This window comes from Bufo bufo, chromosome 5 (genome assembly GCF_905171765.1).
Source record: "Bufo bufo chromosome 5, aBufBuf1.1, whole genome shotgun sequence".
Taxonomy (NCBI): domain Eukaryota; kingdom Metazoa; phylum Chordata; class Amphibia; order Anura; family Bufonidae; genus Bufo; species Bufo bufo.
The window spans coordinates 428,248,492-428,320,580 of NC_053393.1; the positions used below are offsets into that span (position 1 = coordinate 428,248,492).

Genomic DNA, 72,089 nt, shown 5'->3' on the forward strand with positions numbered 1-72,089 from the left:
ATTATGGGCGAGGGCCTGCTGCCGCTTTGGTGACTCTAGATAACCTGGGGCCGATCGCACGTCCCTGTGATGGCGACGATCCATTCGGATGTGTGCCCTATCAACTTTCGATGTTATTTTGAGCGCAAACCATGGTGTCCACGGGTAGCGAGGGAATCATGGTTCGATTCCGGAGAGGGAGCCTGAGACACAGCTATGGCTACCACATCCAAGCAAGGCCGCATGCGCGCAAATTACCTATTAGGTATAATTAGGTGAGGGCCTGCAGGTGAGCTGACCCTGTAAAAGATTTTAGGTGCGGGCCTGCAGGTGAGGTGACCCTGTAAAAGATTTTAGGTGAAGGCCTGCTGGTGAGCTGACCCTGTAAAAGATTTTAGGTGCAGGCCTGCTGGTGAGCTGACCCTCTAAAAGGTTGTAGGTGAGGGCCTGCAGGTGAGCTGACCCTCTAAAATATTATATGCGAGGGCCTTCAGGTGAGCTGACCCTGTAAAAGATTTGAGGTGCAGTCCTGCTGGTGAGCTGACCCTCTTAAAGGTTGTAGGTGAGAGCGTGCAGGTGAGCTGACCCTCTAAAACATTATATTCGAGGGCCTGCTGGTGAGCTGACCCTGTAAAAGATTTTAGGTGCGGGCCTGCTAGTGAGATGACCCTGTAAAAGATTTTAGGTGCGGGCCTGCTGGTGAGCTGACCCTTCAAAAGGTTTAGGTGAGGGCCTGCAGGTGAGCTGACCCTCTAAAACATTATATGCGAGGGTCTTCAGGTGAGCTGACCCTGTAAAAGATTTGAGGTGCGGGCCTGCTGGTGAGCTGACCCTGTAAAAGATTTTAGGTGCAGGCCTGCTGGTGAGCTGACCCTCTAAAAGGTTGTAGGTGAGGGCCTGCAGGTGAGCTGACCCTCTAAAACATTATATGCAAGGGCCTTCAGGTGAGCTGACCCTGTAAAAGATTTGAGGTGTAGTCCTGCTGGTGAGCTGACCTTCTAAAAGGTTTAGGTTAGGGCCTGCAGGTGAGCTGACCCTCTAAAACATTATATGCGAGGGTCTACAGGTGAGCTGACCTTGTAAAAGATTTGAGGTGCGGGCCTGCTGGTGAGCTGACCCTGTAAAAGAATTTAGGTGCGGTCCTGCTGGTGAGCTGACCCTCTAAAAGGTTGTAGGTGAGGGCCTGCAGGTGAGCTGACCCTCTAAAACATTATATGTGAGGGTCTTCAGGTGAACTGACCCTGTAAAAGATTGTAGGTAAAGGCCTGCTGGTGAGCTGACCATGTAACACATTATATGCAAGGGCCTGCTGGTGAGCTGACTCTCTAAAAAATTATATGTGAGGGTCTGCTGTTGAGCTGACCCTGTAAAACATTATATGCAAGGGCCTGCTGGTAAGCTGACCCTGTAAAATATTATATGCGAGGGCCTGCTGGTGAGCTGACCCTGTCAAACATTGTATGTGAGGTCCTGCTGGTGAGCTGACCCTGTAAAACTTCATATGAGAAGGGCATATATGCGACGAATAAGCATGTGTTGATATGATGGAAGAGGAGAAGAAGGATGAGAAAAGGAAGATTCAACCATATACCCTTGTTTGTGGTGGAAGGGGTGCATGGGAATACAGTGTATTTAATACATTATAAACAACACATTTAAAGTGCCTTTATGTTCATCTGCTTTCCTCTGGTGGAGTCGAGAAGTCATGGTCAATCCAGGCCTTGTTCATTTTTATAAGAGTCAACCTGTCAGCATTTTCAGTTGACAGGCGGATACACTTATCTGTTATAATGCCACCAGCAGCGCTAAATACCCACTCAGACAAAACGCTGACAGCAGGGCAGGCCAGCACCTCCAAGGCGTAGAGCGCCAGTGCGTGCCACGTGTCCAGCTTGGACACCCAGTAGTTGTAAGACACTGAGGGATCATTGAGGACGCTGACACGGTCTGCTATGTACTCCTTCACTATCTTCCAAAATGTTTCCCTCCTTGAGACACTTACCCGCGCATCAGGGTGAGGGTGCTGGCGGGGTGTCATGAAACTGTCCCAGGCTTTGGCGAGTGTTGCCCTGCCTCTGTTGGAACTGCTGTGTGTTCCCCTTGTCTCCCCTCCTCGATTGGCCAAGGAACTACAGACCCTGCCGGCAGCATTGTCAGATGGAATTTTTTTTAGCAATTTTTCAACAAGGATCTTCTGGTATTGCACCGTTTTGCTCGTCCTCTCCACCGGAGGAATGAGAGATGAGTAGTTCTCTTGGTAGCGGGGGTGAACAACCAGTAATCCGTGTTGTCTAAAATGCGTAGAACGCGTGGGTCGCGGGAAAGGCAGCCTAACATGAAGTTCGCCATGTGTGCCAGAGTACCAACAGGCAAGACTTCGCTGTCGTCATCAGGAGGATCACTCTCAATCTCCTCATCCTCCTCCTCCTCTTCATCGTCCAATTCGCGCTGAGAAGACGAACTGAGGGTGATCTGGCTATCACCCTGTGTAATGTCTTCCCCCATTTCCACCTCTTCCACATGCAAAGCGTCGTCCTTAATTGTGAGCAGCGAGCGTTTGAGTAGACACAGAAATGGGATGATTATGCTGATAATAGCATTATTGCCGCTCACCATCGGTGTTGATTCCTCAAAGTTTCTTAAAACCTCACAGAAGTCAGACATCCATGTCCACTCCTCGCTTGTGAATAGCGGAATCTGACTGGAAAGGCGACGACCATGTTGCAGCTGGTATTTCACTACTGCCCTCTGCTGCTCACAAAGCCTGGCCAACATGTGGAACGTCGAGTTCCAGCGCGTGCTCACGTCGCACAACAGCCGGTGAGCTGGCAATTTAAAGCGCTGCTGCAGCGTTGACAGACCGGCTGAAATTGTCGATGACTTGCGGAAATGTGCACACACGCGGCACACCTTCACCAGTAGCTCAGGCAAATTGGGGTAGGTTTTGAGAAACCGTTGAACCACAAGGTTGAACACGTGGGCTAGGCATGGGATGTGTCTGAGCTTGCCAAGCTCCAAAGCCGCCACCAAGTTACGGCCATTATCAGACACAACCATGCCTGGTTGTAGGTTGAATGGGTGAGAGCCACAGCTCAGTCTGGTCTCTTATCACCTGCCACAGCTCTGCGGCGGTGTGCTGTTTGTCCCCTAAGCACCTGTGCCATCCCAGGGTACGACTCGCTCCTGGCCTCCACAACATTCACCCAGTGTGCCGTCAGGGAAATGTAGCGTCCCTGGCCTAATGCACTTATCCATGTATCCGTGGTTAAGTGGACCTTCCGAGTAACTGCGTTGGTCAGGGCACGTGTGATGTTACGGGACACATGTTGGTGTAAGGAGGGAAACGGTAAACATAGAAAAATAGTGACGGCTGGGGACTGCGTAAAGTGGGATGGCCACCGACATCAGGCTGCGGAAGGCCTCAGTGTCCACAAGCCTAAATGGTAACATTTCCAGGGCCAGTAATTTGGAAAGCTGCGCATTTAGTGCTATGGCCTGTGGGTGGGTGGCTGGGTATTTTTTTTGCTGGCGTTCAAAGGCCTGGGGTTTGGACATTTGGACGCTGTGCTGGGACACGGAAGTGGATGTGATTGCTGATGGTGCCTGTGAAGGTCTAAGTGCAGGGCGGGAAGCATCCGGGCCTGCGCCTTTGACAGGGGAACAGCCAGCACGTAACATAGGGGAAAAGGAGGCAGTAGTGTGACCCACAGACGCAGATTGTGGACCCAGGCGTTCGTCCCACTTATTACTGTGCTTGGATGCCATGTGGTGGATCATGCTGGTGGTGGTGAGGTTGTTAGTGCTCACGCCCCGGCTCACTTTCGTATGGCACAGGTTGCAAACTTCTTTTGTCGTCCACTATTTCCTCAAAAAAGCGCCATACTGCGAAACATCTACCCCTTGGCAAGGGATATTTCCACAAGAGGGGGCTCCGTGGAACAGTTGCGGGCCTGTTTGGTGCCCCACTGCCTCTTCCAGCCTGTTGAGGTGCTGTAGATTCCTTCCCCTCTATACTGCTGTCCTAGCTCGTCTTTCCACTTCCCAGGTTAGGTCAGTGACCTCATCGTCCACCACCTCCTGTTCCACTTCCTCACTCTGATCATCCTCCTGATTTGTTGACCTAACCACAACCTCAGTGATTGACAACTGTGTCTCATTTTCTTCATCAACCTCTTGAGACAGTAATTGCGGTTGACTCATTGGCAACTGTGTCTCATCATCATCCACCTCATTAAACACTAATTGCCGTTCCCCACCGTCATGTTCTTGTTACTGTGGATGCTCAAGATGTTGAAATCAGGGCACAAGATCTCATGTCCCTCTTCAAGCGTGCTTGGCGAGAGGGCCAAATCAAGTAATGGTGAGGAAAAGAGGTCCTCGGAATATCCGAGTGTGGGATCACTTGTTTGGCCAGACTGTACATGGTTGGAGGAAGGAGGATCAGGGTGAGGATTGTGTTGACCAGATTCCTGGCTACTGAGACTGGACTTGGTGGAAGACAGGGTGGTGCTTAACCGACGAAGCATTATCTGCTGCAATCCAACCGACCACCTGCTCTCACTGGGCTGACTTTGCGAGCATTGTCCTGCGCCGCCCTGCAAACTGGGACATGAAGCTAGGTATCGTGGATGATTGTTTTTCTTGTGCTCTGGCAGCAGGCACAGTTTCTCTGCGCCCAGGGCCATGGCCTCTGCGTGCACCATCAGCATCACGGCCACTTCCCCATTCCTCACTGCTCGCCTTCTTCATTTTAAATGTGATATATGCTTGAAAGTATGTCACACGTACAGTAGCGTAGGATTTGGAAGTGTATGCGCCAAAAAAATTGACAAAGGTATTTGTGATGAGGAATCATTACAGAGGACAGGTACCACAAGTAATGTCACTGTTCACAGTGTCTACGGAAAAAGTACACTGATATTTTAGGGATGCGCACACTTTAAACAGGAGATGTGGCACGGATAATTTAACTGTCTGCAGCGGACACCGTCTAAGGAAAACGTACACTGGATGTCACTGATATTTTAAGGATGCGCACACTTTAAACAGGAGATGTGGCGCACATAATTTGACTGTCCGCAGCAGACACCATCTACGGAAAAAGCACACTGGATGTCACTGATATTTTAGGGATGCGCACACTTTAAACAGGAGATGTGGCACGGATAATTTAACTGTCCGCAGCGGACACCGTCTAAGGAAAAAGTACACTGGATGTCACTGATATTTTTGGGATGCGCACACTTTACACAGGAGATGTGGCGCACATAATTTAACTGTCCGCAGCAGCCTATTACACGGTATTTAGCGCAGGATGCACTAAAAATATATATTGCTGCTATCACACACAATAGTCCTTAAAAGGACTTTTGGGTCTCTGAAAAGTTTTTTGTATAAAAATCTTCCTATTACACTCCCTACACTGTCTGTCCCTTCCTATGCACAGCTCTCCCTGACACTGAGCAATTTAGCGCAGGTTGCGCTACAAAAATATATATTGCTGCTGTCACACACAATAGTCCTTACAAGGACTTTTGGGTCTCTGAAACATTTTTGTACACTTATAATATTCGATTACACTCCCTACACTCTCTGTCCCTTCATATTCTCAGCTCTCCCTGACGTAGAATGAGCCGAACACGCGTCATCGGGTGCTATATAGCTGGCTACTGGCATTACAGTGAGGGCAGCACTTACCTGTATGTTTGTTGGCTGCGTAGCAGCCAAGAAACGTGCGGGGAGGAGACTCGAGCATGGCACTCGAGCACATGCGGTACTCGGCCGAGTACCGCCATGTTCCGAGTATCGAGATACTCGAGCCGAACAGGTAAAGTGTCCCTTATTTGCAGGGCCCCCATCGCAATTGCCCAGGGCCCCCATTGTCTAAGGGGCCTCCTGCTTTAGTGCTGCTGTTCAGCTGAACGTCCCTGGAAGGGAGTGGATGGCAGGGCCGGACTGGCCTGCCTGGATACCGGGAAATTTCCCGCTAGGCCGGCAGGCCTGAGTGCCGCAAGGCCGCGGCCCTGGTGACAAGTGGGGGCGGCAGGGCACAGCAGCAGGAGATGAGCGCTTCCATTGTGGAAGCGCTCAACTCCATAGTCATCTGTATCGCCGTCCTCAGGACGGCGATACAGATGTCTATGCTGCGGCAGGGGAGGGAGAGGTGTGTCCCCTCCTGTTCCTCTGATAGGCTGCCAGCACTAGGCCGGCAGCCTATCAGAGGCCGGTGCAGGTGGCGCGATGACGTCATCGCGCCGCCTGAGCCGTATAGCGAGGGACACATTCCGGAAGAGGCTGTATCGCATCGCTGGAGGTAAGTATAAGTGTTTTTCTTTTTTAATATAGGTACAATACTGGCACATGATAAGGGGGGACTACTGGGCTGGACATGATAAGAGGGGACTACTGGGCTGGCACATGATAAGGGGGGACTACTGGGCTGGCACATGATAAGGGGGACTACTGGGCTGGCACATGATAAGGGGGCTACTGGCACATAAGGGGGGCTACTGGAACATAAGGGGGACTACTGGCACATTATGGGGGGCTACTAGCACATGATAAGGGGGGCTACTGGCACATAAGGGGGCTATTGGCACATAAGGTGGGCTACTGGCACATAAGGGGGACTACTGGCACATGATAAGGGGGACTACTGGCACATGATAAGGGGGACTACTGGCACATGATAAGGGGGACTACTGGCACATGATAAGGGGGACTACTGGCACATGATAAGGGGGACTACTGGCACGTGATAAGGGGGGCTGCTGGCACATGATAAGGGGGGACTACTGGGCTGGCACATGATAAGGGGGGACTACTGGGTTGGCACATGATAAGGGGGGACTACTGGGCTGGACATGATAAGAGGGGACTACTGGGCTGGCACATGATAAGGGGGACTACTGGGCTGGCACATGATAAGGGGGACTACTGGGCTGGCACATGATAAGGGGGCTACTGGGCTGGCACATGATAAGGGGGCTGCTGGCACATAAGGGGGGCTACTGGCACATAAGGGGGACTACTGGCACATGATGATGGGGGGGCTCTTATTACTGGCACATGATTGGGGGCATCTATGGGGGCACATCTTACTGGCACATGATTGGGGGCATCTATTGGGGCACTTATTACTGGCAAATTATTGGGTGGCACTATAGGGGCATCTACTGAGGCTAAAAAGAAGGGGTATTTTATATGGGGGCTCTGTATAGGGGCATTTTATACTGGGACACATTATGGGGGTACTATGGGGAAGGGGGGAGAGGAGCACTATGGGGTCATCTATGGGGGCACTGAGAAGGGGTATTTTATATTGGCACATTATGGGAACATTAGCTCAACTGGGGGCATTACAAAGGGGTATGTTTTGCACATTATAAGGAGAATTATTACTACTGGGGGGCATTATGGTGGGCTTTATTACTCCCCCATGGTATGACCCCCTAGTAGCAGCACCAGCCTCTCCCTTCTCTGCTATCCCTCTGCCCCTTCTCAAAATCCTTATTATGAAATCTTTCTCATTAGGATAAAGCACAACATCAGCTCCGCCGAGCCCCCGGCCAAGTGTTGAAGTGGTGTCCGAGATCCCCAAGGGCCAAGCCAAGTAACTGTAAGTTTTTATGTAAAATATGTTTATGTTTGTAGTTGATCTTTATTATCGATTTTACATTGCAGATTTTTTTTTTTTTTTGCAGCATATGGGTGAGATTTTATAAATATTTTTATTATTTGGTCGAAAGGCTCATTGGGGGGGATTGTAACAGGACTGCTGTAGAATATCTAAAATAGCTGGTCAAGTAAAATGTTGCATGCATCAATCATTAAATAGGTGGCCAACAAAAAAGGGGTGGGTCAAAGGGCGTGGTAAAACACTGTCTGAGCATGCTGAGAGTTGTAGTTTTGCAACAGTTGGAGGCATCCTGGTTGGGAAAACACTGTGATGATATGAACAATGGGGGTTCTACAAAAGAGCTATCGTGGGGCAAAGTTCATATTCGTGTTTACACACGTGTTTTAAAATGAATGCTTTCTCCTATTATAAACAAGTAAATAATGACGCAATGCTGTGGGGCTGGTATGCAACTTTTTCCAGGCCTGGTTTTTTCCCCCAGTCCGGCCCTGGTGAACGGACAGCTGAACAGCTGCACTTTACTATGCAGTGTAAGGTCCCCTCCCTCACATATAAGAGAAATCATTACTACAGTGCTGCTCTGGGAGCTGACCCTCTGGACACCAGCAGCACTCTTCTAGTGGAGCTGTAGGACCTGTGATGACGTCACATGCAGGAGGTGGAGCTCAGCAGAGAAGAGGGGATGAAGGACCTACGATGACCTCACCATCGTATGACCAGAACAGGAGGCGGAGCTCATCAGTGCAGTAAAGTAATGAAGAAGAAGACCAGTGATGCATTGGAAGAAGTGAAGGATTAAATGTAAGAGCCAGGGAAATGCTGGGAGTTGTAGTCCTCTCCTCTTATACCTCATGTTATGTAATATCAGAGTACATTACAAGAGGAGGTATGAGGAGCGGAGTACAACTCCCAGCATGTCCAGCTTGTTATGTAATATCAGAGTACATTACAAGAGGAGGTATAAGAGGTGAGGACTACAACTCTCAGCATGTCCAGGTGATTATTATGTAATATCAGGGTACATTACAACACCCTAGATATGCTGGGAGTTGTAGTCCTCTCCTGTTTTAATGTACTCTAATATCACATAATAACTGCTTGATAATCTGGGAGTTGTAGTCTTCTCTTATACCTCCTCAAGCCTCAATGCCTATGAGGCATTAGAACAGCGCAAGAAGCAATGACAATAATCATTGGGGCCACATGCATCGGGACACAGCAACACAAGTCAGATAAAACTGTGGTCTGCATCGCAGACAGCTGCGAGGCCGAATTTTTTTTTATTATACTAAATGTCCACACTACTGAGGGCACCAGGAAAGGGGGGAAGGAGTTCATTATACACTGAGCAAACATATAAACACAACACTTTTGGTTTTGCTCCCATTTTGCATGAGCTGAACTCAAAGATCTGAAACATTTTCTACATACACAAAAGACCCATTACTCTCAAATATTGTTCACAAATCTGTCTAAATCTGTGTTAGTGAGCACTTCTTCTTTGCCGAGATAATCCATCCCACCTCACAGGTGTGGCATATCAAGGTGCTGATTAGACAGCATGAATATTGCACAGGTGTGCTTTAGACTGCCCACAATGAAAGCCCACTCTGAAATGTGCACAGTTTTGCCTTACTGGTGGGGGGGGGGGGGGGGGGGGGGTTTAGAAAACCAGTCTGTATCTGGTATGGCCACCATTTGCCTCACACAGTGCAACACATCTCCGCCGCATAGAGTTGATCAGGTTGTTGATTGTGGCCTGTGGAATGTTGGTCCACTCCTCTTCAATAGCTGTGCGAAGTTGCAGAATATTGGCAGGGACTGGAACACACTGTCGGATACGCCGATCAAGAGCATTCCAAACATGATCAATGGGTGACATGTCCGGTGAGTATGATGGCGATGCAAGAACGGGGATGTTTTCAGCTTCCAGGAATAGTGTACAGATCCTTGCAATATGGGGCTGTGCATTATCATGCTGCAACATGAGGTGATGGTCGTGGATGAATGGCACAACAATGGTCCTCAGGATCTCATCACGGTATCTCTGTGCATTAAAAATGCCATCAATAAAATGCACCCGTGTTCGTTGTCCATAACATACGCCTGCCCATACCATAACCCCACCGCCACCATGGGGCACTCGATCCACAACGTTGACGTCAGCAAACCGCTCACCCACACAATGCCACACACGCTGTCTGCCATCTGCCCTGAACAGTGAAAACCGGGACTCATCCGTGAACAGAAAGCCTCTCCAACGTGCCAGACGCCATCGAATGTGAGCATTTGCCCACTCAAGTTGGTTACGATGACGAACTGCAGTCAGGTCCAGACCCCGATGAGGACGACGAGCATGCAGATGAGCTTCCCTGAGACGGTTTCTGACAGTTTGTGCAAAAATTCTTTGGTTATGCAAACCGATTATTGCTGCAGCTGTCCGGGCGGCTGCTCTCAGACGATCAAGGAGGTGAACATGCTGGATGTGGAGGTCCTGGGCTAGTGTGGTTACACGTGGTCTGCGGTTGTAAGGCTGCCAAATTCTCTGAAACGCCTTTGGAGACGGCTTATGGTAGAGAAATGAACATTCATTGCACCGGCAACAGCTCTGGTAGACATTCCTGCAGTCAGCATGCTAATTGCACACTCCCTCAAATGTTGCGACATCTGTGGAATTGTGCTGTGTGATCAAACTGCACGTTTCAGAATGGGCTTTTATTGTGGGAAGTCTAAGGCACACCTGTGCAATATTCATGCTGTCTAATCAGCACCTTTATATGCCACACCTGTGAGGTGGGATGGATTATCTCGGCAAAGGAGAAGTGCTCACTAACACAGATTTAGACAAATTTGAGTAATGGGTCTTTTGTGTATGTAGAAATGTTTCAGATCTTTGAGTTCAGCTCATGCAAAATGGGAGCAAAACCGAAAGTGTTGCGTTTATATTTTTGTTCAGTGTATATACTTGGCACTACTGGGGAATGGAGGATCATTATATACTGGTACTACGGGGTACATTATACACTCACCTAAAGAATTATTAGGAACACCATACTAATACGGTGTTGGACCCCCTTTTGCCTTCAGAACTGCCTTAATTCTACATGGCATTGATTCAACAAGGTGCTGATAGCATTCTTTAGAAATGTTGGCCCATATTGATAGGATAGCATCTTGCAGTTGATGGAGATTTGAGGGATGCACATCCAGGGCACGAAGCTCCCGTTCCACCACATCCCAAAGATGCTCTATTGGGTTGAGATCTGGTGACTGTGGGGGCCATTTTAGTACAGTGAACTCATTGTCATGTTCAAGAAACCAATTTGAAATGATTTGAGCATTATCCTGCTGGAAGTAGCCATCAGAGGATGGATACATGTTCTCATTCTGTTTACGCCAAATTCGGACTCTACCATTTGAATGTCTCAACAGAAATCGAGACTCATCAGACCAGGCAACATTTTTCCAGTCTTCAACAGTCCAATTTTGGTGAGCTCGTGCAAATTGTAGCCTCTTTTTCCTATTTGTAGTGGAGATGAGTGGTACCCGTGGGGTCTTCTGCTGTTGTAGCCCATCCGCCTCAAGGTTGTGCGTGTTGTGGCTTCACAAATGCTTTGCTGCATACCTCAGTTGTAACAAGTGGTTATTTCAGTCAACGTTGCTCTTCTATCAGCTTGAATCAGTCGGCCCATTCTCCTCTGACCTCTAGCATCCACAAGGCATTTTTGCCCACAGGACTGCCGCATACTAGATGTTTTTCCCTTTTCACACCATTCTTTGTAAACCCTAGAAATGGTTGTGCGTGAAAATCCCAGTAACTGAGCAGATTGTGAAATACTCAGACCAGCCCGTCTGGCACCAACAACCATGCCACGCTCAAAATTGCTTAAATCACCTTTCTTTCCCATTCTGACATTCAGTTTGGAGTTCAGGAGATTGTCTTGACCAGGACCACACCCCTAAATGCATTGAAGCAACTGCCATGTGATTGGTTGACTAGATAATTGCATTAATGAGAAATAGAACAGGTGTTCCTAATAATTCTTTAGGTGAGTGTATATATACTGGGACTATGGGGGGAGCATTATATAGTGGAACTAAAGGGGGGCACTACAGGGGGACATTAGAGCCACTGGGAGCATTACGGTTATATTACTACTACTAGGGTACTGTAGGGGCGTTATTATTTGACATAATATGGAGGGCATTGCAACTAATGGGGGCTCTCTTGGGGAGTATTATCACTATTGGGGGCACTATTACTAATGAGGGCAGTCTGGGTTTATAGTATAGTGTTTGTAGACATGGGGGAGCACAGTAGGCACATTACTATGAGTTCCTTCAAGAGGTTCTCCAGGTTTTTTTTTAAATATTAATGACTTATCCTCAGAATAGGTCATCAATATCAGATCGGCAGGGGTCCGACACCCGGCACCTCCGTCGATCCGCTGTACGGGGAGACAGAACGCCCAGTACGCACGTGCTGTCTCCCTTCTGTCTTCTTGCTGTATGTCTATGGGACAGCTGATTGGTGGGTGTGCCGGGTGTCAAATGTCGGACTGTGTTTTTAGTACATTATTACAAGATTTGGAGCCACAATTTTGATTTTGCCAAGGGACACATTTTGTCTAAAACCAGCCCTGCTTATTGGGGGCAGATAGTGTTCAAACAGACATGGTGTTATGGGGGAAAAAATTGTGGGTTTTTGGGACCAAGCACACAATAATGATGCCTTAATGAGGGCAGATCCCTGCCTGTTTATACACACACACGTTAATGTCAGAAGAAACAATGTATTGTTCTGCACAAGTGTCCAAAAATTATGTGTTAACGGGGCAGAATACCTGTGTTTGCACAGACAATTTAATTGTCATAAGAAAAAGTGGCTTGTTCTGAAGTTGAACAGGATTGAGAAAATTGTCCCTTTTATTTGGGAGCAGCAGCACTACAGTGTTTAGGTAGAAAGGTTAAGGTGTGTATGGGTACTATGGCAGCAATAATAGCACCAGCACTAGCAGCAGACAAGGCATTACATATGTGTATGGCTGTGTTGGGGTAGTAGTAGTGGTGGCAGCTGTGTGGCAGTACAGGGAGTGCAGAATTATTAGGCAAGTTGTATTTTTGAGGATTAATTTTATCATTGAACAACAACCATGTTCTCAATGAACCCAAAAAACTCATTAATATCAAAGCTGAATATTTTTGGAAGTAGTTTTTAGTTTGTTTTTAGTTTTAGCTATTTTAGGAGGATATCTGTAACGGTCGCGTACACACACACACAGGGGGAAGGGAAGTGACCACTGCGCTCCACCCTTACCCCTGGCCCTGCCTACTTGCCTCGCGAGTCCTAATGACAGGGGACAACTGGACGGCAATCCCTAACTTGGAGTAAGTGCAGGGATGACAAACAGACAAACAGGACATGAACGGACCGAGTCAATACCAGGAAAGCTGCAAAGTACAAATGGAGCAAGCAGAGAATTGTCAGGAGAAGCCGGGGTCATAAATACCAGGAGAGCAGAGAAGTACAAGAGGAGTCCTAAGAGAGTAGTCAGGTGGGAGCCGAGGTCACAATACCAGGACGGATGCGCAGTACAGGAGGATCAGGCAAAAGGATGGTCAAGGAACAGGATCAGGTAAGTATTCAGCAGTCCAACAAATACCAGGAACCTAGAAATTAACAGGCAACCTGTAGCCAGCAGGCTGCCTGTATTTATAGTGGGGAGTGAGGGTCATGTGACGTGGCCAGCGTCACATGACCGACAGACCAACCAGTCGAGCACCGAGTGATCAGCTCGGCGCTCAAGGCAGACTTAGGAGCAAGGAGCCACCCAGCTAGTAAAGCCGCCCTGGGAATGAGGTCAAACACAGAACCTCATTCCAAAAGCTAAGCAACAGTTCTGCGGGCAATGGGGGACCGAGTGCACCTTCGGAACCCCGTGACAGTACCCCCCCTTTTACGAGGGGCCACCGGACCCAAGACTTCAGGCGATGGCTTTTCAGGGTGTTCTAAATGAAATTTACGAACAAGTCTAGGAGCATGAACCTCCCTGGCAGGTACCCAAGATCTCTCTTCAGGTCCATACCCCTTCCAGTGAATCAGGTACTGCAAGGAATTACGCACCTTCCTGACATCCACTATTTTAGACACCACATACTCGACAGCATCATTAACAAGAACTGGCGGAGGCGAGGCTTTTGATGGTACTACCGGTTCAAAATATATTTTTTAAGCAGAGATTTATGGAACACATTATGAATGTGGAATGACTCAGGCAGCTCCAACCTAAAAGATACCGGGTTAATCACTTCCGTGATCTTATATGGTCCAATAAAACGAGGAGCAAATTTTTTAGAAGTTACCTTGAGAGATAGATTCTTGGAGGACAACCATACTTTATCCCCAACCTGAAAGTTTACCCCCCTTGAACGTCTCCTATCGGCCTTGAGTTTTTGAGAACATTGAGCCTTTTCTAGGTTCGATTGAACCCGGGCCCAAACTGTGCACAGTTCGGAGGAGAGTTTATCAGCTTCAGGGTTAGAGGAGGAGACGGACGACCCAGAATGAAAACGGGGATGAAAACCATGGTTACAAAAGAAAGGGGAGACCCCAGCAGAAGAATTGACACGGTTATTCAGAGCAAATTCAGCCAACGGAAGGAATTTGACCCATAATTGCTGGTCATCAGCAACATACAACCTCAGGAATTGTTCCACAGACTGATTAAGGCGTTCAGTCTGCCCATTACTCTCAGGATGGTAGGCGGAAGAAAAAGACAACGAAATTTTACATCTTTGACAGAAGGCTCTCCAGAATTTGGACACAAACTGCACACCCCTGTCCGAAACAATATTTTCCGGGATACCATGCAATCGAACAATTTCTTTCACAAAAATAGACGCCAGGGTTTTGGCATTCGGGAGTTTAGACAGGGGAATGAAATGGACCATCTTGCTAAACCTATCCACCACTACCCACACTACAGACTTACCTCCGCCAGCGGTAGGTCAGTTATAAAGTCCATAGAGATATGGAACCAGGGTCCACTGGGAATGGGTAGGGGTCGTAGGTTACCAGCAGGGCGAGTCCTAGGTGTCTTGGACCTGGCACAAACCTCACAGGCTGACACATAGGACTTGACATCCCTAGTTAGAGTGGGCCACCAATAAGATCTAGAAACCAGATCCTTAGTGCCCTCAACACCCAGATGTCCACAAAAGGCAGAATCGTGACACTCACCCAACAGCTGGAGACGAAATTGTACGGGAACAAACAACTTATCTGTTGGGGTGGATACCGGTGCCAGATGTTGTTCCGACCTAATGCGAGCCGAGATATCCTGGGTAAGAGCTGCTAAGAAGATTTTTGCTGGTAGGATGGATTCAGATGGTACCTCAGTAGGTTGAAAAGCCTGGAAGCTCCGAGATAATGCGTCCGCCTTCACATTTTTACTTCCCGGCCTGAACGTGATGGAAAAATCAAAACGAGTAAAAAACAGAGCCCATCTGGCTTGACGGGGATTCAACCTCTTAGCAGACTCGAGAAACATAAGGTTTTTATGGTCAGTGACAACAGTTACACAATGCCTTGCCCCCTCCAGAAAATGCCTCCACTACTCAAATTCCCATTTAATGGCCAGCAGCTCCCTATTCCCTATGTCGTAGTTTCTCTCCGTGGGAGAGAATTTCCTGGAGAAGAAGGCACATGGTCTCAGATTAGTGAGGCTGGCAGGACCTTGTGAAAGGACTGCTCCTGCGCCGTCCTCGGACGCATCCACCTCCACAATAAAAGGTTTCTCCTGATCAGGCTGGATCAGAATGGGAGCGCTACTGAATGCCTTTTTTAATTTTTCAAATGAAGAAATGGCCTCAGTAGACCAATTCTCCAAATCCGCCCCTTTCTTAGTAAGGTCGGTCAACGGTTTAGCAATTACGGAAAAATTCATAATAAATTTACGATAGTAATTGGCGAAACCTAAGAACCGTTGTAAGGCCTTTAAGGATGAAGGTCTTACCCATTCCTTAATTGCTAGTACCTTACCAGGATCCATCTTGAAGGCGTGAGGAGTCAGAACATGCCCTAGAAACAGAATCTCCTGCACACCAAAGACACATTTCTCTTGTTTAGCGGATAGCTGATTCTCCCTCAACACCTCTAATACTTGTCTAACATGAGACACATGGGATTCGAAGTCAGGAGAGAATATCAAAATGTCGTCAAGATAGACAATAACAAATTTACCTAAGAATTCCCTAAGAATGTCATTCATGAAGTTTTGGAACACAGCTGGGGCATTGCTGAGTCCAAAAGGCATCACCTGATATTCAAAGTGTCCTACCGGAGTATTGAACGCCGTCTTCCATTCGTCTCCCTCCTTGATTCGGATTAGATTGTATGCCCCTTTCAGGTCAATTTTGGAAAACCAGGTTGCCCCCAGGACCTGGTTAAATAAATCCGGAATCAATGGGAGGGAGTATCTATTCTGGACAGTGATTTTATTTAATCTCCGGTAATCGATACATGGCCTAAGACCACCATCTTTTTTCTTAACGAAGAAAAACCCCGCCCCCATAGGAGAGACAGAAGGTCTAATATGCCCTTTACCAAGGCTCTCCTTAATATAATCTTCCATGGCCTTGCGTTCGGGCATAGAAAGGTTAAAGAATTCGTCCTTTAGGAAACTTGGCCCCCTCTACTAGCTCTATGGTACAATCATAAGGTCTATGGGGGGGTAGAACCTCTGGGGTTGGTGATGAGAATACATCAGAATATTCTCTAACAACAGAGGGTAAAGTATCAGACTTTACTGAGACCCCAGCCTGTACCACGGACAGGCACGAGTCACACTTAGGCCCCCAACTCCCCATTGGACCAATCTATAGTGGGGTTATGTAGTCGGAGCCAAGGCAACCCTAGTACCACCTCAGCAGGTAGGTTCTCCAGGACTAGAAGCGAACATCTCTCTGAGTGGCACACACCCACGGTTAGAGAAATCTCCGAGGTACATAAGCTCACCGTACCACCAATAAGAGGAGTAGCATCAATAGCCATGACATGGATAGGAGTTGGTAAGGCAAACATAGGAATACCCAATCTAACAGCATACTCAGAGTCAATAAAGCTAGCCGCTGAGCCAGAATCAATAAAGGCCTTACCCGCCCATTTAACTACTCCCAGAGAAATCGTAATGGGTACCGAAAGCTTACATTTAGAAAATTCAGGGTGTACCTGGTCTTTAGGTTGCCTTGCCTTAGGAGACTTGACAGAGAGGACCTTCTTAGGACACTGGTTGATCCAATGGTCAGAATCTCCACAGTAAAAGCATTCTCCACGTCTGCGGCGAAGATTCCCTCGGGTCATGCCAACCTGCATGGGTTCCTCGGTGGAGACCTCAGCATTGTCTCTGGGATAGGCCTCTGGCTGGACCACCATCTGGGAAGAGAACTGTTGTTCCTGTCGTCTCTCTCTAACCCGTCGGTCAAGTCGGACAACAAGGGTCATCATCTCCTCTAAGGTCTCTGGAAGTTGAGAACTGACCAGAAGATCCTTTAATTTATCAGACAGACCTGACCTGAACTGACTCTTCAGGGCTGGTTCGTTCCATCCTGAGGGGACACACCACCTTCTGAATTGGGTGCAATAATCCTCCGCTGGTAAATTGCCCTGAACCAGTGCCTTTAGAGCCGTCTCGGCTACTAGAGCCCTGTCTGGTTCATCATAGAGGGTACCTAGGGCCTGAAAGAACCCCTCCACAGAATATAAACAACTGGCGCCAGCAGGTAAAGAGAACGCCCAGTCCTGGGGATCACCCTGTAATCGGGAAATGATAATGCCCACGCGTTGACTCTCGGGGCCAGAGGACACGTGGCGCAAACGGAAGTAAAGTTTACAACTCTCCTTAAAAGAGAGAAACTTCTTCCGGTCTCCAGAAAAGGTTTCTGGGAGCTTAATCTGGGGCTCAAAATGCGGACTGGAGGCCTGAGGAGTGGAAGAGCCTTGCCCTAACTCAAAAGAGCTGAGTTTTTCCCCTAACTCCTGCACCATCTGCGTCAGATTAGAGACATAGTCAGTCAGGGTCACCAGAGGATTCATAATACAGTGGTTATTGGTCCTGTTAATCTGTAACGGTCGCGTACACACACACACAGGGGGAAGGGAAGTGACCACTGCGCTCCACCCTTACCCCTGGCCCTGCCTACTTGCCTCGCGAGTCCTAATGACAGGGGACAACTGGACGGCAATCCCTAACTTGGAGTAAGTGCAGGGATGACAGACAGACAAACAACAGGACGTGAACGGACCGAGTCAATACCAGGAAAGCTGCAAAGTACAAATGGAGCAAGCAGAGAATTGTCAGGAGAAGCTGGGGTCATAAATACCAGGAGAGCAGAGAAGTACAAGAGGAGTCCTAAGAGAGTAGTCAGGTGGGAGCCGAGGTCACAATACCAGGACGGATGCGCAGTACAGGAGGATCAGGCAAAAGGATGGTCAAGGAACAGGATCAGGTAAGTATTCAGCAGTCCAACAAATACCAGGAACCTAGAAATTAACAGGCAACCTGTAGCCAGCAGGCTGCCTGTATTTATAGTGGGGAGTGAGGGTCATGTGACGTGGCCAGCGTCACATGACCGACAGACCAACCAGTCGAGCACCGAGTGATCAGCTCAGCGCTCAAGGCAGACTTAGGAGCAAGGAGCCACCCAGCTAGTAAAGCCGCCCTGGGAATGAGGTCAAACACAGAACCTCATTCCAAAAGCTAAGCAACAGTTCTGCGGGCAATGGGGGACCGAGTGCACCTTCGGAACCCCGTGACAATATCTGTGTGTGCAGGTGACTATTACTGTGCATAATTATTAGGCAACTTAACAAAAAACAAATATATACCCATTTCAATTATTTATTTTTACCAGTGAAACCAATATAACATCTCAACATTCACAAATATACATTTCTGACATTCAAAAACAAAACAAAAACAAATCAGTGACCAATATAGCCACCTTTCTTTGCAAGGACACTCAAAAGCCTGCCATCCATGGATTCTGTCAGTGTTTTGATCTGTTCACCATCAACATTGCGTGCAGCAGCAACCACAGCCTCCCAGACACTGTTCAGAGAGGTGTACTGTTTTCCCTCCTTGTAAATCTCACATTTGATGATGGACCACAGGTTCTCAATGGGGTTCAGATCAGGTGAACAAGGAGGCCATGTCATTAGATTTTCTTCTTTTATACCCTTTCTTGCCAGCCACGCTGTGGAGTACTTGGACGCGTGTGATGGAGCATTGTCCTGCATGAAAATCATGTTTTTCTTGAAGGATGCAGACTTCTTCCTGTACCACTGCTTGAAGAAGGTGTCTTCCAGAAACTGGCAGTAGGACTGGGAGTTGAGCTTGACTCCATCCTCAACCCGAAAAGGCCCCACAAGCTCATCTTTGATGATACCAGCCCAAACCAGTACTCCACCTCCACCTTGCTGGCGTCTGAGTCGGACTGGAGCTCTCTGCCCTTTACCAATCCGGCCACGGGCCCATCCATCTGGCCCATCAAGACTCACTCTCATTTCATCAGTCCATAAAACCTTAGAAAAATCAGTCTTGAGATATTTCTTGGCCCAGTCTTGACGTTTCAGCTTGTGTGTCTTGTTCAGTGGTGGTCGTCTTTCAGCCTTTCTTACCTTGGCCATGTCTCTGAGTATTGCACACCTGTTGCAGCTCTAAAATATGGCCAAACTGGTGGCAAGTGGCATCTTGGCAGCTGCACGCTTGACTTTTCTCAGTTCATGGGCAGTTATTTTGCGCCTTGGTTTTTCCACACGCTTCTTGCGACCCTGTTGACTATTTTGAATGAAACGCTTGATTGTTCGATGATCACGCTTCAGAAGCTTTGCAATTTTAAGAGTGCTGCATCCCTCTGCAAGATATCTCACTATTTTTGACTTTTCTGAGCCTGTCAAGTCCTTCCTTTGACCCATTTTGCCAAAGGAAAGGAAGTTGCCTAATAATTATGCACACCTGATATAGGGTGTTGATGTCATTAGACCACACCCCTTCTCATTACAGAGATGCACATCACCTAATATGCTTAATTAGTAGTAGGCTTTCGAGCCTATACAGCTTGGAGTAAGACAACATGCATAAAGAGGATGATGTGGTCAAAATACTCATTTGCCTAATAATTCTGCACGCAGTGTAATGGTAATGGTAGTAAGGGATTAGCATCAGGGAGTAGCAGCTGCGGTGGTGGCGCCAGCAGCAGTAGGGGTCATACGGTATGGAACATGATGGTAAGTAGGCAGACAGCAGCAGTGGCATGATGGCGGCAGATGCAGCAGCCATACTGCCTGGGACAAAAAGGTAGGCAGACAGACAGCGACAGTGGCATGATGGCAATATGGTATGGAACAGAATGGTAGGCAGGTAGACCGCGGAAGTGACATGATGGAGGCAGCATCAGCCATATGGTACGGAACATAATGGTAGGCAGGTAGATAGCGGTAGTGGCATGATGGGACACCATCTGCAATGGCATATCTATAATTGGCCTGCATATCTATTTATTGGCCTCAGCCAGAGAAGTGTGAAAATCCTCACTGATCCATGCCTTGTTCATTTTGAAAAAAGTGATGTTTTGTACACTGGTGGAGGACAGAATGCAAAAATATAAGAATAATATAAGAATAACATAAGAATGCAGTAAAATGTCTTTGAACTACACAGTATGATGCAGTAACGCGTTCACACGGGTGAAACAATGCATGTTTTTCAGTAAATTTTCTGTGAACTACATGATATTTAGCAGTAATATAACATGTTTTTTGCAGTAAAAATAAAATGCGCTCAATAAAAAGGGTATAAAAATGGCATTATTGCAGTTTTGCTTTTTAATATAGCTTCCCATTATCTGGCAGTAATATACAACGTATTTAATAACAAGGGTATAATACATTGACATGCCTAATTACAAACGGTAGCTTTAAACAGATTTTTAGAAGAAAAAGATGTGCAATTGCTTAGTGGTTGGAGCAGAATGTATGCTGTTTGGATGCTGACAATAAGCCTAGGAACTTTAGAGGTTTTTAAAAAAACTGTCTAGTCCCTCACTCTCTCTCTATATGTTTTTCCTGATCAAATTCCCTAATATATACCCAATTCTATATTCTTATTCTCTCCCTATACTGTGCTTATAGTGTCCCTATAACACTAAATTAGTGGCTTATGTCTGTAATAGCTTTTTGTCAGACACTGCAACAAGCTGAAGACAGAATGGTGATTGTTCTAACTGCATAAGGACCTGCCTGCCTACTGCCCCATGATTGGCTGATCAGACCATGTTTCAGCCTCTGAGCCAATCAGGGCAAGCTTTCCCCGAATTCCTCCCAGTGTCACGTGATCTTCCATCCTCTTCCTCCCTTATGGTCTTCCCTGCCAATTTTCACAGTAAAATGGTGCTCGGTGCCATTTTTAAGGGATTCATTTAAAGTGAATCACAAAAACTTTGGATTCATTTGTCAGATGAATTTTTGTGAAATTCGTAATGAATACGGTTAATTTAGAATAGATTTTTTTAACCCAAACCACAATGAGTTAGTTACGATGGGGGGCTTCCATTACCCAAATATAAATTGCGAAACTGAAAGCTGCATATCTCATAAAGAAACAGGCTTTTTGTCAAAAAGTTAAGATTACTTTTTCTAACTGGACGGACGGCTTTTTTGAACTTAAATGGGTTGTCCTATATATCTGGATAAATAAAAATACAAAAGGAACAATAAATAACAAAAGGAAAGGCATGTATAAGACATTAGAATGCAGGGGATGTATGGAGGAAGCTCACAAGCTGAGCTCGAACAATAATCGGAGGGAGCCGTGTGTGTAATAAATAAGACACCTGCCGGCAGTGACTAGCATTGGCAATGACACCGCTCCAGGTCATTTAACCTCTGAGATGCTGCTGTCAGCAGCGATCGTGACATCTGTGGGGTTAGACAGAAGGCGGTCTAACTCTGTCCTTGAATTGGAGCCCCTACGATGAAATCACAGGGCTTCGATCAGTTGCCATGACAGCCTTGGGCCTTCTGAAGGTTCCCAGGCCTATCATGACTAGCTGCTTGAGGTGTGGCTTCAAAGGCAGTCTGTCAGAATTCCCATAGTCAGCAATAGTATTGTAATTAAATATTTTTAATTAGAACAATAGAAACTCATCATTATAAAAATACATATCATATATATACATAGGTACAATCAACAAACATTTCATCAACCCTAATACATATACCATTTCATATATAAAAAACTAAAAAAATATATAAAAAAATATATAAAAATAACTAATAAGATAATTCAGATCCCACAAGACAGTTCAATTTCCTGAATCAATAATTAATATTCCTTTTGTTGTTCCATGATTTCATCTGAATCGAATAGTATTTTCATGATAGAGGCAGAAAGTTCATATTTCACATAATTAATCAAATATCTCTCACAACCTGTGATTGCGAGGTGGTGCTTGCAGTGAACATAAAAATGACAGTAAATGCGTTTCAGTTAATCATAGTTTCAATTCATCATTAGTGATCCATGATTTGTGTAGTTAATGATCAATAAAAAATATATTTCCTTCTGTGTTATTTAATATCCTTTAGTTTATCTTGTTTTTATATAGTCCCACTTATTATGAAAAAAAACACGTGCCAACAAGAACCAATGTCTCCTTGATCCTTCACTTAGTTTATAGTGCCCCTTATCAAAATAGAATGTTTATTTAAAAAAATGAAACATATTAGATTGTGTTTGTTGTGATATAGTTACATTACCGCCTCAATGTCTTCAGTGGGAACAACTTATAAGGGAGCTACTTCACACATACACCGAGCACTGGAGCCGCCTCGATGTCTTTAGCGGGAACAGACTTGTACGGGAGCCGCTCCACGCATACACCGAGCACTGTTGCCGCAATGGTTCTTTTCCAGAATTGGCGGCCCACGTGTTTGGTGGTATTGCCTGTCTGCTGGATTGCTGCTCACTCTAAGATCATTGAGAGTTAGTTTTAATCGAGTAGTATCAGTATTTCTTCTATTTTATCTTTAGTTAAGCAGTCTCCTTTTTTTATTTAGATTCCATCTGTGGCTGCACGTCTCGGTATTGGATTCTTTAGAAGATCTACTTGGATTGCATTTAGTTTATCACCAGACGTGTTTTGGAGCCTGCATGCTCCTTCATCAGTGGTATGATGCCACTGATGAAGGAGCATGCAGGGTCCGAAACGTGCAGCCACAGACGGAATCTAAATAAAAAGAGGAGACTGCTTAACTAAAGATAAAAGAGAAGAAATTCTGATGCTACTGGATTTAAACGAACTCTCAATGATCTTAGAGTGAGCAGCGATCCAGCAATCCAGCAGACAGGCAATACTACCAAACACGTGGGACGCCACGTGGGATGCCAAGTCCGGAAAAGAACCATAAGTTTCGTATATATGAAACGGTATATGTATTAGGATTGATGAATTGTTTGTTGATTGTACCTATGTCAGACATTTTATAATGATGAGTTTCTATTGTTCTAATTAAAAATATTTAATTTTTTAATACAACCCCGAATGGTAGAGTGCATGTTAACCACCTATTAGTATATACTCTTTTTTTTAGAGGCTTTTAGGGTAAGCCTTTGTAACAGAGCACCTCAGTCCAGAAATCTCGACAGGTGAGCCACCATATACATTTGATCCTTCAGTATTGTAGTTCTATTCTAATTAGAAGTTTGCATGTTCAAGTCCCGTAAGGGGACTAAAAATAACAGTAAAAAAACAAAACAAAACACAATAATATTAAAATTTTAAATCACCCTTTTACAATATACATATAAGAATAAATAAACAGTAAGACTATGGAACTCTCTGGTAGAGGAGGTTGTGATGGTGAACTCGAAAGAGTCAAAAGGGGCCTGAATGCATTTCTGGAAAACTGGCTTTTACCTCACTGGATTAACCTTGCAGGATAATAGACTGAACTGGATGGACATATGTTTTTCAGCCTTATAAAATATATTACTATATTAGTAGGCAGGGCTGCTTACAGTCATTATTGTTTACTCTAATGATGGAGCCAGCGGCCTCAGTCACTCGTAATCACCCAGATATAGAGGGGGTCATTTACTATTCTGAAATACGCCCAAATTAGCCGTATTTCAGGCCATTGCTCCGCTATCTGTGACTTCGCTTCGTTCACGTCAGGTCTAAAATTGTGGGCATAGGCAGGGAAGGGGGCAGGCCAGCAGGCTTATCTCATTCATTATTTTCTACACCTATTTTAGGCTTAAAAAATTGTCTAAATGTAAGACAGCAAGGAAGCTGGCTTACATTTAGAACTGGTGCTGGATGCACAGAAGTTATGGAGAGGCCTGCACCTCTTCATAACTTCGGAGGAACCACCACCAGCTATGGGCCTTTATTAAGACCAACGTCTAAAACGCTGGTCTAAATAAATGTGTGAGTGTTTTAAGTTTGGGTTAGGCAGTATGCACAAGACAGCATTTTGTACTCGTGTCTGATCCGCATTACTTGCGGATTGCACAGGGACCCATTAATTTCTATGGGTCCACAAAAAAATGGACCGCACATGCATGTCATCTGTGTGCTGTTCAGATCCGTGTGTCTGTTCCGCAAATTATAGAACATTTGTCATTTCTAGTAATTGGAGTGAGAAAAATGCGGATTGCACATCAAAGGTGTCCATATTTTGAGGAAACATGGTTTGTGGACTGTAATACGGACACAGTCATGTGCATGAGGCCTTAAGCAAAGCAGATTAGTCTTTTGGCAAGGCAATTCAATTGATAGAATGGTTCACCAAACACTCTGGTATTAAAATAAATCTTAACAGATCATCTATTCTCCCTGTAGATAACCAAGATAGTGGATCAGATGCTACAAGCGGTTTACCAGCCTCTCAGACATTGAAATACCCGTGTTTTCATCTCACAACAACCCACAGATTACATCAGGCTGAATACTGTATTATGCTGCTTATTAAAAAGCTTAAGGATAAGGCAAGATCCTGGCGACTACTCCCTCAATTTTAGCGCCAGGGATTACTATAGTGAAAATGTATTGCCTAAATTATTTACTCTCTTCACAATTTACAGTTATCTCAAGTTCAATTTCTTTCCACATTTGAGACTACCATATTTACACAGAAAGAAGTTGTTTTCCAAAGTTATATATCTCCAAAACAGAAGGGTTGTGAGTTTCACTGGGAACATGGTTGATTTCACTGTAACAGTACCTGCAGCACCATGCCATACATTTGAAGGCAGTTTTTTATTTATTATTGCAATGTACTTATTTTGAGTTAAAAGTCATTTTTCAATGGTCTTTATTAACAATATGGAATCCATTCTTGTGTACATAGCTGAGATGCTCTACTAGCTGCCTGTGGATTCTTTGTCTTTTCCGTCAGTTGGGGAGCAGACAGACTTCTTGTCTCTGATCTGCGATATTATAAACACTCATTAAAGCTCAACCCTTATCTTACTGATAAGAACAGGGCCGGTTTTAGACTAAATGTGGCCCTGGGCGAAATTAAAAGCGGGGCCCCAAATTCTGAAGTACTGTATCAACAGTCACATTTATTCACTTGACGCAAGGGGAGAAGTCACCGCCGTGGCCCACAATTGGTTGCAGGCAGTGTCAAAATGGATGATGACATCCAGGGACCTGAGCAGAGATTGGAGAGCACTGGAGCCGAGAGCCAGTGTCAGGAAGCAGGTAAGACCCAGTTCACACTTCAGTTATTTCCATAAGTTATTGTGAGCCAAAACCAGTAGTGAAGGCTACTCAGAGATAAGGTATAAGGGAAAGATTTCTTCCTGTTCTGTGTTTTTGACCTGCATCTGGTTTTGGCTTACAAATTTACAATAAATGATGGAAATAACTGAAGTGTGAACTCAGCCTAAGGGCTCATGTAGACGGCTGTTGCTCCACTCCAATATATTGTCACCAACCGTGTGCTCACCATATCACGGATACTGACCCATTCACTTGAAAGGGTCCGCAATCCAGAAGGAGCAGTGTGGAACGGAGGCACGGAACCCCACGGAAGCACTATGGAGTGCTGCAGTGGGGTTTCTCTCTGTGCCTCTGCACCACAAAAAATAGAACATGTTCTATTTTTTTGCGATGTGGACGGATCACAGACCCAATAAAGTTAAATGGGTCTGTATCCGTCTGTGGGAACCACACGGATGTGCCCGTGCATTGGAGACCCTTAACTAGTTTGCCCAGGAACCTTGCTTAACTCTCTTAAATAATCAGAAAACATCTGAAAATAGTCACTAGTGTTGAGCGAGCATGCTCGGCCGAATACCAGTTTGGCTCGAGCATCGCTATGCTCTGCACATGGCGGTACTCGGCCGAGTACCGCATGTGCTCAAGCGCAATACTCGAGTCTCCTCCCTGCAATTTTCGCGGCTACTAAGCAGTCAATAAACGTGCAGGTAAGTACTGCCCTCACTGTAATGCTAGTAGCCATGTTGGCTTCTGGCATTACAGTGATTGGCTGGCCGAAACACGTCATCGGCTGCTATATAGCACCCGATGATGCGTGTTCGGCTCATTGTAAGTCAGGGAGAGCTGAAGATACGAAGGGACAGAGAGTGTAGGGAGTGTAATCGAATATTATAAGTGTACAAAAAATTTTCAGAGACCCAAAAGTTCTTGTAAGGACTATTGCCTGTGACAGCAGCAATATATTTTTGTAGCGCAACCTGCACTAACTTGCTCAGTGTTAAGGAGAGCTATGCATAGGAAGGGACAGACAGTGTAGGGAGTGTAATAAGAAGTGTGGCAGGCGCAGAACTATGAAGTGCCTTTTGCGCTGTAGCATTAGAAGAATTTTGGTATCTGACTTTTAGTCTAACCAGACTGTCTATTACTCTGTAATTCCTCTAGTGCCATTCTACGGAAACTGTAGGTTTAAAGAGCACACCAAATGCTTCAAATAACTTCTTTATTAACTTCAACTTTTCTTCATATAACACTACTTCATATAACACTACCGCCTCCGCAGCAGATAGTCCATGTACATAACACGTGTTGAAAATATATCACAAAATGGTGGTATGATTAAGATGGTGGTTCAACTGTTCAATCTTGTCATTCAACATAAAATGGTGGATATATTTCTCTCTCGAGTATCTGTCCTCTCACTTTGTTATTTAAACACTTTATGATCTCTCTGAGAGGTATATCTGAGGTCTAACTAATAGTTCTACTTGCCGTATGCAGTTATCAGTGACTTTTTGCAGATTGGTTGAGTATGATCTGGTATGGTTGTATGCAATTTGTATTGCAATATGGAATCTGAATGCTTGCAATTTGTAGCTTGCAATTTGTATTTGCAACTGTATGGTTGCAATTGGTGGAACTGTAAGTAAACACGTATATATCTAGTTCAGTATACAGTTCTAAACACAATACTAACAATAGGAACATTATATAACTGTTTTAAATACTCTCCGTGGAGTGAATGTCTCTTCAGCTCCTGTCTCTGGTGAATAATGATTCTAGCAGCAGGAGCTGGGGTAATTCCCAGACAGGCTGTGTGTGAGGCTGGCTATGATTAGTGAAAACTCTTGCCATATGAGAAGCTGGCTGTGATTGGTCTAGACTTCTGTCCAGCAACAACAGATCTGCTGTGTAACATGTGCACTTCAAAAAAAATTCTGTGACATAAAATTTCATTTTTCAATGGACAGTGTCTGCTTCTGAGAGTTACCTGACCAGGCCCACATCTGCTGTGTAACGTGTGCGCTTCAAAAACTTTTCTGTGACATAAATTTTAATTTTTTAATAGACGGTGTCCGCTTCTGACAGTGACCTGACCAGGCCCACATCTGCTGTGTAACGTGTGCGCTTCATAAATTTTTCTGTGACATAAAATTTCATTTTTCAATAGATGGTGTCTGCTTCTGACAGTTACCTGACCAGGCCCACATCTGCTGTGTAACGTGTGCGCTTCAAATTTTTTTCTGTGACATGAAATTAAATTTTTCAATAGACAGTGTCCGCTTCTGACAGTAGGCCCTCGCGGCAGCAGTCCCTCGCCCATAATTTTTGCGATGGTCAGCTCACCTGCTGGCCCTCAACCATAATTTTTTCGATGGTCAGCTAAGCAGCAGGTACTCTCCCATAAGAGTCTGGTCAACAGAATCCTCACTGCCGGGGGTCACGTAACTAATTAGCATGGAGGAGTCTCGTTGGTTATCGGAATTAACCAGACAAATCGCTCCACCAACTCAGAACGGCCATGCACCACCACCCACAGAAACGAGAAAGAGCTATCAATCTGTCAATCCTTTCCGTGTTGAGTCAAATTAAACCGCAGGCTCTACTCCTGGTGGTGCCCTTCCGTCAATTAGTTTAAGTTTCAGCTTTGCAACCATACTCCCCCTGAAACCCAAAGACTTTGTTTTCCCGGAAGCTGCTCGGCGGGTCATGGGAATAATGCTGCCGGATCGCCTGTCGGATCGCCTTCGAACCTCCGACTTTTGTTGTTGATTAATGAAAACATTCTTGCCAAATGCTTTCACTGTGGTTCGTCTTGTGCCGGTCCACGAATTTCACCTCGAGCGCCGCAATACGGATGCCACCCGCCGTCCCTCTTAATCATGGCCCAGTTCCAAAAATCAACTTTGGGCTGAACTTGCACTTTTTATACAAGTAAATATACAGGAAAGAATGTTTCCTAACAATTTTTCCTCTAAAATCGATTTCATCTTCGGTTTTGTGCGTATTATTGTTAGTCTGTAAAAGTGGCGTACTACTCGAACAACATTGATCCCAGCAGCGACCTGGGAGTCCAAGATGCATCCAGACATCCTCCCCATGCTGTTCCCAAACCATTTTGGTGGTGTTTTCATCAATTTCTGACATTTTCCTATGAACCAGGCACCCTCCCCTCTTCGGAGCAGGGGTGCCTGGTTTAATGCTCAGCTTCTCCCATTGACTTCCATTATACTCGGGTGCTCGGTCGAACATTGAGTGTTGGGTGAATAAAGGAATCCACTTGTTTCACTATAGTCAGAATGCTGCCTTTCTTCCATAATTTAGATAGATAGATAGTAACATAGTAACATAGTATATAAGGAAAGATAGATAGATATATAGATAGATATGAGATAGATAGATATTAGATCTAAAAAAATAAATAAAACACAAGCAGCACAGCAGGAGCAATGTGAATGCCGCTGTGCCAGCGGCTGTGGAAGTGATCCAGCATCCAAGTAACTAGAAAATAAAATTCCACGCTGCTCCCAAAAGTTGTTCAAAGGTCTTGTTCTTTAATCACCAATGTGACATTTCAGTCCTCTTACCAGGACTTTTCTTACACAGTATTTTTATAATGCTTGAAAAAAGTCCTGGCAAGAGAAGTGAAACGTCGCATTGAACAACTTTTGGGAGCAGCATGGAATTTTATTTTCTAGATAGATATATAGATAGATAGATAGATAGCCCAGACTTCAGCTCCATGGAGGAGCAAGAGAAGCTGCCCATCCTGCTGGGAGATGATGAGAACACTGTGGACATAGCAGCACAATATATCAGTGCCTGCCACAGACTGAGAGGAGCCTGATATGCCATGGACTCCTATACCCTGACCCGGGGTGTGTCCGCACCCCTCCTCCCCCCCGCCATGATACGCCACGGACTCCTATACACTCAGGTGTGTCCCCATTTCTCAACCCCCTATTTCCGACATGCTTTGGCAATACTAATGTATCATTTTAGACCTGCCAATAAAGCTTTTTTGATTTGATTTGATATATATGAGATAGATAGATATGAGATAGATAGATAGAATATAGATATGAAATAGATAGAAGATAGATAGATACATAGATATGAGATAGATATGAGATAGATAGATAGATAGATAGATAGATAGATAGATAGATATGAGATAGATAGATATGAGATAGATAGATAGATAGATAGATAGATAGATAGATAGATAGATAGATATGAGATAGATAGATATGAGATAGATAGATAAATATGAAATAGATAGAAGATAGATATGAAATAGATAGATAGATTGATAGATAGATAATAGATACAGTGGATATAAAAAGTCTACACACCCCTGTTAAACTGTCAGGTTTCTGTGCTGTAAAAAAAATAGTCAAAGATAAATCATTTCAGAACTTTTTCCACCTTTAATGTGACCTATAAACTGTACCACTCAATTGAAAAACAAACTGAAATCTTTTAGGTGGAGGGAAGAAAAAAAAATAATAATAAATAAATAATATGGTTGCATAAGTGTGCACACCCTCTTATAACTGGGGATGTAGCTGTGTTCAGAATTAAACAATCACATTCAAAATCATGTTAAATATGAGTCAGCATACACCTGCCACCATTTAAAGTGCCATTGATTAACCCCAAATAAAGTTCAGCTGCTCTAGTTGGTCTTTCCTGAAATTTTCTTAGTCGCATCCCACAGCAAAAGCCATGGTCCACAGAGAGCTTCCAAAGCATCAGAGGGATCTCATTGTTAAAAGGTATCAGTCAGGAGAAGGGTACAAAAGAATTTCCAAGACATTAGATATACCATGGAACACAGTGAAGACAGTCATCATCAAGTGGAGAAAATATGGCACGACAGTGACATTACCAAGAACTGTACGTCCCTCCAAAATTTATGAAAAGACGAGAAGAAAACTGGTCTGGGAGGCTACCAAGAGGCCTACAGCAACATTAAAGGAGCTGCAGGAATATCTGGCAAGTACTGGCTGTGTGGTACATGTGACAACAATCTCCCGTATTATTCGTATGTCTGGGCTATGGGGTAGAGTGGCAAGACGAAAGCCTTTTCTTACGAAGAAAAACATGCAGCAGGAAACTTCTTTTTTGAAATCTGAGATTTGTAAATTAACTGTTAAACAAACTCAGGCTGGGAAGGTTGCAATGCCACTGCCACAGAGGCCCCCTAGAAATGGAAGATGGGTTACTGCAGGTTCTGGTAGACTTAGAGTTGTGGATAGAAGACATGTCCCACAGCCTGTGGCTTTCCATAATTCATTTGCAGCACCTTCAGAGCGCAAGAGCAAAATCGGAGGATGGCTCAGGCACAGTGTATGAGGAACAATCATCTCCTATGCCTAAAGTATGCAAGACTGCAGCCAAAGACAAAAAGGATAAGGTGAGGACTGATAGTAAGCAGCTGTTGGTGGGCGATTCTATCATAAGAAGTGTGAAGTTTGAGGAAAATGGTCTTGTGAGATGTCTCCCTGGTGATACCGCTAGCAGGGACAGACGACGTATCCTTAATATTGTTATGCAAGCAAAGCAGGAAAGGGAGGTGGATGTTATTGTCCATCTTGGGACAAATGATCTGGCTTGCAATGAGGTTTCAAAGGTGAAGGAAGCTTTTCACACACTTCGACTGTTTCATTCTCTGCAGTTTTGCCTGTGCATAACCTTCAGCATGACAGGCAGATGCGCATTAAGGAATTCAATGTATGGCTTGGTGAATGGTGTCGGAACCAAGGATTTGACTTTGTGTCTCATGTTAGCTCTCGTTGGAATGGAAAAGAACTGTACAAGAAAGATGGTTTGCATCTTTCTCTCATGGGAACGAATGTCTTCAGTGAACAGTTCAAAGTATTTGCTAAGGAGCATTTAAACTCGGAAAGGGGGGGAAAAGAGTGATAATCCAGCAGTCCGACTGCCCCCCGGAACAATGCCAGAAGATGCCAGTAGCACATAGGTTAAAAAATGACAAGCTCAGAGTCTTGTCTACAAATGCGCGCAGTTGAGGGAATAATATCAATGAACTTAAGTCTATAATGGCATCTGAGAATATAGATTTAGTGGCTGTTACTGAGACATGGTTCAATGGGAGTAATGACTGGGATATAACAATACCAGGGTTCTCTCTATATAGGAAAGACAGGGAAGGCAAAAAAAGGGGGAGGGGTGGCCCTGTATGTGAAAGATAGCATAAAATCTAATTTAATACAAGTTAGCGAGACCAATTTAGAGTCAGTTTGGGTTAAGTTGCAGCTTGATAATCATAAGGTAACTCGTGTAGGTGTGATATATAGACCACCTTTCCAAGTCAAAGAATTAGATGATCTACTAGTTGAGGAAATAGCTAAAATGACATTGAAAGGGGAAGTTATCATTATGGGAAACCAAAATAGCTAGTTCTGCCAGGAGTACAGATATTCTAAATTCCCTACTGGGATTATCTCTACAGCAAGTAGTTGAGGAGCCAACCCGGAAGGGGGCCATTTTAGATTTAGTATTTGCAAATGGGAATTTGGTATCTGATATTACTGTAGGGGAAAGCTTGGGATCTAGTGATCACCATTTAGTGTGGTTTACTATAAGTACCGTGACTGAGTCACACCACACAAAAACAAAAGTTTTAGATTTTTAGAAAAACTGACTTTTCTCAAATTAGATTAGAGGTATAAGAGTCCCTATCAGATTGGAACAGTTTCAATGGAGTCCAGGAGAAATGGGACTACTTAAAAGTGGCACTATTGAAGGCAACAGATAATTGCATTAGGCTAGTCAGTAAAAGCAAAAAAAGGAAGAGACCACTGTGGTACTTAGCAGAAGTAGCCGAAATCATTAAAAACAAAAAGATAGCATTTAGTAATTATAAAAATTAAAAAAAACGAGGATGACAGGGAAATTTATAAGATTAGGCAGAGAGAGGTCAAGCAAGTTATAAGAGCTTCTAAAGCACAAGCAGAAGAGAAATTAGCTCAGTTCGTGAAAAAAGGTGATAAGACATTCTTCAGATACATAAATGAAAAAAAGGAAACTAGAACAAGGAATTAACAAATTAAAAACAAAAGAAGGAAGGTATATGGAAGAAGATAAAGAACTAGCTAACTGCCTCAATGAATACTTCTGTTCAGTTTTTACAAAGGAAAATGAAGGAAAAGGACCTCAGTTAGGAAAGAAGACTAATGAATATTTTGATGCATGTGTCTTTACAGAGGAAGAGGTTCTAAGTCAGCTGTCTAAAATGAATACAAATAAGTCACAGGGGCCTGATGGGATACACCTAAAGCTATTAAAAGAGCTTAGCGGTGAACTAGCAAAACTATTAACAGATTTATTGAACCAATCACTGGCAACAGGAGTTGTCCCAAAAGATTGGAAATTAGCAAATGTTGTGCCCATTCACAAGAAAGGTAGTAGGGAGGAATCGGGCAAATATAGGCCAGTAAGCCTGACATCAATAGTGGGGAAATTAATGGAAACCATACTTAAGGAGAGGATTGTGGAACATCTAAAATCCCATAGATTGAAAGATGAAAAACAGCATGGGTTTACTTCAGGGATATCATGTCAAACCAATCTTATTGATTTTTTTGATTGGGTGACTAAAATAATAGATGGCGGAGGTGCAATAGACATCGCTTATCTGGACTTTAGTAAGGCTTTTGATACTGTCCCACATAGAAGGCTTATCAATAAATTGCAGTCTTTGAGCTCGGACTCCCATATTGTTGAATCGATTAGGCAGTGGCTGAGGGACAGACAACAGAGGGTTGTAGTCAATGGAGTATATTCAGACCATGGTCGTGTTACCAGTGGGGTACCTCAGGGATCTGTTCTGGGACCCATATTGTTTAATATCTTTGTCAGCGAAATTGCAGAAGGCCTCGATGGTAAGGTGTGTCTTTTTGCTGATGACACAAAGATTTGTAACAGGGTTGATGCTCCTGGAGGGATACACCAAATGGAAAAGGTTTTAGGAAAACTAGAGGAATGGTTAAAAATCTGGCAACTAAAGCTTAATGTTGATAAGTGCAAGATAATGCACCTGGGGCGTAAAAACCCAAGAGCGGAATATAAAATCAGTGATACAGTCCTAACCTCAGTATCTGAGGAAAGGGATTTAGGGGTCATTACTTCAGAAGACTTAAAGGTAGGCAGACAACGTCATAGAGAAGCAGGAAATGCTAGAAGAATGCTTGGGTGTATAGGGAGAGGCATTAACCGAGCGCTGTGTATACAGAGCAGGAAGCGCTATGCACTTCCTTTTTTGGCCCGGCGGTCATGTGACCGCCGGAGCCGGGTGAGTGCAGGAGCTGTCGGGTCTTTCACAGACCTCAATCACCCCTGCACTGAGGCTGTACAGCACAGTATACCGCTGTACAGCCTCTCTGGGGGTACAGCCTCTCTGGGGGGTGTATTTCCACTGTAACTGGGGCTACTATGTCAGCCCCAGTTACAGAAGAAATCAATAGTGGGGGAAAAAAGTGAAGTTAAATGTCCCCCAGAGGTCTTGTATGACCATATGGGGGACGAAAAGTGTCACCTTACATCACAAAAAGTGCAATACCAAGTGATCAAAAAGGCGTATGTCCCACAAAATGGTACCAATAAAACCGTCACCTCATCCCGCAAAATATGAGCCTCTACATAAGAAAATCGTTTAAAAAATAAAAAAACTATAGCTCTCAGAACATGGACACATTAAAACATATTTTTTTGTTTCAAAAATGCTATTATTGTGTAAAACTTTAATAAATAAGAAAAAGTATACATATTAGGTATCGCCACGTCCGTAACCATCTGCTCTAAAAAATTTCACATTACCTTACCTCTCAGGTGAACGCTGTAAAAATAAATAAATAAAAACTGTGCAAAAACAACAAATTTTTTGGTCACCTTGCCCCATAAAGTGTTATAATGAATGATCAAAAAATCATATGTACCCAAATTAAACTGGCACCTTATCCCCTAGTTTCCAAAATGGGGTAACTTTTTGGGAGTTTCTACTGTAAGGGTGCATCAGGGGGGCTTCAAATGGGACATGGCATCTAAAAACCAGTTCAGCAAAATCTGCCTTCCAAAAACCATGTGGCGCTCCTTTTCTTCTGCGCCCTGCCGTGTGCCCATACAGCAGTTTATGACCACATGTGGGGTGTTTCTGTAAACCGCAGAATCTGGGTAATAAATATTAAATTTTGTTTGGCTGTTCGATGTGTTAAAGAAAAAATTGGATTAAAATGGAAAATCTACCCAAAAATTTGTCTTTAATTCTTGTGGAATGCCTAAAGGGTTAACAAAGTTTGTAAAATCAGTTTTAAGTAACTTGAGGGGTGTAGTTTCTACAATGGGGTCATTTATGGGGGTATCCACTATGTATGCCCAACAAAGTGACTTCAGACCTGAACTGGTCCTTAAAAAGAGGGTTTTGGCAATTTTCTTAAAAAGTTTAAGAATTGCTTCTAAAATTCTAAGCTTAAAAAAATAAAATGACATTTCCAAAATGATGCCAACATAAAGTAGACATATGGGGAATGTTAAGTAATAAATATTTTATGAAGTATCCCTTTGTTTTAAAAGCAGAGAAATTTTTTTTTTTTAAATTGCGTCGTTTTCTAAATGTTTGGTAAGTTTGGGATTTTCATAAATAAAGGTGAAATGCATGGACTCAAATTTATGACTATCATGAAGTACAATGTGTCACAAGAAAATCTCTGAATGGCTTGGATAAGGCTACTTTCACACTTGCGTTCGGGGTTCCGCTTGTGAGTTTCCATTTGAAGGCTCTCACAAGCGGCCCCGAGCGGATCTGTACAGCCCCAATGCATTCTGAGTGGATGCGGATCCGCTCAGAATGCATCAGTTTGGCACCGTTTGGCCTCCGTTCCGCTCAGCAGGCGGACACCCGAACGCAGCTTGCAGCGTTTTCGTGTCCGCCTGGCTGTGCTGAGCCAAACGGATCCGTCCAGACTTACAATGCAAGTCAATGGGGACGGATCCGTTTGACGTTGACAAAATATGGTGCAATTGCAAACGGATCCGTCCCCCATTGACTTTCAATGTAAAGTCAGGAGTCCCTATTAATATACTATCAGATCAGAGTTTTCTCCAATCCGATGGTATATTTTAACTTGAAGCGTCCCTATCACCATGGGAACACCTCTATGTTAGAATATACCATCGGATTTGAGTTAGATCGTGAAACTCAGATCCGACAGTATATTCTAACACAGAGGCGTTCCCATGGTGATGGGGACGCTTCAAGTTAGAATATACAAAAAAAACTGTGTACATGACTGCCCCCTGCTGCCTGGCAGGTGCTGCCAGGCAGCAGGGGGCAGAACCCCCCCTCCCTCCCCTGTATTTAACTCATTGGTGGCCAGTGCGGCCCCCTTCCCTCCCCTGTATTTAACTCATTGGTGGCCAGTGCGGTCGGACCCCCCCTCACTACCTCCCCTATATTTAACTCATTGGTGGCCAGTGCGGCCCCCCTCCCCCCTGTTTTTAACTCATTGGTGGCCAGTGCGGCCCCCCTCCCCCCCTTGTTTTTAACTCATTGGTGGCCAGTGCGGCCGGCCCCCACTCCCCCCCCTAATTAAAATGACCGACCCCCCATCATTGGTGGGACTCCGATCGGTAACCTTGGCAACCAGGACGCTACTGCATTCCTGGCTGCCATGGTTACTTAGCAATTTTAGAAGCATTATACTTACCTGCGATGTCTGTGACCGGCCGGGCGCTCCTCCTACTGGTAAGTAAAAAGTCTGTGCTATAAGCAATGCACTGGCCACCAATGAGTTAAAAACAGGGGGGAGGGGGGGCCGGCCGCACTGGCCACCAATGAGTTAAATATAGGGGAGGGAGGGGGGGCTGGCCAGACTGGCCACCAATGAGTTAAATACAGAAGAGGGAGGGGGGCCGCACTGGCCACCAATGAGTTAAATACAGGGGAGGGAGGGGGGGTCTGCCCCCTGCTGCCTGGCAGCACCTGCCAGGCAGCAGGGGGCAGTCATGTACACAGTTCTTTCAGTATATTCTAACTTGAAGCGTCCCCATCACCATGGGAACGCCTCTGTGTTAGAATATACTGTCGGATCTGAGTTTTAACGAAGTGAAAAATCAGATCTGAAAAAAACAGTTATGCAGATGGATCCGTTCTGAACGGATGCAAGCGTTTGCATTATAGGAGCGGATCCGTCTGTACAGACACCAGACGGATCCGCTCCGAACGCAAGTGTGAAAGTAGTTCCAAAGTTATTACCACATAAAGTGAGACATGTCAGATTTGCAAAATTAGGCCTGGTCAGGAAGGGGGCAAATGGCCCGGATGTGAAGTGGTTAAGATGACAGAATTTGCTGACAGGTTCATTGTTATATGACTGCATAGTATTGGCTCTAATGCTGAATCTTACCTCCAAGGCATGAACAATAGTAATGTCGCGAACATAAAATTTTCCGTTCGCGAACGTCGAACGCGAATTTCTGCAAATGTTCGCGAACGGGCGAACCGGGCGAACCGCCATAGACTTCAATAGGCAGGCGAATTTTAAAACCCACAGGGACTCTTTCTAGCCACAGTAGTGATGGAAAAGTTGTTTCAAGGGGACTAACACCTGGACTGTGGCATGCCGGAGGGGGATCCATGGCAAAACTCCCATGGAAAATTATGTAGTTGACGCAGAGTTGGATTTTAATCCATAAAGGGCATAAATCACCTAACAATCCAATTTTTTTTTGAACAACGTGGTTTAAAACATCCAGTGTGTGTATACGATCAGGTATGATGTTGTATCGATCAGGTAGTGTAAGGGTTACGCCCGCTTCACAGACATTGACAGACCAAACTCCCCTTTTAATGCACCGCAAACAACCGCAAACAGTCCATTTGCCCAACCGCAAACTCCCCATTTGTTCAAGGTTGGATACCAAGCTAGCCATGTCCCGTTGATGTCATTGAAGGTTTCTTCCTCCACCCAGCCACGTACAACACCAAGGGTCCCCGAAAGGTGAATTGAATAGATTTTTAGAACGGGGAGATGGTTAAAAAAACGCTGGCTCCGTCCCCTTTGTTTGAATCCACGGTCACTGCATCTGTGCCGTGCAATTTACTGCCCCACCCGATATGAGTGGTATTTTCTGTAGTTCTCTCTTCTCATCAGTTTAATCCCTGTTACGTCCCCAATCTGGGGTCAAATTATTAAATAGATTTTTCGAACGGGGAGATGGTTAAAAAAATGCTGGCTCCATCCCCTTTGTTTGAATCCACGCCACGGTCACTGCGTCTGCCCGTGCAATTTACTGCCCCACCGGATATGAGTGGTATTTTCTGTAGTACTATTCTCATCAGTTTAATCCCTGTTACGTCCCCAATCTGGGGTCAAATTATTAAATAGATTTTTCGAACGGGGAGATGGTTAAAAAAATGCTGGCTCCCTCCCCTTTGTTTGAATCCACGTGACGGTCACTGCGTCTGCACCGTGCAATTTACTGCCCCACCGGATATGAGTGGTATTTTCTGTAGTACTATTCTCATCAGTTTAATCCCTGTTACGTCCCCAATCTGGGGTCAAATTATTAAATAGATTTTTCGAAACGGGGAGATGGTTAAAAAAATGCTGGCTCCCTCCCCTTTGTTTGAATCCACGCCACGGTCACTGCGTCTGCACCGTGCAATTTACTGCCCCACCGGATATGAGTGGTATTTTCTGTAGTACTATTCTCATCAGTTTAATCCCTGTTACGTCCCCAATCTGGGGTCAAATTATTAAATCGATTTTTCGAACGGGGAGATGGTTAAAAAAAATGCTGGCTCCCTCCCCTTTGTTTGAATCCACGCCACGGTCACTGCATCTGCGCCGTGCAATTTACTGCCCCACCCGATATGAGTGGTATTTTCTGTAATACTATTCTCATCAGTTTAATCCCTGTGACGTCCCATATCAGGGTGGGATTGCCTTCTGTGAAAAAAAATTTAGGCCGGGTACCTTCAACTGCCTTCACAATGACAGACCAAACTCTGATACACCAAAATGAATTGATTTTAGGAACCGGGAGATGGAAAAAGCAGCTTGGTCGGTCCTCTTACTCAGTCCCAAGTTGGGGCACTGCGCGTGCACGGAGCAATGTGCTGTGACACCCTATATGAGTGGTGTCTTAACTAGTACTATTCCTATCAGTTTAATCCCTGTTACGTCCCCTACCCGGGGACGTGTGTCGAATTGATTAACCATTGTCGAATTAACTAACCATTACGACATCCTGGAATAATTTAGTTCTGAGCTTTGTACTTGCTTTGTATTGGAATTGATGGGGATTTTTTAAATTGTCTGCATTATTTCTAATAAACTATTAAGAGACTTTATTATGATTTTTTTATTTTATGTATTAAAAACCCACCCATACAACTTAAAAAAAATATATAAAAAAATGTAAGGTTTTTCTATGAAAAATTATCCAGCCAATCGCTTTTGGTCTGATCATAATGAAGCAACGGCCCTATCATCTGGGGTGTGGCAACATTGCCTACACACTCATAGAGGTGATGATCGCTTCATTGTGATACGCAAGCCCCTTCACCACAACAAGGTAACGATCACGAAGGGGAATTGAGACTTGTATGTGCCTTTTTTTTTTGTTTTGTTTTTGCAGCCACAGTGCAGCACCAGAGGCCAGAAAAATTAGGCATGTACACATGCCTGAAAAATAATGTTATTGTTGCAGCCGCTGTTGTAGCAGCGGCCGGAAAAATTGATGTTTTCAAGGCAGAAAGGTGATTAAAACATTGCGGCTTGAACCCTAGTTGGTGGCGGAGAATTCACGAAAGTCATCCGGTATGCAGACATTAAATACAGCAGCGTGGGGACCATTTTGAGGCCAAGGCATGTCATCAGGCCCTTTGTTAGTCAAACCTATCCCCCACTGTCAGTCCCTTCGGGATCCATGCCTCATTCATCTTAATGAAGGTGAGGTAATCAACACTTTTTTGACCGAGGCGACTTCTTTTGTCAGTGACAATGCCTCCTGCTGCACTGAAGGTCCTTTCTGACAGGACACTTGAAGCGGGGCAGGCCAGAAGTTCTATCGCAAACTGGGATAGCTCAGGCCACAGGTCAAGCCTGCACACCCAGTAGTCAAGGGGTTCATCGCTCCTCAGAGTGTCGATATCTGCAGTTAAGGTGAGGTAGTCTGCTACCAGTCGGTCGAGTCGTTCTCTAAGGCTGGATCCCGAAGGGCTGTGGCGATGTGTAGGACTGAAAAAGCTCTGCATGTCCTCCATCAACAACACATCTGTAAAGCGTCCTGTCCTTGCCGCCGTGGTCGTGGTAGGAGGAGGATTACTTTCACCTCTTCCCCTGTTAGATTCCCGTTGTGCTGTGACATCCCCCTTATAAGCTGTGTAAAGCATATTTTTTAGTTTTGTTTTGAACTGCTGCATCCTTTCTGACTTTCGGTAAGTTGGTAACATTTCCGCCACTTTCTGCTTATACCGGGGGTCTAGTAGCGTGGCCACCCAGTACAGGTCGTTCTCCTTCATCCTTTTTATACGAGGGTCCCTCAACAGACATGACAGCATGAAAGACTCCATTTGCACAAGGTTGGATGCCGAGCTACTCATTTCCCGTTCCTCGTCCTCACTGATGTCATTGACAGTCTGTTCTTCACCCCAGCCACGTACAACACCACGGGTCCCAGATAGGTGACAACAACGAGCACCCTGGGATGCCTGCTGTGGTTGGTCTTCCTCCTCCTCAAAGCCACATTCCTCCTCTGACTCCTCTTCCTCACACTCCTCTTCCAGCGTTGCCGCAGGTCCAGCAAGTTTGTCACCTCCTCAAAAGGACGCATGAGCCTACAGGCATTGCGCATGAGCGTCCAGTAACGTGGCAAAAAAATTCCCAGCTCCGCAGAGGCTGTCCTAGCACCCCGGTCATACAAATACTCGTTGACGGCTTTTTCTTGTTGGAGCAGGCGGTCGAACATTAGGAGTGTTGAATTCCAACGTGTCGGGCTGTCGCAAATCAAACGCCTCACTGGCATGTTGTTTCGGTGCTGAATGTCTGAAAAGTGCGCCATGGCCGTGTAGGAACGCCTGAAATGGCCACACACCTTCCTGGCCTGCTTGAGGACGTCCTGTAAGCCTGGGTACTTAGACACAAAGCGTTGTACGATGAGATTCAACACGTGTGCCATGCACGGCACATGTGACAACTTGCCCAAATTCAATGCCGCCAACAAATTGCTTCCATTGTCACACACCACTTTGCCGATCTCCAGTTGGTGCGGGGTCAGCCACTGATCCACCTGTACGTTCAGGGCGGACAGGAGTGCTGGTCCGGTGTGGCTCTCTGCTTTCAGGCAAGTCTACCCCAAGACAGCGTGACACTGTCGTATCCGGGATGTGGAATAGCCCCTGGGGAGCTGGGGGGATTCAGTTGATGTGCAGCCAGACGCCGCAGCAGAAGAGGACTCAGCCGAGGAGGTTATGGAAGAGGATGGAGTAGGAGGAGTAGAGGAAGTGGCAGTAGGCCTGCCTGCAAGTCGTGGCGGTGTCACCAACTCCGCTGCAGAGCCACGCATTCCATGCTTGTCAGCCGTCAGCAGGTTGACCCAATGCGCAGTGTAGGTGATATACCTGCCCTGACCGTGCTTTGAAGACCAGGTATCAGTGGTCAGATGGACCCTTGCCCCAACACTGTATGCCAGAGATGCCATGACTTCCTTTTCAATCACTGAGTAGAGGTTTGGGATTGCCTTTTTTGAAAAAAAAAATTGTCCGGGTACCTTCCACTGTGGTGTCCCAATAGCGACAAATTTTTTGAAGGCCTCAGACTCCACCAGCTGGTATGGTAAAAGCTGGCGGGCTAAGAGTTCCGTCAAGCCAGCTGTCAGACGCCGGGCAAGGGGGTGACTCTGGGACATTGGCTTCCTACGCTCAAACATTTCCTTTACAGACACCTGACTGTGGGCAGATGAGATGGAACTGCTGAAGGTGAGAGGCGGAGTGGCGGGTGGTTGAGAGGGGGCAAGGAGGACAGCAGTGGTTGACGTGGCTGAAGATGCTGGACCAGGAGGAGGATGGTGGCTTTGAGCTTGTGTGCTGCTTCTACTCGTCATCATGTGTTGATCCCATAGACGTTTGTGATGTGCGATCATGTGCCTTCGCAAAGCAGTTGTACCTAGGTGGGTGTTGGATTTCCCACGACTCCGTTTCTTTTGGCACAGGTTGCAAATGGCATCGCTGTTGTCAGAGGCAGACACAAAAAAAAAATGCCACACTGCTGAGCTTTGAAATGACGGCATTCTGGTGGTGGCAGCAGCATGTGTTGATTGGCGTGCTGTCTGGCTGACCCCGGGTGCCGATACATGCTGTCTGACTGTGCCACTAGCTCCTTGCGATGACCTCCCCCTGCTTCCAACTCGTCTCCTCCTTCTCTCTGTCTCCCCTTCTGAACTTTCCCCCTCTTCTTCTTCTCTTCGAGCAGGCACCCACGTGGCATCCACGGACACATCGTCATCATCAACCGCTTCACTTGTATCTGACACCTCAGCAAAGGAAGCAGCAGCGGGTACAACATCATCATCATCATCACACTGTACGTCCATGTGTGTAATGCTGCCTGACTGAGACATATCCCTGTTATCTATATCCCCTGGCAATAATGGTTGCGCATCACTAATTTCATCCAACTGATGTGTAAATAACTCCTCTGAGGGATCAAGTGAAGCGGCTGTGGTGGCTGTGGTGGTAGTGATGGTGGTGGCGGCGGGCGGGAGAGTGGTGACCAAAGCTGAGCTGGAGGAGGATGGTGCGTCAAGGTTCTTAGCGGAAGCTGTTGAAGATTGGGTGTCCTGTGTAAGCCAGTCAACTATTTTCTCCGAATTTTTTGGGTTCAGTGTACGTGGCCTCTGAACACTGGGCATTATTCCAGGGCCAGTGGAAATCACAGCACCACGAACACGACGGTCCCTGCGGCGTGGCCTGCCTCTGCCTGTCATTTTTTATTAGATAAGTGTTACTATGCATGCAAGGTACTGTGCCACCCTATATAAGTGGTGGGCAGTGGGCACAGTACAGTCTGTGTGGGCCTGGCTGACACACATGGGCTTGCAAATGTGATTAGATCACAGTTAAATTTTAAATAGAATATTTTTTTTCTGAAATGTATTTGGGCGAATGACACCCTGTAACGGTATGAGTGCAAGCAGAACCAGCCACTAGCCAGTGGACACAATACAGTATGTGTGGGGGCCTGACACACACGGGCTTGCAAATGTGATTAGATCACAGAAAAATATTAAATATCATTTTTTTTATCTGCAATGGATTTTCTGTCACACCCTGTATGAATGGTGTGCACACAGTGCTGTCTATGACTGAGCCTGCAGCCTCTCACACACGGGCAGCCAGGCAACTGCAATATATATATATTAAAAAAAAAAGCAGACTGATGTAGCAGCCCTGAAAAGGGCTTTTTGGGGTGCTGTCAGGACGCTGTCCTTACAGCAGATGAGTCTGTGGACACAGAACAATGCCCTAGCTAACGCTTTCCCTATTGAATCAGCAGCAGCAGCACTGTCCTTCCTCTCACTGAGAATGCAGATTCCAAATGAATCTAAAATGGATGCTGTCCTGGAGGTGGGAGGGTCTGCTGCTGATTGGCTGGAATGTGTCTGCTGACTGTGAGGTAGAGAGTCAAAGTTTACTCAATGATGATGTATAGGGGGCGGACCGAACATCGCATATGTTCGCCCGCCGTGGCGAACGCGAACAAGCTATGTTCGCCGGGAACTATTCGCCGGCGAACTATTCGGGCCATCTCTAATGAACAATTGAGAATAAAGTGTGAGAGTCAATGATAACCTTTACTCTCAGCCATTCTGTGTCCATGACCTATTGGTTAACAATTTTATTTTTCATTGCCACCAGTGTTGAGCACATTTAGGAGTCCTAGAAAACCCTTTTGGCTGGATTTTACATGACTGTTATGTGGCCTTACTTCAGCATCTGTTGCACATGGTGTCATATAACCCAATTTACAAAATAATGAACCCAATAATAATTAGCTGGGCACTTGTTTAATATTATCTTAATTTATTAACTAAAGATAATTGGCCACGGTGCCTAAATGTTACCTATAATATTAATTAATAACTCAAATCAATTAACCAATATCCATTCAATTAATAATAAACTCCAACAATAGTCTGTCCTAAAAGGACAACTTTACCCCATTCTCAGCACCGCGACATATGTTAAGTAGGGAAAAGAAATTGAAACAAGGGAAGGGGGGGGGGTTGGGGGGGTTTCTTCGCTGCTGCTTATTTGAATGTGCAATAACGATCTTTCCTCTTCTTTTACAGGTTCATCCTCGAGATCAACTGCTTTTTTCTCCTCCTATCAAGATGATTCTTCTTCCATTTCCAGTACTTCCGTTTGGACCAACCAAATCTGTATCCAGGTAAGTGAAATCGCAATGTAATATATGCGCATGGAAATAAGGGGTTCATGACACCATGCTCCCCCTATTTGCATCCACAACTATGGTACGTTCATTCCGTCACCTTTGGCAAAACAATTGACACTGCAGGAGGACTTGACAGACCCCATTATAAGTCAATAGAATCTTTCAGGTGCAATTAGTGTCCATTTTATGACAGAAGCAGTAAAGCCTTTGATCACAATGTTTTCATTCTCCCTTGTGCTGGGATCCATTTCCATATACACTATTGTGCACAAAATGCTGCAAAGCAAGAATGCCTTTAAAAATAGAAGTCAGTTTTTCAATTAATAGTTTTATCAATTATCGTATTTTTTTGCCCATAAGACGCACTTAGGTTTTAGAGGAGGAAAATAAGAAAAAAAAAAATTCATTACACCTCAGGTCAGACCACCAATCAAACCCCCAATATTAATCAGACCTCAGCTCACAGCCCCAATCAGATCCCCAATGTTAATAAGACCTCAGATCAGAGCCCAATATAAAGAAGACCCCCAATCAGACCTCAGATGAAACCCCCATGCCTCATATCAGCCCCCAACCATATGTGATCAGCCCCCAGTCATATGTAATCAGCCCTCAGCCATATGTAATCAGGCCCCAGCCATATGTTTATCAGCACCCATCCATATGTTAATCAGCCCCAGCCATATGTTAATCAGTCCCCAGCCATATATAATCAGGCCCCAGCCATATGTTAATCAGCCCCCAGCCATATGTTAATCATCCCCCAGCCATAAGTTAATCAGCACCCATCCATATGTTAATCAGCCCCAGCCATATGTTAATCAGCCCCCAGCCATACGTTAATCAGGCCTAAGCCATATGTTAATCAGCCCCCAGTCGTATATAATCAACCTCCAGCCATAATTTGGCCCCCAGCCATAATGCAGCAGCCACCAGCCTCAGATCACAAAATAAACAAAGCACTTACCTCTCCTGCTCCTGGATGCCGCCGCTCCTCAACGCCCGCGATCTTCTTCCTTCTCCTCCGTTGGCTGTGCTGTGAACTGGCGCGCACAGTGTGAGGTCACAGAGCGCCCTTATGCTGTGCGAAGCCTTCACAGCCGACAGCTGAGGACCAGGAAGCAGTGGGTCCACCGGTACTAATAAGCGCTTCCATAATAGAAGTATTCGCCCCATAAGACGCAGGGGCATTTCCCCCCCACTTTGGGGTGAAAAAAATGCGTCTTATGGGGTGAAAAATACAGTAATAAAATGCAAAGTGAATGAACATAAGAGAAATCTGAATCAAATCAATATTTGGCATGACCACGTCTTGCCTTCAAAACAGCATAATTTCTTATAGGTATACTTGCACACAGATTTTGAAGGAACTTGGCAGGGAGGTTGTGCCAAACATTTTGAAAAAGTAACTGCAGATTTTTTGATGTAGGTTTTCTCAAATTCTTCATGTAATTGTCACGGCCTCTGTGTTGTGCGCCGTGACACCTTAACCGTGCATGCTGCTTGCCAGGGGCAACGCGCTGTTGTCGCAGCATGTATGTGCTTTGCTCCCCTTCTCCTGGTTCCTCCCCTGTTTAGTGTTTTAGGTTAACTATGTAGCTGAGTGTGGCCACTGGGTTCATATTGCCTGTGACTTCCAGGCTGGAGTCAATTGTCCTTCAGCCTTGGTGTGTGCTGGAGTTGCTCCAGTTCTGGATATGTCCCTTTGTTCTGTACTCTTCCTTACATGTTTGGTATGTTTGGTGTGGGTTTATGTTTCGGGTGTGTTGTGATGTCTAGTTTGGTGTTCCATGTCTGGTATGTTTGGTGTTATCCAGCATGGTTGCTAGACATTTCCCCTGTCTGTTGTGTCCTCCAGAAGGGGGTCCCTGGGTTCCCCGGAGGGGAAACTACCAGTCAGTTAGCAGCTCTGCCTGAGGCCGCCATGCATCCTGTCCGCATGGGGCTCCAGGCAGTTTCTGGTTCACTGGACTCCATGTTTGTTGTCTTTGTGCTGTGTCCTGGTAGGTGATCGGGTTCCAGTACGGAGGCACAGGTTCCAGTCATTGTTGCCTCGGCAGGTGAGTGCTTGTTGTTGTGGGCTCTTTACTGCCTATCCAGTTGCTGTTTTCTGCCTTTTATTTCCTTGCACCTAGGCCTGCTGGAGACTTCGGTTCATCCAGTTCATCCGTGGGTTCGCTCATGCCGTTAGGAGGTCAGGGCTAGGATGAGGGTTGCAGTAGGAGGTGATCATCTCCCTTTTCCCGCTAACCAGGCCTAGTTGCTACCCCATCTTCCCCACATTGTACGGTGGGGGGTTTCCCCCACTCCCCACCGTGACAGTAATCCCAGACAGACTTGATGATGTTGAGATCAGGTCATAACATCACTTCCAGGACTCACTGTTCTTCTTTACACTGACAATAGTTTTTAATTACATTAGCTGTATGTTTGGGGTTGTTGTCCTGCCAGAGAATAAATTTGGAGATAATCATACTGTTATGACCAGTGGTTGTGGAACCACTTTGCCAACCAACCTCTTTGACTTTGGGCTAGACCTAAGGCATTATCCTAGAGGTCGCCTGGTATTCACCTTTTAACCCCCATACAGAAATCTGAACTTCACTGCAATAGCCCTGTGTGGCTGGCTGTTGACCCACTGTGTCAAAGACACTATGAATAGCACTTTCAGGTACAGACAATACACATACACAGGAATCCAGCAGCTCAGAGAGCAGGAGAAGATTAACCCTACCAGTGCTACAGACTGAGGTGCAATGAATACAAACCCTAATTCACACAAAGAAAGCTGATGCCTGTACGCACAGGACAGCGGCAACCAAGAACCACCCATTGTAGCACATACACCTCACTAATAGTATTGTATGGTGGATATATATCTGCCTGTATTTCTAAGCATTCAGTACACCATTAATCCTGACCAAATCCCCAACTTCATTTGCTGAAATGCAGACCCAAACTGGCAAGGAACCTTCCTCTTTAATTGTTGTTTGCAGACACTCAATACTGTACTACACTGCAGCCCTTTCGGCAAACGAACTGCCTTCTGTTACAGCCAAATATTTGAAATTTTGACTCATCAGTCCAGAGCACCTGCTGCTATTTTTCCTGCACCTCCATTTCTATGTTTTTCTGCACAGTTAAGTCACTTGTCTTGTTTCCACATCAAAGGTATGACTTTTTGTCCACAGTCCTTCCATGAACACCACTGGTGGCTAGACTTCTTCAAACAGTAGATGGATGTTCCTGGATCCTGCCAGTTTCTGACAGTTCTGAGCTAATAGCATTGATGGGCATCTTCTAATTTCAAAGGGAAGTAAGCTTGATGTGTCTTTCATCTTCTGCACTAAGTTAACTTGGCCAACCACTGACCCTATGGTCCTCAACATGGTCAGAATTAATGTTGTCCTCAATGTTGGGAAATACAGTCAGATACCAATGCATCATGCAATACCATCAAGGAGGCGTCTAATTGGTTTTACATTTATTCTGCAGCAGGACAATGACAGCATAAATAAGAACAAGGAGTCCTGGAAGTGATGGTATGGCCCCCCACTGAGTCCTGATTTTAACAGCATAAAGTCTGTCTGAGATTACTTGAAGAGATAGAAGGATTTAAGCAAGCCTACATCCACAGAAGATTTGTGGTTAGTTCTCCAAGATGTTTTGCACAACCTCCATAATGAGTCCCTTCAAAATCTGTGTGCAAGTGTACTTAGAAGAACTAAAGTTATTTCAAAGCAAAGAGGTGGTCACACTGAATATTGATTTGATTTAGACTTCTTTGCATTTTGTTAATTGATGAAAATCAACTATTAAGACTTTTTCAAAGAATTCTTACTTTGCACCATTTTCTCCACACCTACCTAAACATTTTGTACAGTACTGTATAATGAAAAAAAGATATGAGAGTGTAAATTTCCTGAATTTAGTGTAAGTGAAGCATAACTTATATTGTTGTGTGCTTGTTAACTTCTGGCATCTTTCTAACAAATGACTCAATTAAGCAGTTAATCTTTATATGATAGTAATTAGAGAACACACATCAAGTGCAAAGTCTTTTGCCTACTAACCCATCCATGTATCAAGGCACAGGTGGGCCATAGCATATAATCTTTCAAGAAAGCACAACTGTGATGGACAAAAGAGCACCAAAATTTCCACTGAAACATGATAAACTTCATCTCATCTCAGGGGTTGTTCATCTTCAGTGGGCCTTTTGTGCATATTGCAACGTGCCACCCCCCAGGGCGTGTCCCAGGTTTATAGGAATGCTGAGTGGTGTGGTGCAGCTCTTAATAGTCTCCGTGTGTGTCACGGTGCTCCTACCTGGATACCGTCGCTCTACAAGGTTAGGCTCCGAAGCAATAAAAGGGATGAGTAATGGTGGAGAATAAGTCGAGTACAGGTTCTTTTAAAGTTCAACCTCTTTACTTGCATCAACTTGCATCCAGACAATATTCAGGCTTTCTCTTGTTTCCAGCATGCTTTGGCATAAACTGGCAGGCAAACTTGAGTGCTAAACTATACTTTAGTCTGGTAGGTGGACTTTTAGGACTGTTCTGGTATCCCTGGATTGGGGTACCTTTGGCTGTTGACCCCCTCCTGACACTCAGTGGGAAAATTTGCAATAAGTAATGGTGCTCTATAAGCTACTTCCCCTTTAAGACTTCTTCTGAAGGAGGTGAAACTTTTCCCTTGCTGCTACATCATTCATGTCTTCTTAGCTCCAGTATCAAGTCTCCACTTCTACCCAAAAAGGAGGGGGGGGGGGGGGGATGGAATGGCAAGTTCCATTCTATCTAAGGATAGCTCTGCCATATACACACTGCCACCTGCTGGTAAACCAGGCATATTACATGAATATAATAGTTTAATAACAATAATTATCAATGTACAATTGTAAAGGACCTGGAAATAAATACACAAATGACATTTATGTTAACCATTAGAGACAGTAGTGAAGTGCAGAAATGGTAATACCACTCTGGGGTATTATAATATGTCCCCACACATGACTGGACCTGCAGATGGAATCATACATACCTGCTACCTTATATGATACCGCATATAGGTTCTGGCATCTTTGCTCCCCTGCTGCTGTTGCCTTGCTCTGCTCCCAAAGTATTAACATCAGGTTTGAAGCCACTGCAGCCAATTTCTGGCCGCATTGGTGACCGCTGTGGCACCAGGGGAGCAAAGTAGCTTAAACCCCCAGGCAGGGAGAAGGTAAGAATGCTTCCCTCCACTAGTCTAGCTACATGGTGGAGTGTCTGACTAAAAGGTCCCCTGAAGCTGAACAACCCCTTTAACAAAAACTTCTTGAGCATCAGAAGTGTTGATTCATTAGGGTCTGAGCAATGAAACCTGCACAGATCGCTAGAACAAAGAGACTGTCGAGCTCTACTGAACACTGTGTCATTTTGGCTTAAACTGGCTTTTTTTTTGGATAAGCAACATACTGCATATATCCCATCCTCAGCTATTCAAGCCAATGGAAGCCTAAGCTTATTAAAGTGATGCAGCCACTTTATTGTAGTTTTCAGCATGTTAGCAGCCGAAACACCACTGATCACAATTTCAGACTTTTTTCTATCCTGTATCAAAAATGTTTAAAATGACAATGCCTCTTTAAGCACTGACTGACCCACGAGACTAAAAAATTCAAGCTAGTGAAACTAGAATTGACTCCACAACCACATCCTGTTTTCCTGGACTGCACCTTGTATTTGTCAGGTATTCAAGACTTACGCCAGTTATTTAAAATTGAACAAGTAAATCTAGTTGTAAAATGTTCTGCCTATGACAAGAGTGGCTTCACAAATAACTTGGGAATGTGGAGTCATAATGTGTCATTTAACATAATCTTTTGATAAGACTGGAATGGAGGCAAATATATACCTGTTAACCAGAACGGAATGTGTAAATCTCCCATTGCTTACTTATTCTGACTATTATCAACAAATGACAGGCCTATCAAGAATTAAGCAATGATTGACATGTCTATATCTGGCATCATAGATCCACTTCATATGAAACATTAGAATTCTAATATACAGATTTCTATTCCAATTTATGCAAATAATTGCTAGGAAACTCTTTTTAAATCCTCCACGTGAATATGTATTTAGAGCTGTGGTTATACTATTAACCCATTCTTACTGCAAAAACTGTTGCTAGATTTTATTCGGCAACATAAAAAGCCTAGAGTTAATTTTAGTACTCTATTTCATTCCTGGGAATGTAGGGGCATGGGAGTTCCAGATGTTGGGAAATATCCCCCCTTTCTTTAACAAATGAAAAATTAGTGGCAACCTAGCCGTGATAAATTGTGGATGGGTATTGAAAAATAACAACTTTCATCTTCCCTGCCTTCTATGTTACGTCCAGTCACCGACTTGACGGGAGGGAGGGAGGGAGGATGCGTTTTTAGAGGGAGGAATGGTCTATCCCCTTTGTGTCAAGAGCACCTGCCTGATTTGGAAAGAGAGAGACCCTTTTTCCCAGTAAAACAGTTACCCTTATATTTATCTTAGGCAAGAAAACATTTTTGTCCTTGTCTGTGCAATGTGAATAATCTTTGCTGCTGGATCCAAAGGTCCAAAGTTCCCATTGTCCAACAAAATATAAATACCAGATCCGCGCTGATACTTTGGAACAACTGAACTGTCTGGTGTGAACTTTTTCCAATCTGGGTGGACTCCTAGCAGGATTAGTGCCTCGGTTCACACCCTCCTTGTTTCCTTCTTCAGGGTCACAGACTGCCAGCAATGCTGCTTCTCTGTGTTGTGGTACTAGTGTACAATCAAAGCACGAATACTGAAGTTCAACAAACACAGATTGTGCAGAATAGACATTTATTTACTTACAATATCGCTGTCAACAAATCGCATATAAAACTCCACTTCAAACCGCACAATAGCAGCTTCCACACATCAAGGGCAAAAACACCCCTGATGAAGTGGAGCGAAACCTGGGTCGGGCTTTTTAGTGACGTTTTATGTTGAAGAGATTCACTTCTCAATGGGCCCCTTACATACACTCTTTGGGACATACATGCACTTTGCCTGGGGTCTCCACTGTTTGACCTCCTGTACTCCTCAAGAAATTTCCTAGTCAATTCTGTAAGCTATTTAAAACCATGTACCATGTCTTTATTTTCTTACGATTTGATGGTACCCTTTTCTGATTCAGAGATTGCATTGTTCCTTTAAAGCCCTCATATTGGTAACTTTTTGATGTGTCTTTTCTGTTACCATTATTGTTATAATCACAAAATTCCAATAAAAATCTATTGTAACTACATTCTCCACGTAACTGCACACGGTGGTGCTGTCCTCAATAAATAGGATTAATTCACAGATAATGGGTCGCACTACTGTATGGAAAAACCCGGATGGGTGCTCACAGCCCGCAGATTCACCCAATCTAACAAGCAAAAAATTATACAAAAGAAAAGGGCTGGGCACTCACTATATCTAGTAGCCGTGGTGCTTTATTAATTAAAATCAATTATTATAATATAATTAAAAACACATATTCTAACACACATTCATACACATCAATAATAGTATCTAAAATATAAATATAATCACTGTAACACAATGGTAAAAGGACCTATTTGATATATATAAGAGTCAGATATGATCAGTAATTCGCATATGACCAATAGTCCGCATATATGGAGGACGAAAACAGTCCAAAACTATCCGAATGTTCAGTCCAATATCAGAAGTGTGCCATATACAAAAAGGACGGATGAAATAGTTGATCCGATATCCTAAGATCTTTTTCAGAGACGAATAGTCCTGAATTCAAATATTCGCACAGTTCAAAGTAACAGCGTTAATTTCCAAATGGATAATGTGTCAGTTGTATTATAGTCTACTCACATAATAAATGTACTTAGGCGGCTCAGATCAACAATCCGCGGCGTCCCGCGTAATAGTCAAGGTATGATCTCCGCTTCTACATGTGAGCCACAACTTCACAATGGAATAGTCTTTGATAACTCCTAGTAGGTTTCACAGAGAGTTTTCAACAAGCTGTTTTTCAATTGAACAATCAAAGTTCCTCACTTACTGGCGCCAGTAGTATCTTTGTATTCCACAGCTCTGCAGATATGCGTTCCACCTTCAATTTATTTTCTCCAAGAAGGGGCGAAGTTGCAAAGGTTGGTGGTCCTTAGGTCCAGTCGGGGGGTCCAGTACCAGACGCGTTTCGGGGCTCTTAGTGGCCCCTTCCTCAGTGGTTGACCTCCCCTCCCTAATGTCTCTCCTTTTATAGAGGACTTCAGTAATTAATCCAACTGGGAAATGAGCCAAGTATTCCTCAAATTCTGAAATGGATCGGGTTCTCCTCAAAATCTGTGGTGGATCTCAATATTGGGATCTCTTCGAATGAATCAATATTAGATACACCAAAATATCCTCCATACTCCTTTCCATAATTTTCATTAGATATGTATAGATCTGGATTGTATATATCAAAGATACACCAAATATAAAGTAACCGCTTATGCGGTATTGATGCGTCTTTGTTGCATTTTTTTGTTGCATTTATATTCAAAACGATCCAGATTTCATAACTGTGTAGATCCCTCATATACATATCTATAAAAATATATAAATATCAAATAGGTCACCATCGTGTCAGGCTATGTTATATAGCCTTATTACAATAAGCTGGAGATTTTGAAGGAAAAAAAAAATAACTAAGTGAACCCAGAGCTAGTATTTCAGTCTGTCCCTAACATCTTACTAACTGTATTTGGTAGGTCAGCAAAAAGTAGGAAACAGATAAAAAACAGAATGACTACCATCAGACTACAGAGAGTTTGCTGCCTGTTACTATAGAGACACATAGAAGTGCATAGGACCTGTAGAAGATAAACTGTGATTTTTTTAAACTCCTTTATTTTTATTATATTTTTTTGCAATATCATGCAAATAAAAGGACAAATCATTTTACAATATTAATCTATATACTAACCTATAACTTACACCACCCATACCCTCTCACTTTTCAATCCAGAGTGGAAAAGAAAGAAAAAAGAAAGAGCGAGAGAGAGAGAGAGAGAGAGAGAAAGAGAGAGAGAGAGAGAAAGAAAGGAAGAAAGAAAGAATATTATTTTTTTCTACTACAATGTCCCCTTTATAAAAAATAATGAAAATAGAATAAATGTATTGTATTTGACCTTTTACTTAGTGGAGTTAGACAAAGTCAGTTTTTATGTCAATTTTGTGATAACTATCTTTGCCAGATTTTTTCTAATCAAAATTATTTGCAAAGTTGTGTATTCTTTAATTTTAGATACACCAGAATAATAGGGCGACATAACCATAAAATTTGGTTTAGCTGCCATCTCTCCTGATAGTCATGGAGGTGGCATGGTTTTCACCAGTGTGGAAAAGTGCCATCTTTCATAACTTATGTGTTAGTATTATTATTATTTATTTGAGAGCACCATTAATTCCATGGCGCTGTAAATCAAGAGGGGTAAACATACATAATATAAAAATACAAGAAACTATTAAAAGACTGGTACGGAGTGAGAGCGGACTCTGCCCACAAGAGCTTACAATCTACAAGGGAAGAGAGAAAAACATAATAGGTGAGGGTAAAGATTGCTCATATTATAAACATTCCTTAGCCATGATTTGTAGCACTCTGGTCTTTCAATTATCTTTACGGTGCTCCTGGACCATTGTATGACAGTATATTGACATTATAAAGCCACTAGTACACCCATTTACTCAATAACATCAAGGACAGCCAGTCAATGATGCAGTTCTTCGCAACACACACTATATATACACTACTGTATAAAAGCAAAAAAACATACAATGCCACAGCACTCTGCAAACCAAATAAAGTACAGTCGTGGCCAAAAGTTTTGAGAATGACACAAATATTAGTTTTCACAAAGTTTGCTGCTAAATTGCTTTTAGATCTTTGTTTCAGTTGTTTCTGTGATGTAGTGAAATATAATTACACGCACTTCATACGTTTCAAAGGCTTTTATCGACAATTACATGACATTTATGCAAAGAGTCAGTATTTGCAGTGTTGGCCCTTCTTTTTCAGGACCTCTGCAATACAACTGGGCATGCTCTCAATCAACTTCTGGGCCAATTCCTGACTGATAGAAACCCATTCTTTCATAATCACTTCTTGGAGTTTGTCAGAATTAGTGGGTTTTTGTTTGTCCACCCGCCTCTTGAGGATTGACCACAAGTTCTCAATGGGATTAAGATCTGGGGAGTTTCCAGGCCATGGACCCAAAATGTCAACGTTTTGGTCCCCGAGCCACTTAGTTATCACTTTTGCCTTATGGCACGGTGCTCCATCGTGCTGGAAAGTGCATTGTTCTTCACCAAACTGTTGTTGGATGAAGTTGCTGTTGGAGGGTGTTTTGGTACCATTCTTTATTCATGGCTGTGTTTTTGGGCAAAATTGTGAGTGAGCCCACTCCCTTGGATGAGAAGCAACCCCACACATGAATGGTCTCAGGATGCTTTACTGTTGGCATGACACAGGACTGATGGTAGCGCTCACCTTTTCTTCTCCGGACAAGCCTTTTTCCAGATGCCCCAAACAATCGGAAAGAGGCTTCATCGGAGAATATGACTTTGCCCCAGTCCTCAGCAGTCCATTCACCATACTTTCTGCAGAAGATCAATCTGTCCCTGATTTTTTTTTTGGAGAGAAGTGGCTTCTTTGCTGCCCTTCTTGACACCAGGCCATCCTCCAAAAGTCTTCGCCTCACTGTGCGTGCCGATGCGCTCACACCTGCCTGCTGCCATTCCTGAGCAAGCTCTGCACTGGTGGCACTCCGATCCCGCAGCTGAATCCTCTTTGGGAGACGATCCTGGCGCTTGCTGGACTTTCTTGGACGCCCTGAAGCCTTCTTAACAAGAATTGAACCTCTTTCCTTAAAGTTCTTGATGATCCTATAAATTGTTGATTGAGGTGCAATCTTAGTAGCCACAATATCCTTGCCTGTGAAGCCATTTTTATGCAACGCAATGATGGCTGCACGCGTTTCTTTGCAGGTCACCATGGTTAACAATGGAAGAACAATGATTTCAAGCATCACCCTCCTTTTAACATGTCAAGTCTGCCATTTTAACCCAATCAGCCTGACATAATGATCTCCAGCCTTGTGCTCGTAAACATTCTCACCTGAGTTAACAAGACGATTACTGAAATGATCTCAGCAGGTCCTTTAATGACAGCAATGAAATGCAGTGGAAAGTTTTTTTGGGGATTAAGTTAATTTTCATGGCAAAGAAGGACTATGCAATTCATCTGATCACTCTTCATAACATTCTGGAGTATATGCAATTTGCTATTATAAAAACTTAAGCAGCAACTTTTCCAATTTCCAATATTTATGTAATTCTCAAAACTTTTGGCCACGACTGTACAATGATGCCAAAGTAATAGAAAGTATTCTGGTGCTAATGATATGCTAATAAATTTGAGATGCTTGGCAAATACATTTTGTACAAAATTATTTGGGCCCGTCTGCCAAACGTCAAGGCGATCTCAGTAAGAAGGGAACCTAACACTAAATACCACATTAACTGGTGGCATACTGGCTCCACATGCATGCCAATCCCACATTATATTTTCTTCTTAACCTCTTCAGGAAAGATGACGTACCGGTACGTCATGTATAGTTCCGTTCACCGCCACCCAGCGGGCGGTGATCGGAACCTGGTGCCTGCTCAAATCATTGAGCAGGCACCTTGGCTAGATGCGCCGGGGGGTCCTGTGACCCCCCCATGTCGGCGATCGCAGCAAACCGCAGGTCAATTCAGACCTGCGGTTTGCTGCGTTTCCGGGTTATTCGGGTCTCTGAGGACCCGATAACCCGGAACAGGATGGTGATCGGTGGTGTGATTTTATCCCACCAATCACCATCCTGCGATCCTGAGAGGTGATGTGACATCACCTTTCAGGATCGCCTCTGATTTGTAGGTGGGCGGGCGGGAGATTCAAATGTTGCCAGCGCTCCTCTCCTCCTCCTTTTGTGTCCCGGAGCGGAGGAGAGAGGAGCGCTGCAGTGCACGTCGTCGGATCTGAGCCAGCATCACCCCATCTATGCCCCAGCACCCATCCTTGCCCCCAGGACCCGATCTGTGCCCCAGCACCCCCCATCTGATCAGCAGGTAATTAGGGAAAGTCTAGGGAAAGGTTGGGCTAGGCAGGGATATAAAAGGGAAAGTTAGTGTGAAAAAACTTTTTTGGGGCGCAGGCATTTTTTTTTTTTGTGCGTACGCTGACTGTGGCTGGCACTCTTAGCGTCCGGCCACTGTTAGCGCATCGCACACCCCACCGCTGATCAACTTCAGATGGTTGATCAGCAGTTTTGAATTTTTTATTTATTTATTTTTTCACCCTTATTTTAGTTAGTCTTTTTTTTTTCTGTTAGTTTTAGAGATAAGTCCGCGAACACCCGTGCCCCCACACACACGCACACCAAATAAAGATTTACACGCACGCACATATACACGCAGACACACACTCCCCTATGGCCCGCCGGATAGTCTCAGCCGAGGAGGCATAAGCCCAGCTTGCCTCCGAGTCCGAGAGTCCCAGTGAGGACGAGGATGACCCCACTTTCCTGTTGTCATCCGCGTCCTCCTCATCATCTAGCGATGAGGATGAGCCCCCAAGATGGTGGAGACGCACCAGGCGGAGCAAGGGACCGCCATGTTAGGGACCCTGTAGCCCACCCTAGTACAAGCAGCTCTGGGGCTCGTACTAGTTTTCCGGCCCCCTGCCGGTGAACTTGTCTGGTATACCCCAGAGCGATTTGAGCCCGTGATTCCTGATTTTGTAGGCCAACCAGGAATCCAGATTCCCACAGTGGGCTTCACTGAATATAACTTTTTTTAGTCATTTTTTCTGTGACCAACTGGTAAATCTAATGGTGGAGCAGACGAACCTGTACGCCCAAAAGTTCGTTGCTTAACACCCGGGCTCCTTTTTGGCTAGGCCCGGTGGCTGGACGCCGGTCAGTGCAGCCGAGATGAGGACATTTTGGGGCCTTGTGCTGCATATGGGCCTAGTCAAGAAACCTAGTGTCAGGCATTACTGGAGTGGGGACGTCCTCTACCAGACCCCACTTTACAGTACGGCCATGACACACTCCCGGTTTGAGGCCATCTGGAAATGCCTGCATTATTCAGATAATGCAGCATGTCCCCCCCGAGGTGATCCTGCCTATGACCGCCTGTACAAAATCGGGCCGGTCATCGATCACTTTGGGGCCAAATTTGTACAGGCCTATGTACCTGGAAGGGAGGTCACGGTTGATGAGTCTCTCATTGCGTTCAAGGGGAGACTCATTTTCCGCCAGTATGTTCCCTTAAAGCGGGCGAGGTATGGCGTGAAGCTGTACAAACTTTGTGAGAGTACCTCAGGGTACACTTACAAGTTTCGTGTGTGCGAGGGGCGAGATTCCCGTATTCAACCCCCAGAATGTCCCCCCACTCTGGGTGTTAGCGGGAAACTTGTGTGGGACCTTATGCACCCACTGCTAGATAAGGGTTACCACCTTTACGTGGATAACTTTTATACTAGTATCCCCTTGTTCCAGTCCCTCGCCGCCAGATCCACGTCCGCTTGTGGGACCGTGCAGAAAAATCAACACGGCCTCCCTGCCCACCCCCTCCAGGTACCTATCCCCAGGGGTGAGACCCATGCCCTTACACCTGGAAACCTGTTGCTGGTCAGATATAAGGACAAGAGGGATGTCCTTGTACTGTCCACAATTCATGGTAACGGCATCACCCCTGTCCCTGTGCGAGGTACCCCGGCAACGGTCCTTAAGCCCGATTGTATCGTCGACTACAATCGGTATATGGGAGGAGTTGATCTCTCTGATCAAGTCCTCAAGCCATATAATGCCATGCGCAAAACCCGGGCATGGTACAAAAAAGTAGCGGTCTACTTGGTACAGGTTGCCTTGTACAACTCTTTTGTGCTGTCCCGGAGCGCTGGCAACACAGGGACATTCCTTCAGTTCTATGAGGCAGTCCTCAAGGCCCTGATCTTTTCGAACCAGGAAAGAGCAGGCCGGAGTACCTCGGGAACTGGAGGCGCCCAGATCATTCCTGGCCAACACTTTCCAGGTGTGGTCCCCCATACTGGAAAGAAGGGACGGACCTAAAAAAGGTGCAGAGTGTGTCACAGGAGGCTGATACGGAAGGACACCACTACTCAATGTGACACGTGCCCCGATCATCCGGGCCTCTACATTACTGGTTGCTTCAGGGAGTACCACACTTCCATGGAGTACTAAATTTATATCCCAATGTAGCCACTGACAATCGGATAAAAAAACTATGGTTCTCAGACTTGAGACACCAAAAAATATTGTAAAAACTAAAATAATTCAAAAAAAGTATACAAATTAGGTATCTCTTCGTCGGTAATAATCTCCTCTATAAAAATACCCCATGACCTAACCCCCCAGATTAACACGGTCCAAAAAAAAAAACATAACAAAACATTAAATAGCAAGCGATCAAAAAGTCATATAGCCCCCAAAATAGTGCCAATAAAACCGTCCTCTCATCCTGCAAAAAATGAGCCCCTACATAAGATAATCGGCAAAAAAAGAAAAAAAAAGAAATGACTCTTAGACTCTTAAAAAAAAATTTGTATCAAAAAGGATAATATAGTCTAAAACCTAAATAATTGTAAAAAAGTAGACTTATTAGGTATCGCCGCATCCATAAGAATCTCCTCTATAAAAATACCCCATGACCTAACCCCCCAGATTAACACGGTCCAAAAAAAAAAAACGGTGCAAAAAAAGAACAATTAATAGCAAGCGATCAAAAAGTCATATAGCCCCCAAAATAGTGACAATAAAACCGTCCTCTCATCCCGCAAAAAATGAGCCCCTACATAAGATAATCGGCTAAAAAAAAAAAAAAATTATCACTCTTAGACTTCCGGTCCAAATTTTTTTTTTTTAACCACTTCAGCCCCCCTAGCTTAAACACCCTTAATGACCAGGCCACTTTTTACACTTCTGACCTACCCTACTTTCACCGTTTATTGCTCGGTCATGCAACTTACCACCCAAATGAATTTTACCTCCTTTTCTTCTCACTAATAGAGCTTTCATTTGGTGGTATTTTATTGCTGCTGACATTTTTACTTTTTTTGTTATTAATCAAAACTTAACGATTTTTTTGCAAAAAAATGAAATTATTCACTTTCAGTTGTAAAATTTTGCAAAAAAACGACATCCATATATAAATTTTTCTCTAAATTTATTGTTCTACATGTCTTTGATAAAAAAAAATGTTTGGGTAAAAAAAAAAATGGTTTGGGTAAAAGTTATAGCGTTTACAAACTATGGTACAAAAATGTGTATTTCCGCTTTTTGAAGCAGCTCTGACTTTCTGAGCACCTGTCATGTTTCCTGAGGTTCTACAATGGCCAGACAGTACAAACACCCCACAAATGACCCCATTTCGGAAGGTAGACACCCTAAGGTATTCGCTGATGGGCATAGTGAGTTCATAGAACTTTTTATTTTTTGTCACAAGTTAGCGGAAAATTATGATTTTTTTTTTTTTCTTACAAAGTCTCATATTCCACTAACTTGTGACAAAAAATAAAAACTTCTATGAACTCACTATGCCCATCAGCGAATACCTTGGGGTGTCTTCTTTCCAAAATGGGGTCACTTGTGGGGTAGTTATACTGCCCTGGCATTCTAGGGGCCCTAATGTGTGGTAAGTAGTTTGAAATAAAAATCTGTAAAAAATGGCCGGTGAAATCCGAAAGGTGCTCTTTGGAATGTGGGCCCCTTTGCCCACCTAGGCTGCAAAAAAGTGTCACACATGTGGTATCTCCGTACTCAGGAGAAGTAGGGCAATGTGTTTTGGGGTGTCATTTTACATATACCCATGCTGGGTGAGAGAAATATCTTGGCAAAAGACAACTTTTCCCATTTTTTTATACAAAGTTGGCATTTGACCAAGATATTTATCTCACCCACCATGGGTATATGTAAAATGACACCCCAAAACACATTGCCCAACTTCTCCTGAGTACGGAGATACCACATGTGTGACACTTTTTTGCAGCCTAGGTGGGCAAAGGGGCCCACATTCCAAAGAGCACCTTTCGGATTTCACCGGCCATTTTTTACAGATTTTGATTTCAAACTACTTGCCACACATTTGGGCCCCTAGAATGCCAGGGCAGTATAAATACCCCACATGTGACCCCATTTTGGAAAGAAGACACCCCAAGGTATTCAATGAGGGGCATGGCGAGTTCATAGAATTTTTTTTTTTTTGGCACAAGTTAGCGGAAATTGATATATATATTTTTTTCTCACAAAGTCTCCCTTTCCGCTAACTTGGGACAAAAATTTCAATCTTTCATGGACTCAATATGCCCCTGACGGAATACCTTGGGGTGTCATCTTTCCGAAATGGGGTCACATGTGGGGTATTTATACTGCCCTGGCATTCTAGGGGCCCTAAAGCGTGAGAAGAAGTCTGGAATATAAATGTCTAAAAAATTTTACGCATTTGGATTCCGTGAGGGGTATGGTGAGTTCATGTGAGATTTTATTTTTTGACACAAGTTAGTGGAATATGAGACTTTGTAAGAAAAAAAAAAAAATTTCCGCTAACTTGGGCCAAAAAAATGTCTGAATGGAGCCTTACAGGGGGGTGATTAATGACAGGGGGGTGATCAATGACAGGGGGGTGATCAGGGAGTCATTGATCACCCCCCTGTAAGGCTCCATTCAGACGTCCGTATGTGTTTTGCGGATCCGATCCATGTATCAGTGGATCCGTAAAAATCATACGGACATCTGAATGCAGCCTTACAGGGGGGTGATCAATGACAGGGGGGTGATCAGGGAGTCTAGATGGGGTGATCACCCCCCTGTCATTGATTACCCCCCTATAAGGCTCCATTTAGATGTCCGTATGTGTTTTGTGGATCCGATCTATGTATCAGTGGATCCGTAAAAATCATACGGACATCTGAATGCAGACTTACAGGGGGGTGATCAATGACAGGGGGGTGATCAGGGAGTCTATATGGGGTGATCACCCCCCTGTCATTGATCACCCCCCTATAAGGCTCCATTCAGATGTCCGTATGTGTTTTGCGGATCCGATCCATGTATCAGTGGATCCGTAAAAATCATATGGACATCTGAATGCAGCCTTACAGGGGGGTGATCAATGACAGGGGGTGATCAATGACAGGGGGGTGATCAGGGAGTCTATATGGGGTGATCACCCCCCTGTAAGGCTCCATTCAGATGTCCGTATGTGTTTTGCGGATCCGATCCATGTATCAGTGGATCCGTAAAAATCATACGGACGTCTGAATGGAGCCTTACAAGGGGGTGATCAATGACAGGGAGGTGATCAGGGAGTCTATATGAGGTGATCACCCCCCTGTAAGGCTCCATTCAGACGCCTGTATGTGTTTTGCGGATCCGATCCATGTATCCGTGGATCCGTAAAAAACATACGGACATCTGAATGCAGCCTTACAGGGGGGTGATCAATGACAGGGGGGTGATCAATGACAGGGGGGTGATCACCCCCCTATAAGGCTCCTTTCAGACGTCCGTATGCGTTCTGCGGATCCGATCCATGTATCAGTGGATCCGTAAAAATCATACGGACATCTGAATGGAGCCTTACAGGGGGGTGATTAATGACAAAGGGGTGATCAATGACAGGGGGGTGATCAGGGAGTCTATATGGGGTGATCAGGGGTGATCAGGGGTTCATAAGGGGTTAAATAAGTGACAGGGGGGGGTGTAGTGTAGTGTAGTGGTGTTTGGTGCTACTTTACTGAGCTACCTGTGTCCTCTGGTGGTCGATCCAAACAAAAGGGACCACCAGAGGACCAGATAGCAGGTATATTAGACGCTGTTATCAAAACAGCGTCTAATATACCTGTTAGGGGTTAAAAAAATCACATCTCCAGCCTGCCAGCGAACGATCGCCGCTGGCAGGCTGGAGATCCACTCGCTTACCTTCCGATCCTGTGTGCGCGCGTTCACAGGAAATCACGCGTCTCGCGAGATGACGCGTATATGCGTGACTCTGCGCAGCGCTGCCACCTCCGGAACGTGATCCTGCGTTAGGCGGTCCGGAGGTGGTTAAACGGTGCCAAAACAGCTATTTTTGCCACTTTTCCATTTCAATACATTTTTTCCGATAACAAAGCAAGGGTTAACAACCAAAAAAAACTTTATATTTATTACCCTGATACTGCAGTTTACAGAAATGCCACATTTGTGGTCGGAAACTGCTGTATCACTAAAAGGCAAAGGAAAGGACCGACATGGTTTCTGGAAGGCCGATTTTGATGGCCTTTTTTATTGACACCATGTCCCTTTTGAAGCCCCCCTGATGCACCCCTAGAGTAGAAACTCCCTAAAAGTGACCCCATCTAAGAAACTACACCCCTCAAGGTATTCAAAACTGATTTTACAAACTTTATTAACCCTTTAGGCGTTCCTCAACAGTTAATGGCGAATGGAGATTAAATTTCAGAATTTAAATTTTTGGTAACCTTATCTCACAAAAATGTAATATAGAGCAACCAAAAATCATATGTACCCTAAAAATAGTCCCAACAAAACCGCCACCTTATCCCGTAGTTTCCAAAATGGGGTCACTTTTAGGGAGTTTCTACTCCAGGGGTGCATCAGGGGGGTTGAAACAGGACACGGTGTAAATAAACCGGTCCATAAAAATCAGCCCTCCAAAAACCACACAGCGCTCCTTTCACTCTACGCCCCGCCGTGTCGCCGTACAGTAGTGTACGACCACATATGAGGTGTTTCTGTTAACGGCAGAGTCAGGGCAATAAAGATACAGTCTTGTTTGGCTGTTAACCCTTGCTTTGTTAGTGGAAAAAATGGGTTAAATTTGGCAAAAAAATTAAATTCTCAAATTTCATCCCCATTTGTCAATAACTCTTGTGCAACAAGAGGAGTCCTAAGAGAGTAGTCAGGTGGGAGCCGAGGTCACAATACCAGGATGTATGCGCAGTACAGGAGGAGCAGGCAGAGGATCGTCAGGGAACAATAGCCAGGAACCTAGAAATTAACAGGCAACCTGTAGCCAGCAGGCTGCCTGTATTTATAGTGGGGAGTGAGGGTCATGTGACGTGGCCAGCGTCACATGAACGACAGACCAACCAGTCGAGCACCGAGTGATCAGCTCGGCACTCAAGGCAGACTAGGAGCAGGGAGCCACCCAGCTAGTAAAGCCGCCCTGGGAATGAGGTCAAACACAGAACCTCATTCCAAAAGCTAAGCAACAGTTCTGCGGGCAATGGGGGACCGAGTGCACCTTTGGAACCCCGTGACAGTACCCCCCCTTTTACGAGGGGCCACCGGACCCAAGACTTCAGGCGATGGCTTTTCAGGGTGTTCTAAATGAAATTTACAAACAAGTCTAGGAGCATGAACCTCCCTGGCAGGTACCCAAGATCTCTCTTCAGGTCCATACCCCTTCCAGTGAATCAGGTACTGCAAGGAATTACGCACCTTCCTGACATCCACTATTTTAGACACCACATACTCGACAGCATCATTAACAAGAACCGGCGGAGGCGAGGCTTTTGATGGTACTACTGGTTCAAAATATTTTTTAAGCAGAGATTTATGGAACACATTATGAATGTGGAATGACTCGGGCAGCTCCAACCTAAATGATACCGGGTTAATCACCTCCGTGATCTTATATGGTCCAATAAAACGAGGAGCAAATTTTCTAGAAGCTACCTTGAGAGATAGATTCTTGGAGGACAACCATACTTTATCCCCAACCTGAAAGTTCACCCCCCTTGAACGTTTCCTATCGGCCTTGAGTTTTTGAGAACTTTGAGCCTTTTCTAGGTTCGATTGAACCCGGGCCCAAACTGTGCACAGTTCGGAGGAGAGTTTATCAGCTTCAGGGTTAGAGGTGGAGACGGACGACCCAGAATGAAAACGGGGATGAAAACCATGGTTACAAAAGAAAGGGGAGACCCCAGCAGAAGAATTGACACGGTTATTCAGAGCAAATTCAGCCAACGGAAGGAATTTGACCCATAATTGCTGGTCATCAGCAACATACAACCTCAGGAATTGTTCCACAGACTGATTAAGGCGTTCAGTCTGCCCATTACTCTCAGGATGGTAGGCGGAGGAAAAAGACAACGAAATTTTCCATCTTTGACAGAAGGCCCTCCAGAATTTGGACACAAACTGCACACCCCTGTCCGAAACAATATTTTCCGGGATGCCATGTAAACGAACAATCTCTCTCACAAAAATAGACGCCAGGGTTTTAGCATTCGGAAGTTTAGACAGGGGAATGAAATGAACCATCTTGCTAAGCCTATCGACCACTACCCAAACCACAGTCTTACCCTCCGCCAGCGGTAGATCAGTTATAAAGTCCATCAAGATATGGGACCAGGGTCTACTGGGAATGGGTAGAGGTCGTAGGTTACCAGCAGGGCGAGTCCTAGGTGTCTTAGACCTGGCACAAACCTCACAGGCTGACACGTAGGACTTGACATCCCTGGTCAGAGTGGGCCACCAATAAGATCTAGAAACCAGATCCTTAGTGCCCTCAATACCCGGATGTCCACAAAAGGCAGAATCGTGACACTCACCCAACAGCTGGAGACGAAATTGTACGGGAACAAACAACTTATCTGTTGGGGTGGATGCCGGTGCCAGATGTTGTTCAGCCTTAATGCGAGCCGAGATATCCTGGGTTAGAGCCGCTAAGAAGATGTTTGCTGGTAGGATGGATTCAGGCGGCGTCTCAGTGGGTTGAAAAGCATGGAAGCTCCGAGATAATGCGTCTGCCTTCACATTTTTACTTCCCGGCCTGAACGTAATGGAGAAATCAAAACGGGTAAAAAACAGAGCCCATCGGGCTTGTCGGGGATTCAACCTCTTAGCGGACTCGAGAAACATTAGGTTTTTATGGTCAGTGACAACAGTTACTCGATGCCTTGCCCCCTCCAAAAAATGCCTCCATTCCTCAAATGCCCATTTAATGGCCAACAGCTCCCTATTCCCTATGTCGTAGTTTCTCTCCGTGGTAGAGAATTTCCTAGAGAAGAAGGCACACGGTCTCAGGTTAGTGAGGCTAGCAGGACCTTGTGAAAGGACTGCTCCTGCGCCGTCCTCGGACGCATCCACCTCCACAATAAAGGGTATCTCCTGATCAGGCTGGATCAGAATGGGAGCGCTACTAAATGCCTTTTTTAATGTTTCAAATGAAGAAATGGCCTCAGTAGACCAATTCTCCAAATCCGCCCCTTTCTTAGTAAGGTCGGTCAATGGCTTAGCAATTACAGAAAAATTCATGATAAATTTACGGTAGTAATTAGCGAAACCCAAAAACCGTTGTAAAGCCTTTAAGGATGAAGGCCTTACCCATTCCTTAATTGCTAAAACCTTACCAGGATCCATCTTAAAGGCATGAGGAGTCAAAACATGCCCTAGAAACAGTATCTCCTGTACACCAAAGACACATTTCTCTTGCTTAGCGGATAGCTGGTTCTCCCTCAACACCTCTAATACTTGTTTGACATGGGACACATGAGATTCGAAATCAGGAGAGAATATCAAAATGTCGTCAAGATAGACAATAATAAATTTACCTAAGAACTCCCTAAGAATATCGTTCATTAAGTTTTGGAACACAGCTGGGGCATTGCTGAGTCCAAAAGGCATCACCTGATATTCAAAGTGTCCTATCGGAGTATTGAACGCTGTCTTCCATTCGTCTCCCTCCTTGATTCGGATTAGATTGTATGCCCCTTTCAGGTCAATCTTGGAAAGCCAGGTTGCCCCCAAAACCTGGTTAAATAAATCCGGAATCAATGGGAGAGAGTATCTATTTTGGACAGTGATTTTATTTAATCTCCGGTAATCAATACAAGGCCTAAGACCACCATCCTTCTTTTTAACAAAGAAAAACCCTGCTCCCATAGGAGAGACTGAAGGTCTAATATGCCCTTTAGCAAGGCTCTCCTTAATATAATCTTCCATAGCCTTGCGTTCGGGCCCTGAAAGATTATAAATTCGACCTTTAGGAAATTCGGCACCCTCAATTAGCTCTATGGCGCAATCATAAGGTCTATGGGGGGGTAGAACCTCTGGAGTAAGGGACGAGAACACATCAGAATATTCCTTAATAACAGAGGGTAATGTATTAGACCTTACTGAAACCCCAGCCTGGACCACGGACAAGCATGAGTCACAATTAGGTCCCCATTTCACCAACTCTCCTTTGGACCAATCAATTGTGGGGTTATGTAAACGGAGCCAAGGCAACCCTAGTACCACCTCAACCGGTAGGTTCTCCAGGACTAGAAGAGAACATCTCTCAGAGTGGCACACACCCACGGACAGAGAAATTTCAGAGGTACATGACCTCACCGTACCACCAATCAGGGGAGTAGCATCAATAGCCATGACATGGATAGGTGTAGGTAAAGCAAACATTGGAATACCCAATTTACAAGCAAACTCAAAGTCAATAAAGCTGGCCGCTGAACCGGAGTCAATAAAGGCCTTACCCGGCCAATAATTAACCCCCAGAGAAATTGTTATGGGTACCAAAAGCTTACCTTTAGAAAAATCAGGGTGTACCTGGTCTTTAGGTTGTCTTGCCTTAGAAGACTTGTCAGAGAGGTCCCTCTTAGGACACTTGTTGATCCAATGGCCAGGATCTCCACAGTAGAAGCACTCTCCGCGTCTGCGACGAAGATTACCCCGGGTCATGCCAACCTGCATGGGTTCCTCGGTGGAGACCTCAGTGTTGTCCCTGGAAAAGGCCTCTGGCTGGACCACCATCTGAGAACAGAACTGTCGTTCTTGTCGTCTCTCTCTAACTCGTCTGTCAAGTCGGACAACTAGGGTCATCATCTCCTCTAAGGTCTCAGGAATTTGGTAATTGACCAATAGATCTTTTAAATTATCAGATAGACCAGACCTAAACTGACTCTTCAGGGCTGGTTCATTCCATCCTGAGGGGACACACCACCGTCTGAATTGGGTGCAATACTCCTCCGCAGGGAGATGGCCCTGAACCAGTGCCCTAAGAGCTGTCTCGGCTACCAGGGCCCTGTCTGGTTCGTCATAGAGGGTACCCAGGGCCTGAAAAAAACCCTCCACAGAAGTTAGACAACTGGCCTCAGGAGGTAACGAAAATGCCCAGTCCTGGGGATCACCCTGTAGTAGAGAAATGATAATCCCCACGCGTTGGCTCTCGGGACCGGAGGACACGGGGCGCAAACGGAAGTAGAGTTTGCAATTCTCCTTAAAGGAGAGAAACCTCTTCCGGTCTCCAGAAAAGGGTTCTGGGAGCTTGATCTGGGGTTCAAAATATGGACTGGAGGACAGAGGAGTGGAAGAACCTTGCCCTAACTCACAAGAACGGAGTTTCTCTCCTAGCTCCTGCACCCTCTGTGTCAAGTTAGAGACATGGTCAGTCAGGGTAGTAAGAGGATTCATGATACAGTGGTTATTGGGCCTGTTAATCTATAACGGTCACGTCCACACACACACAGGGGGAAGGGTAGTGACCACTGCGCTCCACCCTCACCCCTGGCCCTGCCTACTTGCCTCACGAGTCCTGATGACAGGGGACAACTGGACGGCAGTCCCTAACTTAGGATATGTGCAGGGAAGACAGACAAGACAAAATACAGAACATGAACGGACCGGGTCAGAACCAAGAGAGCTACGCAGTACAACGGATTAAGCAAAGAATGGTCAGAAGAAGCCGGGGTCAAATACCAGGAGAGTAGCGAAGTACAAGAGGAGTCCTAAGAGAGTAGTCAGGTGGGAGCCGAGGTCACAATACCAGGATGTATGCGCAGTACAGGAGGAGCAGGCAGAGGATCGTCAGGGAACAGGATCAGGTAAATATTCAGTAGTCCAACAAATAGCCAGGAACCTAGAAATTAACAGGCAACCTGTAGCCAGCAGGCTGCCTGTATTTATAGTGGGGAGTGAGGGTCATGTGACGTGGCCAGCGTCACATGACCGACAGACCAACCAGTCGAGCACCGAGTGATCAGCTCGGCGCTCAAGGCAGACTAGGAGCAGGGAGCCACCCAGCTAGTAAAGCCGCCCTGGGAATGAGGTCAAACACAGAACCTCATTCCAAAAGCTAAGCAACAGTTCTGCGGGCAATGGGGGACCGAGTGCACCTTCGGAACCCTGTGACACCCACTATAGATTGGTCCAGTGGGGAGTTGTTGAGATGGGGGCCTAAGTGTGACTCGTGCTTGTCCGTGGTACAGGCTGGGGTCTCAGTAAAATCTGATACTTTACCCTCTGTTGTCAGAGAATATTCTGATGTATTCTCATCACCAACCCCGGAGGTTCTACCCCCCCATAGACCTTATGATTGTACCATAGAGCTAGTAGAGGGGGCCAAGTTTCCTAAAGGACGAATTTATAATCTTTCTATGCCCAAACGCAAGGCCATGGAAGATTATATTAAGGAGAGCCTTGGTAAAGGGCATATTAGACCTTCTGTCTCTCCTATAGGGGCGGGGTTTTTCTTCGTTAAGAAAAAAGATGGTGGTCTTAGGCCATGTATCGATTACCGGAGATTAAATAAAATCACTGTCCAGAATAGATACTCCCTCCCATTGATTCCGGATTTATTTAACCAGGTTCTGGGGGCAACCTGGTTTTCCAAAATTGACCTGAAAGGGGCATACAATCTAATCCGAATCAAGGAGGGAGACGAATGGAAGACGGCGTTCAATACTCCGATAGGACACTTTGAATATCAAATGATGCCTTTTGGACTCAGCAATGCCCCAGCTGTGTTCCAAAACTTCATGAATGACATTCTTAGGGAGTACTTAGGTAAATTTGTTATTGTCTATCTTGTTCTCTCCTGACTTCGTATCCCATGTGTCTCATGTTAAACAAGTATTAGAGGTGTTGAGGGAGAATCAGCTATCCGCTAAAAAAGAGAAATGTGTCTTTGGTGTACAGGAGATTCTGTTTCTAGGGCATGTTCTGACTCCTCACGCCTTCAAGATGGATCCTGGTAAGGTACTAGCAATTAAGGAATGGGTAAGACCTTCATCCTTAAAGGCCTTACAACGGTTCTTAGGTTTCGCCAATTATTATCGTAAATTTATTATGAATTTTTCCGTAATTGCTAAACCGTTGACCGACCTTACTAAGAAAGGGGCGGATTTGGAGAATTGGTCTACTGAGGCCATTTCTTCATTTGAAAAATTAAAAAAGGCATTTAGTAGCGCTCCCATTCTGATCCAGCCTGATCAGGAGAAACCTTTTATTGTGGAGGTAGATGCGTCCGAGGACGGCCTAGGAGCAGTCCTTTCACAAGATCCTGCTAGCCTCACAAATCTGAGACCATGTGCCTTCTTCTCCAGGAAATTCTCTCCCACGGAGAGAAACTACGACATAGGGAATAGGGAGCTGCTGGCCATTAAATGGGCATTTGAGGAGTGGAGGCATTTCCTGGAGGGGGCAAGACATTGTGTAACTGTTGTCACTGACCATAAAAACCTTATGTTTCTCGAGTCTGCTAAGAGGTTGAATCCCCGTCAAGCCAGATGGGCTCTGTTTTTTACTCGTTTTGATTTTTCCATCACGTTCAGGCCGGGAAGTAAAAATGTGAAGGCAGACGCATTATCTCGGAGCTTCCAGGCTTTTCAACCTACTGAGGTACCACCTGAATCCATCCTACCAGCAAAAATCTTCTTAGCAGCTCTTACCCAGGATATCTCGGCTCACATTAGGTCTGAACAACATCTGGCACCGGTATCCACCCCAACAGATAAGTTGTTTGTTCCCGTACAATTTCGTATCCAGCTGTTGGGTGAGTGTCACGATTCTGCCTTTTGTGGACATCCGGGTGTTGAGGGCACTAAGGATCTGGTTTCTAGATCTTATTGGTGGCCCACTCTAACTAGGGATGTCAAGTCCTACGTGTCAGCCTGTGAGGTTTGTGCCAGGTCCAAGACACCTAGGACTCGCCCTGCTGGTAACCTACGACCCCTACCCATTCCCAGTAGACCCTGGTCCCATATCTCGATGGACTTTATAACTGACCTACCGCTGGCGGAGGGTAAGACTGTGGTTTGGGTAGTGGTCGATAGGTTTAGCAAGCTGGTTCATTTCATTCCCCTGTCTAAACTTCAGAATGCTAAAACCCTGGCGTCTATTTTTGTGAGAGAGATTGTTCGTTTACATGGTATCCCGGAAAATATTGTTTCTGACAGGGGTGTGCAGTTTGTGTCCAAATTCTGGAGGGCCTTCTGTCAAAGATGTAAAATTTCATTGTCTTTTTCTTCCGCCTACCATCCTGAGAGTAATGGGCAGACTGAACGCCTTAATCAGTCTGTGGAACAATTCTTGAGGTTGTATGTTGCTGATGACCAGCAATTATGGGTCAAATTCCTTCCGTTGGCTGAATTTGCTTTGAATAACCGTGTCAATTCTTCTGCTGGGGTCTCCCCTTTCTTTTGTAACCATGGTTTTCATCTCCGTTTTTATTCTGGGTCGTCCGTCTCCTCCTCTAACCCTGAAGCGGATAAACTCTCCTCCGAACTGTGCACAGTTTGGGCCCGGGTTCAATCGAACCTAGAAAAGGCTCAATGTTCTCAAAAACTCAAGGCCGATAGGAGACGTTCAAGGGGGGTAAACTTTCAGGTTGGGGATAAAGTATGGTTGTCCTCCAAGAATCTATCTCTCAAGGTAACTTCTAAAAAATTTGCTCCTCGTTTTATTGGACCATATAAGATTACGGAAGTGATTAACCCGGTATCTTTTAGGTTGGAGCTGCCTGAGTCATTCCACATTCATAATGTGTTCCATAAATCTCTGCTTAAAAAATATTTTGAAACGGTAGTACCATCAAAAGCCTCGCCTCCGCCGGTTATTGTTAATGATGCTGTTGAGTATGTGGTGTCTAAAATAGTGGATGTCAGGAAGGTGCGTAATTCCTTGCAGTACCTGATTCACTGGAAGGGGTATGGACCTGAAGAGAGATCTTGGGTACCTGCCAGGGAGGTTCATGCTCCTAGACTTGTTCGTAAATTTCATTTAGAACACCCTGAAAAGCCATCGCCTGAAGTATTGGGTCCGGTGGCCCCTCGTAAAAGGGGGGGTACTGTCACGGGGTTCCGAAGGTGCACTCGGTCCCCCATTGCCCGCAGAACTGTTGCTTAGCTTTTGGAATGAGGTTCTGTGTTTGACCTCATTCCCAGGGCGGCTTTACTAGCTGGGTGGCTCCCTGCTCCTAGTCTGCCTTGAGCGCCGAGCTGATCACTCGGTGCTCGACTGGTTGGTCTGTCGGTCATGTGACGCTGGCCACGTTACATGACCCTCACTCCCCACTATAAATACAGGCAGCCTGCTGGCTACAGGTTGCCTGTTAATTTCTAGGTTCCTGGCTATTTGTTGGACTGCTGAATACTTACCTGATCCTGTTCCCTGACCATCCTTTTGCCTGCTCCTCCTGTACTGCTTTTCCGTCCTGGTATTGTGACCTCGGCTCCCACCTGACTACTCTCTTAGGACTCCTCTTGTACTTCTCTGCTCTCCTGGTATTTATGTCCCCGGCTTCTTCTGACAATTCTCTGCTTGCTCCATTTGTACTTTGCAGCTTTCCTGGTATTGACTCGGTCCGTTCACGTCCTGTTGTTTGTCTGTCTGTCATCCCTGCACTTACTCCAAGTTAGGGATTGCCGTCCAGTTGTCCCCTGTCATTAGGACTCGCGAGGCAAGTAGGCAGGGCCAGGGGTAAGGGTGGAGCGCAGTGGTCACTTCCCTCCCCCCTGTGTGTGTGTGTACGCGACCGTTACAGCAATTTTTTACAAATTTTTGCTAAATTTGGTATTTTTTTATAAATAAAAATCTATTTTTTTTACTTCATTTTACCAGTGTCATCAAGTACAATATGTGACGAAAAAACAATCTCAGAATGGCCTGGATAAGTCAAAGCGTTTTAAAGTTATCACGAGAGTTGAGCGGACACGTGGATGTTCGGGTTCGACGGGTTCGGCCGAACTTCGGAAAAAAGTTCGAGTTCAAGACCCGAACTTGACCCCGAACCCCATTGAAGTCAATGGGGACACAAACTTTTGAGCACTAAAATGGCTGTAAAAATGTCATG

General features: G+C 44.9%; 1 long non-coding RNA gene across 1 annotated transcript; it reads left to right on the plus strand.

The window, feature by feature from the left end:
• Window positions 1-25,698: 25,698 nt before the first annotated feature.
• Window positions 25,699-33,738, plus strand: LOC121002782. Its single transcript, XR_005779328.1, has 3 exons — window positions 25,699-25,841; window positions 26,688-26,690; window positions 33,728-33,738. It is a non-coding gene; the product is annotated as an uncharacterized LOC121002782 (long non-coding RNA).
• The last annotated feature ends 38,351 nt before the right edge of the window (window positions 33,739-72,089 follow it).